At 44.7% G+C, this 72,089-nt stretch overlaps 1 protein-coding gene, 1 long non-coding RNA gene and 2 pseudogenes across 3 annotated transcripts; 1 reads left to right on the top strand and 3 right to left on the bottom strand.

Annotated features, from left to right (window-relative positions):
• Positions 1 to 13,318: 13,318 nt before the first annotated feature.
• LOC136489852 (uncharacterized) lies at positions 13,319 to 18,479 on the bottom strand (annotated as a pseudogene).
• A 2,172-nt stretch (positions 18,480 to 20,651) lies between these two features.
• Positions 20,652 to 24,215, bottom strand: LOC136489851 (uncharacterized). The gene is made up of 5 exons (XM_066486376.1): positions 23,255 to 24,215; positions 22,460 to 23,143; positions 21,703 to 22,069; positions 21,524 to 21,611; positions 20,652 to 21,440 (listed from the first exon to the last, which is right to left on the bottom strand). The coding sequence occupies exons 1-5, from the start codon at positions 24,213 to 24,215 to the stop codon at positions 20,652 to 20,654; spliced, it is 2,889 nt and encodes a 962-aa protein (XP_066342473.1).
• Positions 24,216 to 34,730: 10,515 nt separating this feature from the next.
• Positions 34,731 to 56,595, top strand: LOC136485896 (uncharacterized). Of its 2 annotated transcripts, XR_010766607.1 has the most exons (4): positions 34,731 to 34,965; positions 55,872 to 56,146; positions 56,231 to 56,336; positions 56,494 to 56,595. It is a non-coding gene; the product is annotated as an uncharacterized lncRNA (long non-coding RNA). The 2 variants fall into 2 exon arrangements; XR_010766606.1 differs by having other exon boundaries at positions 55,872 to 56,336.
• Positions 54,297 to 58,097, bottom strand: LOC136485895 (receptor kinase-like protein Xa21; annotated as a pseudogene).
• Between the last annotated feature and the right edge of the window lie 13,992 nt (positions 58,098 to 72,089).

Here is a 72,089-nt window from a genome sequence, read left to right as displayed (position 1 = left end):
GCTGGAATGTCTCGACCATGTCCCAAAGGTGGACGTATTCGCTGAGGACTGCAGCAGTCGGAGCGCCAGTGATGTCTCTTGCCCATTGGCGATTTGTGAGTGCCTTCTTGACGGTGCGTTTGCGCTGGCGGCACCCAACCGCCTGGAAAAGGTTTGGCGCAAAGTTGCAGATGGCACCGTCCGGCAGCCAGGAGTCTGTCCAGAAGCGTGCGGAGGCGCCGTCGCCCACTTAGAACGGTGACCGAGGCCCGGAACATGTGGTCGACCTTTGCGTTCTGGCCTGGAAGGCAGGCACGCCCATGCGGCGTCAGGTTGTGTCCGACACAACCATTCCCAGCGTAGGCGCAGGGCAAAGCCGAGTATCCTAAGGTCCGGCAACCCAAGTCCACCGTGGTCCTTGACGCGAGCAGACGATGGGCCAAGCGACTTTAAACTTCCCGCCGGCGACTGAGTCAGTGCCCGCCCAGAGGAAGGCGCGCCTCCTCTTGTCGATCTCCCCAATAGCCCGTGCCGATAGGCTGCCAGCAGATGGAGAGGTGTACTGGGATCGCGGAGAGAGTTGTCTGCGTCAGCGTGGCTCTACCCACGCTCGTCAGAAGGCCAGCCTTCCACGTCGGGATTCGAGCGGCGACTGCGTCGACCAGCACCTGTTCGTCGGCGCGGCTCAGTCTGGACAGCGACAAAGGAGCTCCCAGGTATTTGGTTGGGAAGTCCTGGAGCCTGCAAGGGAACACCTCCTGGACGGCCTGGATCACGTCTGAAGAACATCGGATTGGGGTGATTGTGCACTTATCCAGGTTGGTGGATAGGCCAGACGCCCGGCGAACAGCTCTAGGATCTGTCGGATGCAGCTGAAGTCTTGCGGTGTGGGCGCGAGGAAGATGACGAGGTCGTCAGCGTACACCGAGGCACGGTACTTGATCGCGTTCCCTGGCAACGGTGTAAGGACCGTGTGACGGTCAGCCTCGGTGATGAGCGCGTTCAGGTATGACTAACTGCAAAAGCTAACTAATCAGTACTGATACAACATAGTTTTACAACATAATCTTGCTTCACTTGCTAATAAGCACTACCACAACTAAAAGAACTATGACAGTCATAACTAAACAGAGCACCACCAACAGCTAGATCAGATCGATAAGCTTGTCCATCTTGAGATAGATCCTATCTTCATCAAAAATCCTGCTTTTAAGCTTCATTTCTTCTTGACATTTAGTTTCACCATGACCTTCTAATGGCACTGCACCTAGCAAATCTTCTTTAAGCTTCTTTGTGACTACTTTCTTGTACTCTTCCAACCACCTAAAGAATGGACATTTCTTCACTGCCTGTGGAAATGACAATAAATAACACAGTTTATTTATCCAAACCTTGACACAGTACCTAGTTCATCCAGTTCTATATGACAATAAACAATAGAGCAATATATACTCACAAATTCATTGTAGTTTACGCATTTGAAGAAAATTCTGCCGTTGTTCTTACAGGATTTGCATTCCACTACTTTGTCACCACATTCTGGGCATGTAATCAGGGGGATCCCACTAGGGCCAAGTGGATACAGAGAAATGACACCTGTTGGGATGAACGACGAACTAGACGAACCCTCACCCATAGCCTGGCGAGACGCAGGGAGGCGCGGCGGGCCTGGTGACGCGCGGTCGGGCGACGGCGGCCTGGCGCGGATGGGCGGCTTGGCTGGGGCCGCCTTCGCCTGGGGAAGAGCACCCGGACGGCCAGGAGCAGCGGCTGCAGATCCAGCGACGGGGAGAGCGGGGACCTGCTCTAGGCGGCGCCGGCGGGCTAGCCTTCGCCTGGGGCAGGGAGCGTCTTGGGGGAGGATGGCGGCGGCGAGGCTCGGCCCGAGGGCGCGGCGCGGGGGTGGGGGGCGGCGCTCTGCCTTTCACTCCAGCGAGAGGGGGAGAGATGACAGCGCAGGGATTAGGTCAGCGACCTCAGGGGCAAAATGGTCACTAAAGGCTAAAATTTTGGCTCAAAATTTTTTAAAGTCGACTTAAACCTAGAAATGGCATTATAGCGTGTTGGACTCGTTTCATAAAGGCATTTCAGCGAAGTCCACAAAATGGATGGTATTTGGGCGAAGCCCACTCCCCGTAAGGGCAAAATCCCGATTTTCTCGCAGCGGAAGCAGCACCAGCTGTGCCCACCAGTAGCAGCTCAAATCACAAGCAAAGCCACCACCCTCCTCGCCACCAACACCGCGAAGAGCGACGACGTCAAGGGCACCTCCGCTTCCTTTAGCCGCTCCTCCTCTCCCCATACACCGACGACGACGACGTCGGCGAGCTGCTCGTTCCTGTCGTGGTGCTTCTTCTGCCACAGGGAGCTCGCCGAGGGCAGGGACATATACATCTACAGGTCCGTCGGTTTGAGCGCGCGTCGTACAATATAAGGTGCACATACGTATGGCCAGAGCCCGGAGGTTTGGCCTATGACGACTGAGTACTAACAATGGCGTATGGTTTGGTCTCGTCGTGCTTGCAGAGGCGAAAGGGCGTTCTGCAGCGAGGAGTGCCGCTGCTGGCATATCCTGGCAGAGGATGACGACGACGGTGACAACGACTACGCCTCGGTCGGGGTCGTGGTTGGCGGTTTCATGTTCTGAGGTGGTGCCCGGCCTGCCGGGCAGATACAGGATGACCACCGAGGGGACTGGTGGGACAGGTGCCACCGGCCGCCTGTAGGCGAGCAGGAATTGAAGAAGAAAGTGTTTAATCTTCTGCTTCCTTGTGTGAACACACAGTAAATGAAGGCGACGCCAAAAATGCTCCCTGCTGTGGTACTGTAGCCGCTGTAGAAGGTAGGCGTCGAACGGCTCACCTGCCTCACTGTAGCTATAGCAGAGATAGGCGCAGAAGTCAGTCCTGCTGTGTTATCTAGTCACTGTAGCAGCATGGCAGCTGTACTATGACTAGATAGATAAAGTTGTATAAATAGTTTGCCAATGCAACTCAGTAAAGAGAGTTCAGATTTGTCATCTCCTATACATGGCTCTGGCCAACGCTGGTGTCTCTGGCTGTGTGTGTATGCTCTGTTCTCTCTCTTCTTCTACCCCTAACCATAGTGTGTGGTCGGACAATGTCTGTAGTGCTCGGCCATGGTCAGCAAGACTGGTGAGTGGTCGACTCACCTGAGCTGGTGATCCTGTGGGCTAACAAGTGGTATCAAAGCCGTACAAGCGCCGTCGCCGAACTAACCGCTGGCGATGATGGATAGTTCGGAAATGGGCGACAGCAGTGGCGCTGCTGTGGCTGCCCATCCATGACAGGAGGTCGTTGTTGGCACGGTGCGGAAGGTCAGCGGCACCAGCTAGTCGACGCTGACTCGCACCAACTATGGAGAGTGGTCGGTGACCATGAAGCTCAAGCTTAGAGCCCGACGACTCTGGAATGCTATTGACAAGGGCACCGACAATGAGGAAGATGACATGTCAGCGTTGGAGGCTATCCTCGCTGCTGTACCGGCGGAGTATAGGGATCCGTTGGGAGCGAAGAGCTCTGCTAAGGAGACGTGGGAGGCTATTGCGGCGATGCGCATCGGTTCCGACCATGCAAAGAAGGCGATGACCCATCTTCTGAATTAGGAGTACGCCAACCTCAAGTTCAAGTATGGTGAAACGGTGGAGGATTTCTCCCTTCGCTGCAGACGCTCATCAGCAAGCTGAAGAGCCACGGCATCACCATCGACGAAGAGGAGGCGGTCTCCAAGTACCTCCACTCCGTGCCGGCAAAGTACATTCAGATTGCTCTCTCCATAGAGACGATGCTGGACTTGTCCACCCTCACCATCGAGGATGTGACAGGCCATCTGCGAGCGGTGGATGAGCGCCTGGAGCAGGCGACAACAACGAAGGACAGCAGCAAACTGCTGCTGACAGAGGAGGAGTGGGCTGCTCGGAGGAACTCCAGGGTAGCCTCCTCCAGCCACGGCGGCGATGGCAAGCACCATGGCAAGGCTTCTTCAGAGAAGAAGAAGCGGGTCGAACCCAACACCTGCCGGCGCTGCGGGAAGACAGGCCATTGGGTACGGGAGTGTCCAAATCGTAAGCAGAAGAAGAAGGCTGAGGCTCATCTGGCGCAAGCTGATGATGATGATGAGGCTACTATTCTGATGGCGATGTTCTGTGCACTACACGACGTCGAGGCCGAGGAGAAGGGAGAGGTGATGACTGTGGAAGGAACTAGGAAGGCCCTGAAAGCTATCAACCTCGATGAACCACGCGCCCAAGTTCATCTCGGACGTGTGGGCGGCGAGCAGGAGCAACAGTGGTACCTAGACCCTGGCGCCAGCAACCACATGATGGGCTCTAAAGTAGCCTTCTCTGAGCTCAACGACGATGTTACCGGTATGGTGAAGTTTTGTGACGGCTCAAGGGTGGCAATCCAAGGGCGCGACACCATCATCTTCAGGTGCCAGAACGGGGAGCACCGCATGCTAACGGATGTATATTACATCCCGCAGCTGCGTTCAAGCATCATCAGCATTGGTCAGCTGGATGAGCACGGTAGCGAGGTACTGATCAAGGACGGAGTCCTTAGGATCAGGGACCGAGAGCAGCAACTTCTCGCCAAGGTGAAGAGGTCCCTGAGCCGGTTGTACCTGCTCGACCTGAAGGTAGAGCAGCCGATGTGCCTGGCGGCAAGGCACACCGAGGAACTGTGGCTATGGCATGCCCGGTTCGGACATCTCAGCTTCGACGTGCTTGGTCGGCTAGAGAAGATGGTCCGAGGGCTACCCACATCAAGCACGGAGGCGAGCTGTGTGACAGCTGCCTGGCCGGGAAGCAGAGGAGGCTACCATTTCCAAAGGCGGCCAAGTATCGCGTGGAGGACGCTCTCGAGCTCATCCACGGTGACCTCTACGGGGCGACCACGCCAGCCACAAATGGTGGTCAGTGATACTTCCTCCTACTCATGGATGAATGTAGTCGCTACATGTCGCTACAACTCCTAACGAGCAAGGACGAAGCGGTGGCGGCGATCAAGAAGTTCAAAATGCGCGTGGAGGCTGAGAGTGGCAAGAAGCTCCGCGTGCTGAGGACTGATCGTGGTGGCGAATTCACTTCAGTGGAGTTCGCTGCGTACTGTGCGGATCAGGGTGTGGTGCGACACCACACTGCGCCGTACTCGCCACAATAGAATGTCATGGTGGAGCGACGGAACCAGATGGTGGTTGGCATGGCTCGATCTATGATGAAGGCCAAAGGCATGCCGGCAAGGTTCTGGGGTGAGGTGGTGACCACGGCGGTGTTCATCATCAACCGTGCTCCGACCAAGGCCCTAACGGGCAAGACATTGTTCGAAGCTTGGTATGGGCGCAAGCTGAGCGTGTCCTTCCTTCGGACATTCGGCTACATCGGCCACGTCAGGAAGACAAGTCCGATCCTCACCAAGCTAGAGGACAGGAGCACACCGATGGTGTTCCTAGGCTATGTGGAGGGTACCAAGGTGTATCGGCTCTACGACCCATGCAGAGACAAGGTACTTGTCTCGTGCGACGTCGTGTTTAACGAGAAGGCTACTTGGGACTAGAACAGTTCAAGCTTGGGGGAAGCTGGCGGCTTTACCGGCACCATCGTTGTCGAGCACCTGGTCATCCACGGTGGTGGAGATGCTGGGGAAGAGGTGCCAAGCACTCCTGGGGCAGTGCTGAGTGAAAGCATCTAGGCCTCTAGTTGGGTTTCGGTGATTAATGACAATACGTAATTACTATGACTAACGTATGTTTTGTAGAGGCAATTGAGTTAGGTCATGGTAATGGAGACTGATTGGGCAATCATGATGGTCATGCCCCTATGATGGAAATCATTTTAGTTTTCAAAGAATGGACAACAAGATTAAGGATGGACTAGTTCTAAGTGTCGTTTGGAGTTGAAGAGACTTAGAGTAGTTTAGGACTTTGTTTTTCCTTTGGTCGTACTATGAAGGGGGGTATGAATGGGTAGCTTGACCTAGGTGAGTCTAGTGGGTTAGGTGTGGTGCACACTTCTCAAATCTAGCACTAGGTAGCTCCTAAAAAGCCCTTAGATTAATTGGATCAAACTTCATTCATATATGATTGAGAGTTGGAAGTGAATGGAGGGTCAATTGTTGACCGGACGCTGGTTCTGGTGTGTATGTCAAGCTCAAGAATGATAATGAAAAGCTCAAGAAAGATCTTGAAGAGATCAAAAGCCACAACACTATTGTGCTAGAAACTCTTGATCATGATGGTGATTTGATTCTTGAGAATGAGAAGCTCAAAGAAGAAAACAAGAAGCTCAGGGAAGAGAAAAATAATGATGCACTCAAGGAAGAGAACAAGAAGTTCAAGTTGGAGAAAGAGCATCTCAAGATTGGATTGAGCAAGTTCACAAGAGGCAAGCATCTTCAAAGTGAGCTACTAATGAACACCGTCATGAAGATGGATAGAAGTGGCATTGGGTACATGCCAAATAAAGAGAAGAAAGCTCAAGCTCAACAACAACAAAAGCCAAAGCCAAAGAAGTATTTTGAGTGTGGACAAGAAGGCCACTTTGCCCATGAGTGCCAAACTCCACCACCACAACCCTTGCCCAAGCATGCTAGACCTTTTGCTTTCAATGCTCATTACATGCTTAGAAAGGATTCTAGTGAAAAGATGAAAGTCATGTTCTTAGGACCTCCCAACAAGAATAGGCCTAAGAAAATTTGGGCAGCAAAGTCACTTGTTGAGAAGGTGAAGGGCCCTCAACAAGTTTGAGTTCCTAAAGCTTGATCTCTTGTGTGTAGGTGAACTACAAGACCGGTGGAAGTCATTGGGTTATTGATAGTGGTTGCACACAACATATGACCGGTGATCCTCGTATGTTCACCTCACTAGATGAAGAAGTAGATGGATAAGAAAGAATCACATTTGGAGATAATTCAAAGGGCAAGGTTAAAGGATTAGGCAAAGTGGCAATATCAAATGAGCATTCAATCTCAAATGTGTTATATGTTGCTTCATTGAGCTTCAACTTGCTATCCGTTAGACAATTGTGTGATCTTGGCTTCCAATGCTTGTTTACTGAGAAGAAAGTTGTTGTATCTAAAAAGGATGATGTTCAAGTGATATTCAAAGGATTTAGATACAACAACCTATATCTAGTGAACTTCACCTCCGAAGATGCTAATTTGAAGACTTGCCAATTCACCAAAACAACACTTGGGTGGTTATGGCATAGAAGACTTGCTCATATTGGGATGAGCACACTCAAGAAGCTAATGAAGAATGATTTGGTGAGAGGGTTGAAGGATGTGAAGTTTGAGAAGGACAAGCTTTGTAGTGCATGTCAAGCCGGCAAGCAAGTTGCAAATACTCATCCAACAAAAGCTTTTATGTCAACCACAAGAGTACTAGAACTCCTTCACATGGACTTATTTGGACCAATAACATACAAGAGTTTGGGAGGAAATCTTTATTGTCTTGTGATTGTTGATGACTATTCAAGATATACATGGGTATTCTTCCTTCATGACAAATCTGAAGTTGCATCATGCTTCAAGAAGTTTGCCAAGAGAGCACAAAATGAGTTTGAAGTGAAGCTCAAGAAGATAAGAAGTGACAACGGTAAAGAATTTGACAACACAAACATAGAAGCCTATTGTGAAGAAGTTGGGATCAAGCATGAGGTCTCCGCAACATATACTCCTTAACAAAATAGTGTAGTTGAGAGAAAGAACCGGACATTGATCACTCTTGCAAGAACAATGCTTGATGAGTACAACACTCCCGAAGCTCTATGGGTGGAAGCTATCAATACCGCTTGCTATGCATCCAACCGCCTATTCCTTCAAAAGTTTCTTGGCAAGACACCTTATGAGTTGCTCAATGGGAAGAAGCCGGATGTCTCATTCTTTAGGGTGTTTGGTTGCAAATGCTACATCTACAAGAAGCAGCAACACCTAGGGAAGTTTCAAAGATGTTGTGATATTGGTTTTCTTGTTGGTTACTCATCAAAGTCCAAAGCATATAGAGTCTTTAATCATGCCACCGGCTTGGTTGAAGAAACATATGATGTGGAATTTGATGAATCTAACGGCTCCCAAGGAGCACATGAGAATCTTGATGATGTAGGTGATGAACCATTGAGGGAGGCTATGAAGAACATTCCGGTTGGAGACATCAAGCCTAATGATGAAGATGATGTACAAGTGATCAATCCATCCTCCACAAGATGATGAAAAAGATGGGAGAGTAGAAAATAAAGATACTCATGTCTCCCATGATCAAATGATGGTACAAGCACAAGATGTTGATGCTCCACAACCTCCCCCTCAAGTGGTTAATAGAAGAAATACACCTCTACTACAAGATCATCCACAAGATCTCATCATATGGAGTCCATCAAAGGGTGTAATGACTCGCTCACAAAAACTTGCTTTATTTATTGCACATCACTCTTTTGTCTCTTGTTTTGAGCCTACCAAGGTAGAAGAAGCTCTTCAAGATCTGGATTGGATAAATGCCATGCATGAAGAGTTGAACAACTTCACCCGCAATGAAGTTTGGACTCTTGAAGAGCGACCAAAAGGTGCAAGAGTCATTGGAACAATGTGGGTGTTCCGCAACAAGCAAGATGATCAAGGCGTTGTTGTGAGGAATAAGGCAAGACTAGTTGCAAAGGGGTTCTCTCAAGTTGAAGGTTTGGATTTTAGAGAGACCTTTGTACCGGTTGTAAGACTAGAAGCCATTCATATCCTCCTTGCATATGCATCACATCATGAGATGAAACTATATCAAATGGATGTGAAAAGTTCATTTTTAAATGACTTTATTAATGAACTAGTCTATGTTGATCAACCTCCCAGATTTGAAGACCCTAGATATCCTAATCATGTTTATAGGTTATCCAAGGCGCTATATGGGCTTAAGCAAGCCCCAAGAGCTTGGTATGAGCGCCTTCGGCATTTCCTCATTGAGAAGGGCTTCACAATTGGGAAGGTCGACACCACACTATTCACCAAGAAGCTTGATGGCCATATCTTCATTTGTCAAGTATATGTTGATGATATCATCTTTGGATCATCAAATGAAGATTCTTGTAAAGAGTTTGGTGAATTGATGTCGAAAGAGTTCGAGATGTCAATTATTGGAGAGCTTACATTCTTTCTTGGTTTTTAAGTCAAGCAAATGAAAGAAGGGATTTTCATCTCTCAAGAGAAATATACAAATGATCTTCTCAAGGGATTCAAGATGGATGAAAGTAAGCCAATCAAGACACCAATGCCAACTAATGGATATCTCGACCTAGATGAGGGTGGTAACATGGTTGATCAAACTCTCTACCGCTCTATGATTGGTAGCTTGTTATATTTAACCGCATCTAGGCCCGACATCATGTTTAGTGTGTGTATGTGTGCTAGATTTCAAGCTAATCCTAAGGAAACTCATTTGATTGCCGTTAAAAGAATCCTTAGGTATCTTAAGCACACACCAAGCATTGGCCTTTGGTATCCCAAAGGAGCTATATTTGAATTAGTTGGCTATTCCGATTCGGATTATGCCAGTTGCAAAGTTGATAGAAAAAGCACATCCGAAGGGTGTCATTTGCTTGATACATCCCTTGTGTCTTGGTCCTCCAAGAAACAAAATAGTGTGGCTTTGTCCACCGCCGAAGCGGAATACATTACCGCGGGTGCTTGTTGTGCACAAATACTTTACATGAAACAAACTTTGCTAGACTATGGTGTAGTTCTAGAAAAAGTATCTCTTTTGTGCGACAATGAAAGTGCGGTAAAACTTGCAAATAATCTGGTTCAACACTCTCGCACCAAGCACATAGATATCCGCCATCACTTTCTTAGAGATCATTATGCAAAGAATGATATATCATCAGAAGGTGTAAGGACCGAGGATCAATTGGCGGATATCTTTACTAAACCGCTAGATGAGGTGACTTTTTGTCGATTGTGGAATGAGCTCAATGTTCTTGATTTTAGCAACTTCACAAAAAATGAGCTTGTGTTGTCCCTTGCATTGCATTGTAATATACATCATGTTTAATGTTTGGTAAAGCATATAGGGCTTGTCTAACATGGTTAAGATAACCGCCGTAAAGCGTGTGAAGAAGCTTAACCTTGGATCAAACTTGACAAGCAAGTAGATTTACTTTCAAGTATTGCATTGCATATGCATGAATGTTGCTTTGTCGTTTATCTTAAATTGCCCTCTTATTGCCTATTTTCTTAAAAAGAATTATAGCCTAAGGCAAAATATTTTGAAAATTTTGAGGGTTTAAGAGAGGTCACTCACATCAGTCTCAATTGATATTTATTTGGATCTTATTGGAGTTGGGACTTGATTGGGAACAGACAGCACGAAGGACTTTGAAGATTTGCTGGAAAAAGAGTGATCGGACGCTGCACCGGACTCTAAAGTCCAGCGTCCGGGCAGTTCACAGGAGGTGAACCTGCTGCGATGGAGTGACCGGACTCTGCTGTTTAGCATCCAGTCAGATGGTGGTTCAGTGTCCGATCAACCGAAGGCGATCAAGGCAGTGAGGACTGGACTCTGGCTGCATCCGGTCGGGGTTCACCGGACACGTCTGGTTGTGATTCCAGGGGTTTTGGACCTCTCTAGAATCGACTGGACTCTGGGTGGCAGCGTCCGGTCGTTGCCACCAGAGCGTCCGGTCAGTAGAAATCATGCGGGATCCGGATTCTTCTCAGTTTCCTTTTCTATTCCATCCGGGGGGCCACCAAATAAGCCAACCGCCGCCGCGCCATGACCTAACCCGTACCAACCCACGCCGCGCCGACTTCACCGTTGCAGTCACCGCACCGTCATGCTATCCATGCCTGTGCCCTAGCCGCCGCAAGCTCCAGCGCCCGTGCTGCACAGCCTCGCGCCCCCTTCCTACGCTAGAGCCGCCTGCGCGCCAACGTGCCGCACCCCGCACCGTCCACGCCACCGTGACTTGTGCCGCCATGCTCGAGCCCTATGCTAGCGCTGCCCCTACGCCAGCAAGAAGCACCGCCGGTGCCCTAGCCACTGCTCACCGCGCCTCTTCACTGCAGTGCACCGACGATCCATGCCGCATTGTCTCGTCGGAACCCTAGCTTCACTGTGCCGATCCGGTGGTTCTATGATTCGTTCCTTTTTCTCGTTGTTTCGCCAATTTCGCATCTAATGCTTGCTTCTTAGGGTTTCGTATCTCTAGATATATTGTAATTATTCATATATCTGATCTATTCTAACATGCAGCGAGTCGGTGTTTCTGAGGTCACTTTGGCAGTTGTCAGTCAACTCGGGGCTAAGCCCGCGAGTATGGATCGAGGCCAAGCCTCGGAAGTGACAGTTGGTAGTTGATTCTTGTCAGTGTAGTTGTTCTTTTCAGCTCCATCAGATGGCTCGTGTCAAGAATGCTGGAGGTGGTCCAGGTGATGAGGATCCAAGGCATCCGCCTTGCTTGCCTACTGATGCAAAAGGCAAGGCGACAAAGAAGCTGGCAACAAAGAAGCGGAAGTATCCAGATACAGATATAGCTAGAGCTGCCACAGAGTGTGCAGAGGCAGGAGGTGCTAGGAGTGGAGTCCAAATCGTAGATCAGCTTTCACTAGCATAGAGGGCTGCACTTGAGCAGGTTGAGCGCTGCCATGGTGGTCCAGCTGGGACTATCATGGTTGGAGGACGGCGTGTCGCTATTGATGAGAGTCAGCCTCAGGGGGGGTCACAGCAGCAGCCACAGCCAGCAGAGTAGACTCAGGAGGGAGAGCAGGCTGAGGAGATAGAGCAGGCACCTCAGCCACAGTTACGCCGCTCTAGTCATACACGTGCTCCAGTCACACCGAGGCCAGAGACACAGTGGAAGGGTTCTCGTCCACCTCCTAGACCACAGGGTCCGCCTCTAGTGACTCATCTAGATTTGAGGGCCGCCACGGCCAAGCAGGTGTAGCAGCTCAGATTTGTGGACTTTGAGCAATGGTTCTCGCCGAGGAGGGATGACCGAGCTTCAGAGGGCTTCTACTCACCACTGCAGGAAGATTTTTATAATGCATATCTTAACAGTGGGGCTATATTCAGATCTCAGAGGGTGTGCAATATAGAGTCCATTGTAGCAGCAGCTGGAGAGCAGATTCGCCCTTACCTATCTTATTTGCCAGGGCTGACAGACTTACTCAGACGGACAAGCTTATATGTTCCATCTTGGATCCGAGATTTTATGCTACACTTTGGATTGACCCGCAGCATAGATTTATTCACTTTGCTTTCAGAGGCAGAGATTACAGGCTGATGAGCTTCAGGGTCAGGGAGATACTCAGGCTTTAGGAGCAGCCCATCCGGCTACATGAGGTGTGCTATGGTCAGACAGCGCCTCCCAGACATACACATGGTGGTCTAGTGCCTCCTACTGATTTGGTTCACCATTGCTTCATAGAGCCTTTTGGCGAGGGGTCGAGCAGGACACCCAGTGATCTCACTCCTACAGCTAGAGTCCTGGATGCTATTATGAGGAGGACCCTGCACTACTAAATTTTGACCCTGTTGCACCAGTCAATTTTTGATGTTATAGGTCTAAAATAGATGCAATAGTTCGGTTTCGCATCAATTTCTCGTTTGATGCCAGCCGATGCAAGTGGTCTTGATGCAATAGCCTTTCGCATCGGTTACTTGTGGTTGATGCGAGAAGCAGCTATTGCATCGTCCATCCGTTGTCTCTTGCATCAAAATTGAGAGATGCAATAGCTTATTGCATCCAAATCATGTTGATGCAATACATCTATTGCAACGGCTATCGTTCGATGCAATAGACTATATTTCATCCATATTAGGTTCGATGCTATATAATCTATTGCATCACCATTTTGATTCGATGCAAGAGGTTCTATTGCATCATCATTTTGGTTCGATGCAATAGGAACTATTGCATCGACGTTATGTTCGATGCAATTCGAACTATTGCATCGACATGAGGTTAGATGCAATACAAACTATCACATCGATATGAGCTTGGATGCAATACAAACTATTGCATCGACATGAGATTTGAAGGGCAACCAATTATTGCATCAAATTCATTGCACATAAATTCATAAAATTACAAAATTCAATGGCACAAAAAGGCAATCATATTAATAACTTGGATCATAAGCATTCAATAGTTTGTACAATGTAAGGAAGTCAAATGCCTTCCTATTTCCAAATAGGTAATTGCAAAGTTGAACTGCATTACAAACCACTAACTTATGCTACAAATAGGCAATCATAAACAAAAATACATGTCTCTTAGCACAGATCAACATGACATCTTTCTCGTTGCACAATATTTGATTCATTTCAGCTTTCCAAGACTCCCTCAAGGTTGATCTTCCTGAAAAAGTCAAAATGACATGCATTAGTAATATATATAGTTGATCACACAGTTGGAATCAAACATAGACAACACATGATAGACAACAATATTTTTGGGTTTAACAAATAGAATGGATACTGAAGCCGAACTATAAAGTATAAACACATAAGGCATGAACTCCTGATTGCTCATGTTAAGTGAACAAACATACATGTATAAGTGAACAAAGTTCATGTTAATAATCTAGACAACAACTTAAAATGACACCTGATTGCTCATACCTTTCCTCCTTTCTTTCTGCATTGTAGCTTTTTATTTACAGCAGTATTCCTCAGTGTTTGTGATGTAATAAATGTCACTATCTCATTACTATCTTTATCATTTGGGAAAAGTGATCTGTTGGCGCTGCGAGTGAGGCGACTAGGTTGGATACTCTTCTGTTTGCTCAACAATACATTGTCTGGTACAGTCTATAAAAACCAGAAGATTTGAAGGAGCAATCACCACTTAGCAATTCTAAGAATCTGTTCAACTGCAGGTGATAATTTTGAAGTATATTACCTATTGCGCATGTTCTGATCCTTGGATGGGAGTCGGAACAACAGCAGGTTCATTATGTGTGGGCAGGGCAGATTCTGTACCAGCCTTCATATTTTAAAAAAAGATTCACACATTATGTCATATTAAATGTAGGTATCCATTACATCGCAGTTTGCATTTATCAAAAAATAATACCTATGCTAAATCTGCACCTTCATTTCCACTAACCATATTTTCTACAGGCTGAGGGGCTGTTGTGGTTGGTGCAGCATTCTTGCATTGGAGTTATAAGGAGAAACATTAGCAATCAAGCTTTACTAAAATCAATGATGTTGGTAACAATTAAGAAGTAGTATTATTACCAAAGGCGGTGCTTGATTGTGTTGTTTGATTAGTGAAAAAAAACTCTTGCCTTAGTTCTTCTCTAATCTTGCTACTTGTACTCTCCAGTTGATGTTGCAGCTGCTGAATTTTTTCCTTGTCGCTCTCCCTCTCAGTGGCTTGAACGGTAAGCTTTTCTTTTAACTTCTCTACCTCAGCTTGCATCTCACTATTCTTCTGTTGGGCTGCTGCTGCTAATGCAGATGCACGAGCTTGCTCTTCAATTCATTCATTCATAAGTTGGCTTCGGGTCGGATACTTTGCCAAGTATCCATGTCCAGGACCTTTCCTACTCCTGCATCCAGTGGTTTCCTTGTAGGTTTCATGAAGAATGTGCCTTTCTTGTTCTTTTGAAATCACAGAAGCTTCCAACTCAATTCTCTCTGCAATTTTGGAGAAGGCGCTTTCCTAAATTTAAGAACACAATTAGTGTTTTCAACTTTAGCAAGTAGCAACAGCAGTTCCAGTTCAAGTATAATAAGAATTAGGTAAAATGGATACTTTGGAAATCAAACTATATCAGTTAGATTCATGTACTGATTACTTCCTCAAAAAATCCAAGTCCATGTTAATCATGCAAATATGATTCCTAGCAAAGCATGTTGAGAGGTAAAAAAGCAATGGACAGTTGAACTCTAGCATTTCAGAGATATGTATGACATTGGAGATAAATGAATAAAACATGTTATGAGAACATACATCACTGGACACTCGTTTACCGAGTAGCCCAGCTCTATTCAAATCACTTTAAAGAACATAATTAACTACATAAAGCATCTAACATAAGCAAATTGCTTTCCAGCAAGTTCCCAGAAAACTGGGCATGCAACAGCTGTACCGAAAATAAATCATATCTAGAGATATACAAGACCAAATGACTTGCAAGAGGACATTCTGGAAAGCTTATAAAATTCTCGAGATTTCATATTCATACATAAAAGCATGATTCAGAACTTAAGTACTTCTAAATAGCAGAATTACAGAAACTACTCTGCTGAAACAGAGAGCACCCAAAAACTGGGAGGTAACTTCAAACAGCTGTAACTTTCAAACCACTAGGCCAAATGACCTCAAATTTGAACAGAAGCTAGATATGACAATTATCTTCGACTTTGGTATTCACAAGTTTCCCAGGAAACCAACTTATCAAGGTGAACTTCTCTAAGTCCCCAGATCTGTCCAGATGGGACCAACATCTCACTTAAAGAATTAACGATGTTCCAAACTTACATTTGGACCATACCAACCATATCATGGCAACATACATAACTCGTGGACACCAGAAAATATGATGGCCATCATAAAATAAAATTATTTGATGCTTTTCTAAATTTAAATAGATACAAGGATGCATAAAAGACCATATACAAGACTTGCATAGAAAATTCTACAAAAATTACAGCAGCTACCATATGCTATCAGGAGACCACATAAAAAGTTTGGAAGCATTTGGCTCATCCAAACTTGCTATACCAAAAAGAACAGGTGGCACAGCTGAAAATAGCATAAATAAGAAACTAAAGATAGGATTGCCAAACCCAACACAAGGACAAGGAGATGATGACCTTTTATCACCCAATCAGGGCATGTACAACCATCAATATAATAATTATGTTATATATAATTGCAACATCACTAAGTACTAATGAACAAAGTAGCACTTACATATATTTCCTTAGCAGCATCAGAAGACCATCGGCCCTCCTTGGTGCGTGTACTCCTCCAAAATATCAAACCATCTGGCTCTTCACCAGTCTCCAGGTTTCTCTAAGATGTGAAAATTGAACATTGTTACTGTTTAGGTAAAAAATAAAAGAAGAAGATTAGGTTCCATATCATTACCTGCTCATAACTAACTTGTGAAAAAGGTTTTGATCCTGTAAGATGTATTGTCTGTCGATGCTGCGAATTGCTAGAGTTTGTGGTGCTTATTCGCTAATATAAACACAGATATGTTAGTTGCACTACAAAAATATAGACAATAAACACATATATGTCAGAGGCTTGGAACCTGGAATTTGTCACTTCCAAAATACAACACCAAGTAGTGCCACTCCACAATGTCCAAATCATCTGGCTTATGTCTCATTCTTTCATGATAATTGTTGTATGCCTTGTATGTGGCACTCAATTGAGCTCGCCATCCTTTGTAACGATACTTTGCAATCTTCCATATCCTAGCCTTCTCATCATCATTGTTCTCAATGTTCCACCTAACCAGTAGAAAAGGGATACCAACAAATTATGAACAAATAAGATATTACAAAGAATTAATTTATCATATGCGGGAGCAAGACTATAACATACCATTATATCTCGTGCTATTTTATCTTTAACAATCTGCTTGACATCTCCCCACTTTTTAACTCCAATAAGTGGAGTCCTTTTTCTTGTAAACCAAACTATTTCATCAACAAACCCGCGATAGTTATCTCCTATAGGACTGCCTTTCGTGGATGAGAAATCTATACTAAGTCTCTCAGTGCCAAGTTTAAATCTCTTAGCTTCGACCGATAAACCTTTCAAGGTTCCATGCACAATCTTTCTATTGTCGCCAACCCCTACTGTAAAATTGATGTTATAAAATGGAACGTATGTTAACATTATAAATCAGCATTTTTATGTTATAGTAATGTATGAACACTCTGAACCATTGCATACCTTTCTAAGAGGCCTTTGGCCTATGAGCATGAGCTGGAAACTGCATTGGTGTTGCGCTATTGTCACCACTTCCATCTTCTTCAATGGTTTCATCATCTAAATATGCGTCTGCACATACAAAAAAGTGAAAGTACATAGTTACAATGGAGTTAGAAATATATATATATATATATATATATATTAATGCTTCCACTAATGCCAAGATAAAACAAAATCAGATTACATATATCTTGAAGAAGCCCTTCCCTCCTCAACCATTCTTTATATGTTGCAACAGTATTTAGCCGGGTGTCATCCTTAAATTCTGCGAGATGCATATATAGATGTTATATATATAGTGTTAGTTTTAGATCAGTAACTAAAAATCATTGAGATGTATTTTCTTGTACATTAGTACCTGGGTTGTTTTCATCCTGTGGCAGCTTATTGAGCCACACCTTGTACGCATCAATGTCTTCATCCTGAATTCCTTTTCCACTAACTTCCTCATGTGTACTACGTTGCTTAATCGGCGTGATTGCATATTCTCCTTCCTGATCTACCTGAGTTGTTGAAACTGCTATCCTAATTGTCTTCTCTTCTGTACAAACTTCTATCATTGTCAATGCATCTTCTTCGTAATCTATACGCTGCAGCAAAGCTCTATCGTTGCCACATCTCTTCATATAGTACATGAAGTCCCTCGCAGAATAACCCAACTTAACTTTGTACTTTAATAAGTTGGCAAAGGTAATTCTAGCACGGTCAATGTCCAATATGGCACGTTGCTGGTCCTTGGGTCCCCCCCGAGAAATCAATAAATACTTTCCATCTATCTCCCGTTTTCTCGTGTGTTTTCCAACAAAATATTTTAACTTCATTCAACAAATTTATCTTATGATTGTAAAATCAATTAATGACTGCAATATGGCAAATTCCTAACAATTTTGGGAACAAACCATATAAAATTATTCACTGCAATATGGTCAATTTATGTATGGTCAGTACCTCAATTTTCAAATTTACCCAATATCTAAATTGTTCTTTCAATAGAAACAGTAGTGTTATAACATCATGTGTGCACTTATCCTATCTCTTCCCAGGAAACACAAGCATACCCTAGTTGTATCACATCCAACCAATTATAATTGAAAGATTAAAACTACAAAGATTTTTAAATCATCAACTCAGCCACCACAATTTCTTGAAAATAATGACGGATAATTGAATTTTTTTAAACAGAGTTCAATTAATTAATTAATTGACCAACCAATTAATTGACGGCAATTCTCCAACCAGCACATAAACTGCATATCGACAGGTACCTGGGTTGGTCATCTTTTTGCTTCTCGGGTCCATCTTGTCGACGATGAGGTGTGTCTATGACACCTTCAGGGCTGGACCGCGTGGAGAACCTCCTGCTGGACGAAGGAGATGGCGAGCTCATGGAGGGAGGAGACGGCAACCTCTTGGACGGAGTAGACGGCGACCTCCTGGTAGGCGGCGGCGACGGCGACCTCCTGGTACATGGCCTCCGCGGAGGCGGCGGCGGTGGCAACCTACCGGTAGTAGACGACGACGGCGCGCATGCGGTCTTCTCCATTGCGCCTCGGAGTGGAGAAGATGCGATGGAAAGAACCGCTAGGTTGGGGGCATCGGCTCCTCTTCTATCGTGATGCAGATTAGTAGGAATATAAACCGTGTATTAGGGAGGGAGAGTAATTAGCGGCCCAGGTTGTTTTTTCGCGGGAGGAGGGCGCGCGCTGTGGAAATTTTCGCGGTTTTGGGAATTTTGAGCGCCAGGTTTCGCAGACGTGATGCGGACTATAATAAAAAGTAATAAATAAAAAACAGTTCCTGATGTGAAATAAATAAAGAGAAAATATAGAAAATTGTAAATAGGTTTTAAAATAGTTTTAATAATTATACTTAGATTTGTAAAAATAATTAACAAATATACTAATCTAATTACATGATTTATTTTTGTATTTGTGTGATTTATTTTGTAGTTTTTCTAATACTTGTGTGATTTATTTTTTTACATTCTATAATTTTAAGATAATTACATCATATTTAGAAAAATAATAAAATGATAGTACATGATTTTGTATTGGAACAATAAACTATTTTCGAATTCACTTAGGCCTTTTTTCTCTTTGTATCATTGTTCGTGGTGGGGCGCCCTCGGCTGCAAGTGTCGTCATGGTGGTCTTCGTCGCTATAATTGTTATATGCTTAGGTGCTTGTCGCCTCGCTCATGTTTCGAGATCCGTTGTGGCAGGGGCCATAGTTGGCATGTCAGGGGTATGACGCCAATGTTGTGAGATCTGATGTTGTTGTTGGGTGCGATTTGGCGGCGGCTTTGCTACGAGGTTGTGCTCGAATGTTGGTGCGTCTTTGATGAGAATAAGAGCAATGTTAAAGGACGCGCTCTTGCACACGAGGATCAAATCACTATGTTTCCATAATTGGTGTCTAGGCTGGACTCGATTGATGGTATGACATCCATGTTGTGAGATCTCGAAGGATGCATCAAGTTCACTGCACGATCGGAAACTCGGTGACATATGACAATTAGGTACTAGCTGGACATGATCGGAAACTTGGTGACACATGACATGGTAGTACATGAGATGAGTCTACATATTAGGTTGTTGGAAATGACAGGGCAAGTAAATGGATGACGACAACAATAGTAACCACGATAGAAATTGTTTTCAAAATTTTATAAATGTTGTTGGAATGTTGAATTTAAAAAGATAAACATAAATTGTTAAAAAACACGTTGAATTCAAAAAATTAAACAAATTTAAAAAAAAAACAAAAATTGTTAAAAAACACATTGATTTTGAAAAGGTAAACAAAAATTGTAGGTGAAAAACACAAAAATATTGGTGCTGGACACAAGCCAGTGGCCTCACCAGGTTGAACCCTAGAACTGGCCCAACAAAGTACAGTTTAGTCATGGTAATATTACAGGTAGTGAGTTCGACCGAGCTTGCAGCATTGAACTTTTAAGCAGGTCTCTACATCGCTGAATTTGCGATGTGGGACTAATGCGCATGCTCAGTTGGAGAACAGGCAAACAATATCCTAACTGGGCCGGCCCAGTGATTCCTGAATACGGAGAGTAACACCTCAGCGATCCACCGTGTCTCGCACCCCCCGTGACCCACCATTGACTCTCCCGTGACTCCCCCACCCGTTTAATCGGTAATATTCTCCTTTACTTTTTTTTTGCTAAATGATTAGTAATATTCTCCTTTACTAGTAATATATTCATGATTAGTAATATTCATGATTAGTAATATTTATGTCCATTTTTATTAGGCGCTGTGGACTGGGCCCCGCCCCATATGTTTCTTTGTCTGTTTTCTTGTCCTCAGGAAAACATGTAAAGTGGTTGACTGTTTCCAGGTTGGTGTAAAAATGATGTGTCGTTGCAAACCTGCATGGTTAGTAACCATTTGTCCAGAAGTGTAAGCGCCGTTTCTATTGCATGTTTGAGCTGTTCCAGTGACTTACCTCTTGATCCGGCCATGATTTGTGGCTCGCCGTCTTAGGCAAAGTAGTGCTAGTAGCTGGGAATCCAGAAAATGAGTCACGCAAGTATTTAGACATGCTAGTAGCTGGGAATCCAGAAAATAATCCTTCACAAAAATTCAAACCTGCTAGTTGCTGCTCACAGACACACACACAAACGCACATTTTAACATAAGCATGCTGTTGATCAGCTAAGAACATCCAAACGTCATTCAAGAAAAATTGTGAATACTTAAACGAAAAAATCATCATCAGCTTCGTCATCTGTCGCAACGGCAGGTGCGACAACTCCATCGTCAATATATGCGTCTACATCATCTTCACCCTCATCACTAAAATCTTCATCATTTGGTTCTGGTACAGACTGAGCAATTGCTTTCTGAATAACAGAAGTATCAATTGCTTCCCCTTCCATGTCCGTTCGTCGCCAATTCATCAAGTCCCCCTGATCGCTTCTAACAGTCATGTCCTCCACCCCAACAAGCAATGAGTCAACATCAATTTTTGCTTCCTCTTCAACACTAGCTGATTCCGGCATGGAGAAAAGGTTTCTTGGTTTGATTCGAACAACGCTACACCAATTTGATTTCTTTGCGTGTTTGACATAAAACACCTGCTCTGCTTGTGTCGCCAGAATATAGGGATCATCTGAATATCTGAGACGGGTAGTATCAATATCTATAATTCCATATTGATCTTTGTTGTACCCTTTACCTTTGTTCTTTGTTGGAGCGGGGACATCGAACCAATCACACTGAAACATCATCACTTCCTTTCCACCAGTGAATTGTAGAGAGATAATTTTCTTAATAACTCCATACCAGTCCATATTACCCGTACTTTCATCACCCTTGACAAGGACACCACTGTTTTGTGTGATCAAGCTCGTCTCTGTCGACACTGTCCAAAATAGGAAGCCATTGATGAAACATCGATTAAATACATGAGCACGATCATCTGGTCCTTGAGAAAGGTTGTACATCTCCTCACTAGCTTTTCCTTGGTCATATTCTTGTTTGGTCTGTACTTCCATTTAACAAAAAATAATAAGATGCTTTCATTACGTGCATCATAATATGAACAAAAAAAATTCTGGTGACTCACTTTGTCCTCAAACCAACCAACAAATTGCTGCGTGTGTCTTCTCTCAACATTATGCGGATTATATTCCTTTAGTGAAGCCTTATGTGCACTGCAGTGGGCAGACCAAACAAAATGCAAAGAATTAGTAATATATCATGTGAACAAAAAAATAGCATGCTGAAATGTTAAATTTAACTCACTCAGGCAAAGTAGCACACTCCTCGGTATTTGTGAGTATGTAGTGCCTTATTCTCAGCATCTCGGATTCGTCCAAGACCTCGAAACTATAGCCTTTCCTACTGTAGTCAAGGTCACCAAAAACGCTCAAACTAGATGGTGGTTCAGGCGCTGCGGCACTTTCATGATGCTCTGGGCGAGTTGGCATGTCTTTGAAGAACAAAGAACAAAATGTCATGCACTCTTCTGTGATATATCCCTCCGCTATTGAGCCTTCAGGATGTGCTTTGTTCCTCACATAACCTTTTACCGTACGCAGATATCTCTCCATGGGATACATCCATCTATAGCATACAGGTCCACCAAGTGAAGCCTCTTCAGCTAGATGAACTGGCAAATGTACAATGATGTCAAAAAAAGTAGGTGGGAATATCATCTCAAGCCGACATAGAGTCTCCCTAATCGAAGCACTCATGTTAGCAAGCTCCTTTTCATCCAGCTCCTTTGAACAAAGCTAACTGAAGAACCTACTCAAGTCAATCAATGGGACAACAACTTCTTGAGGCAGAATGTTGCGTAGTACTAATGGTAAAAGTTTCTAGAATATAATATGATAATCGTGAGTTTTCAGACCAGACAGCTGACACCGATTTTTATCCACACATCTTCGGATATTGGACAGGTACCCATCATTCAACTTAACTTCATGTAGAAATTTGCATAAAAGTTTCTTGTCATCTTTCTCTAATTTGTACAAAGCAGGTGGTAAGGTGAACTTACCATTCTCATGCTCTGGATGCTGATCCATCCTTATCCCGAGATGCTGCATGTCAAGCCGAGCTTCCTCATTATCCTTACTTTTACCTTCTATGTCTAGCAAAGTGCCCAATATGCTCTCACATATGTTTTTCTCGATATGCATCACATCCAAGTTGTGCCTAATAAGCAATTTTTTCCAGTACGGAAGCTGGAAGAAAATACTCTTCTTTCTCCAGTTGTGCCATCTCTTTTCTTCGTCACGCTGCTTCCTTTTTCTTGATTCAAGGCCAAATGTGACTTGGTCAAAACTATCATAGTGTTGCAACACCTGTTCTCCAGTCAGTGGTTGTGGAGCCTCCCTATATTCTGTCTTGTTGTTGAAACTGACCTTGTTTTTGCGCCACTTGTGGTCCATAGGCAAAAAGCGACGATGCCCCATGTAGCAGTGCTTCTTCCCATGCTTCAACCATAAGTAGTCTGTTTCCGTATGGCAGTATGGACATGCAAACTTGCCTTTCGTACTCCATCCAGAAAGCATCGCATATGCTAGAAAGTCATTGATTGTCCACAGTAGAATTGCATGCAAATCAAAATCCTTCCTCTCCTTTGCATCCCAGGCTTTGACACCCTCTTCCCAGAGAACTTTGAGCTCATCAATTAGAGGCTGCAAGTACACATCAATGCTAACACCAGGCGATCTCGCTCCTGGGATCATCATCGATAACATCCAATACGACTGTTTCAAACACAACCATGGCGGAAGATTGTAAGGAATTAAAATCACAGGCCAACAACTGTATGACACATTCAACATACCAAACGGATTGAATCCATCAGATGCCAGACCAAGCCTGACATTACGAGGATCCTCTGCAAACCATTCATAGGTTGCATCCACATGTTTCCATGCTTTGGAGTCCGCAGGATGTCGCATTTTTCCATCAACCACCAATTCTTCCTTATGCCAACGCATATATGATGCTCTAGTCTCTGACATATATATCCTTTGGAGCCGTGGAATAAGTGGGAAGTACCGTAGGATTTTACGTGGAACACGCTTTTTTGAGCCACAACTACTGCCAACATCCTGTACCTCTTTAGACTGCTTCCACCTTGTCTCACCACATTTTGGGCAATTATCCAGGCCCTCATATTCTTTCCCTCTAAATAACACACAATCATTATAGCATGCATCTATCTTTTCATAATTTAGACCAAGATCTCTAACAACCTTTTTGATCTTCTCCATACTATCTAGGAGGCAGTGTCCTTTAGGAAGAATAAGTAAGAACAGCCCAAGTACGTACTCCATGCAAGCATTACTACAACCAAACATGCACTTCATCTGAAACATTTTGACAATGAAAGACACCTGGGTAGCTTCCGTGCAGCCTGGAAACAACTCCTTCTTGGCCTCTTGTAGCAATTTAAAGAACTTCTTTGCCATCTCATTTGGCTGTTCCTCATCGATTTCTCCACGTATAGTACCCCTGATCAAAGAATGTAACAATTCTGTGGTACCAGCCCTATCATCAACATCATCAGCATCATCAATAGCTGAACCTTCACATATACTTTCCTGCTCTCGGATGAAGCTTTCGTCAAAACCTTTCCGAAGCAAATGATTCTGAATATCTGACCGTTTTCTAAATGACATGGAACGACATGCTGAACATGGACATGGTGCCATTCCTCCTTTAGAGCTGCCTCCAAAGGTGCTATCAAGATAATCTGTTAATCCTTGTTGCCACTCTACAGATGCCTTATCCAGCCGCATCCAACTTCTACCTTGGTGTGACATTGATTTGAACACCTGACAAACACACACAAAGATAAATAAGAACATGCTACATATTGGAAACAAAGCAGTGGCGAATCTAGGATTTTAAGTCAGGGTATGCACCACAAAAAAATTCATACACAATTTGGTAAATCCATTTACCAATTCGGTAATAAGGTTTAAATTCATGAATTAAGTGGAAGCCATATCTACTAAATACAATTTAAATAATTTCAAAACTGAAATTATACTACCTGCAGCCTCTCAGTTGTTTTGTCCCTATATGGCTTGATGAATTCAATTAAATTAATGGATCAACTATTAGCTTCAGTCGCTTGATGCTAGTATGGATTGAATTGCAAGGTAAAAAAAATTACAAATACTGCAACAGAAGCCAATGAGACTGTACTACTGATTAGTGATTACTGAAACCACTTACCGCAGCCACAGGAGTCACGAGTCAGGGACTGAGGGATTGTAGATCGATCTGCAGTGACTGTGTTAGCGCCTAGCGTCCGCACTTTGGGATCACGAGATTAGCTTACGGGAATTGGGAACTCTGATCCGAAACCACACGCGGAACGGCCCCGCAGCGGCGCAGCAGCATGACGTCATGCGATGTCGCGGAGTCGCGATTCGCGAATAGGAAGGGTTGCCGCACAGACTGAACTAGAACCAGGGGCGGATTTGGGCCTAGGGCCACTAGGGCCACGGCCCTAGGCGTGGCCCAAAGAACCCTTTATAGTATATGTTGTTCTCTGGGCTGGGCCTAGGAGGTTGGGCCAAATATTGTAGCCTCATAGCCCAACCCAGAGAGGAAAGCTGAGAGGCACGCGATTTGCGAGCTGAGAGGCACGAGCGTGGCGTCTGTCTGTCTCACTTATTAGGTAGCCACAAGGTGTTTTCACGTTAGTCAAATTTCTTTCAAAAAATACCGGTTGCATCAAACACAAATCCATTGCAATAGTACTTCCTAATTGCATCCATATTCTAATCTGGTGCAATACCACCTACATATTGCATAAAAAATTCAATACTAACGCAACCAAATGTGTCTGATGCAATAATTTCTACCTATTGCATCCCTTGTTCCAAATGATGCGATAGATCATACCTATTGCATCGACATAAATTACTATCGCATCCAACTCTTTTTTGATGTAATAACGACCACATATTGCATCAGATTCCAAAAATTGATGCAATAGCAGCCACCTATTGCATCAGATTTTTGTTTGATGCAAGGGGACGTGATGCAATAGGGTCAAAATTTAGTAGTGCTGCTTCCGAAGATGGGGTGTCGCGAGGGCTTGACTCGCATACAGTTATGGCTACTGAACTCTCTGATGCAGCAGACTGTATTTGACATTTGGAATCTCCTTCTATCAGAGATGGAAGATACTATTACAGAGGGGTTCAGGGGTCACAGGCTGCTGACATATGCTCACTGGATTACATTCCTGATTCATAGAGCAGTTACAGTGAGGCCATCTGAGATGCTAGCAGAGTACATTGGTGCTACTACAGAGTTTTCTACTTATAACATGACTCAGATGATCCATCATAGCACGCTGAGTGTACCCAGCTAGCCGCACCGTCGTCCAGAGGTGCCAGAGACTGCAGCCCAATAGGATGAGATCATCAGGGGTATTGAAGCTACAGAGGAGGAGCAGCTTGATGCTCAGCAGGAGGAGATGGTCGAGAGCGACCCCAGTGACAGCTCAGATGATGACTACCAGGCTATCCCTCAGATGCCTCCACGACGACATGATCATGAGGCTGTTAGCTCTAGTTCAGCTCCACCTGCATCGCAGACAGATCCCGCTCTACTTGCTATACTTGAGCGGATGAAGCAGGATCAGGCTCGCCAGGCTCAGGAGACCGCTGCTACTTTTGCATAGTTTCAGACTCGGCAGGACAAGTTCCAGCGACAACAGCAGGCTATACAACAGCATCAGCAGGCCATGCATCAGCAGCAGCTCCTCATGCAGTAGCAACTCCTTGGATTTATGCAGAATGTTGTGACAGTTATTGGGGCTCCACCGCCATAGCCTTCACCCCAGATCGGCCAGCCTACCAAGACTTCTACGACTCCAGCTTTATAGTCCAGTGGGCTTTAGAGTCAGGGACAGCCACCAGCACAGTTTGCTTCACCTATAGAGCAGGTGTCCTAGTGGTTTGCCTCGCCAGTGCTAGCCCCACAGTTCACACCTCTTTAGACGGGCTTCACACCGGCTCAGACTTCCTCGCTGCTTGTGCCAGATACCTCAGTCTCCAGGAGCCTTGGAGTGACATTTAGTGAGTTGACAGGATAGCCTACTCCGCCATATCTACATGTCCCAAGTCCTTCCATAGTTGCACCTATTACCGGGACTACAGAGATGCTCCCCTCCTTAGTTGCATCATCAGAGCTGCCTGCTTCAATTATACCAACAGAGTCTCAGGCCGCACCAGTTGTTGATCCGACCCAGACCGCTTCAGCGTCGCTTCCAGCTACAGAGGGTCAGACAGCTCAGAGCTCAGGATCAGATGATGATGGCACACAGTTCTAGCTCGCTCCTTGTACCTTAGCGCCCGGCTCGTCCGCTGCAGCCCCGCCGACCGACCCTTAGGTTTTGGTGTTTGACGCCAAAGGGGGAGAGGGATCGAGTATGTTAGTCTTAGGGGGAGCGACATATCTAGGGGGAGCTTAGTTTACTTATTAGCTTATCTATTACATTTGGAGTTTTATGTGTGATACATTATGCATTCTTGTTTACTATTATGCATTGAACTACTTAAGTGTGATCATAATCGTGATATTAATGTGATTGTGATATGCGACATTTGTGCTCTCTACTTTGAATTATTTATATGTCATATCACTTGTGTTATGCTCATTTGCTTTGCTTCTACGTTTTACTCCGATGCAAATAAGCTTTATTACTTGTACTCATGCTTACTTCATATCTTTTGAGTACATTATGTTGGCTTGGGTCATATAAGCTTGCCTAACTCTCTTGTTCTTATTGTCAAAAGCTTATATGAACCAAGCATGTTGAAAACCTCATCTCTTTCACATAGTCGAGGTGGTATTGTCATCAATCACCAAAAAGGGGGAGATTGAAAGCATCTAGGCCCCTAGTTGGGTTTCGGTGATTAATGACAATACATAATTACTATGACTAACATATATTTTGCAGAGGTAATTAAGTTAGGTCATGGTAATGGAGACTGATTGGGCAATCATGATGGTCATGCCCCTACGATGGAAATCGTTTCGGTTTTCAAAGGATGAACGACAAGGTTGAAAGCTCTAGTTTGGTTTTGGTTAATTGATGAAACCCTAAGTGCTAACCTAGTTGATCAAGATGATTATGAGATAGGTAGCACTACTCCAAGTGATGAAGCAATGACGAAGATCATGACAATGGTGATGGCATGGTGATGGTCAAATGCTTAAACTTGGAAAAGAAGAAAGAGAAAAACAAAAGGCTCAAGGCAAAGGTATAAAATGTAGGAGCTATTTTGTTTTGGTGATTAAGACACTTAGAGAGTGTGATCACATTTAGGATTGATAGTCATACTATTAAGAGGGGTGAAACTCGTATCGGAATGCGGTTATCAAAGTGCCACTAGATGCTCTAACTCATTGCATATGCATTTAGGATCTAGTGGAGTGCTAACACCCTTGAAAATGTTTGTGAAAATATGCTAACACATGTGCACAAGGTGATACACTTGGTGGTGTTGGCACATCTACAAAGGAGGTGGTGTTTGTAGGGTTGAGATGGGTTTGGGTCCCTCTCTCCCTCCCGCCTCGCTTGCGAGGCGGGATTCGGCGCTTTCGGGAAAATGGAATGCCTATTTTCTATTGCGCCGGATGCAAATTCTTGGTGGTTGGCACATTTGAGCAAGGGTGAAGAAGTTAGAGTTGAAATGGAGTTGGTCGAAATGATGCTGGCGTCGGTCTACTGACCGGACGCTGGGTCACTCAGCGACCGGACGCTGAAAGGCTGCATCCGGTCGAGCTGTCAGACGGCACAGTGGCTAGGGTTGAGCACCGGACGCTGGTCTGTGTTCGGTCAAGGTGGACCGGACGCGTGCGATCAAAAAAATATGCCTCGGGGAGCTTACTGGAAACGACCGAGCGCTGGGGCTTCAGCGTCTGGTCAGTTTTACCAGAGCGTCCGGTCAGCTTCGTAGCCGTTGAAATCTGACGAACAAAGTTTGAAGCCAGTGACGCGTGGCGTCCATCGGGCGACCGGACGCTGAGGGCCAGCATCCGGTCAGTGTGACCGGAGCGTCCGGTCAGAGCGCGTTTTGCCCAGTGAAGGGGTATAACGGCTCTATTTGATTGGGGCTCTATTTATAGCCCCATGGCCGGCTCAAGGGGTCTCTCTTGCACATTTTCATTAATATAGCAACCTTATGAGCTTAGCCAAAGTTCTCCCACTCATCTCCATCATTGATCCATTATCATTGTGAGATTGGGAGAGAATCCAAGTGCATTGCTTGAGTGATTGCATCTAGAGGCACTTGGTATTCGTGTTGCGCTGCGGATTTTGCTTGTTTCTCTTGGTGGTTGCCACCACCTAGACGGTTGGAGCAGCGGTGAAGGATCGGCACGAGTTGGTGATTGTTCGTGGCCGCCTTCGGTGATTGTAAGGGGAGTTGTACCTTCCCCGGCGGAGTGCCGAAAGGTAACTCTAGTAAATTACTCATGTCATTGAGTTACCTCACTTGTGGGTCGGTTCTTGCGGTGTCCTATCGTGTGGACGAGGTTTGTGAAACACCTCTTAGCCGCCGAACCACCAAGTGTTGGTCGACACAACGGGGACTCGCATGTTGGCAAGCACGTGAACCTCGGGAGAAAAATCGGTTGTCTCTTGTCATTTGCATTCTCCCGGTGATTGTCTTAATCTTCATCTTGTGATTGGTTCATCCCCTACACGTCAGTATAATCACCCTACTCACCTATTTACATTCGTGCAAACTAGTTGATACAAGCTCTTTAGTGTAATTAGAATTGAGAGCTTGCGTTATTATTGTCATTCATCTAATTGAGCTCTTTAGAGTACCAAGATTGAGAGCTCTTAGTGAGTAGTTACATAGCAAGTTTGGGTGCCTAAGTAATCATTGCAACTAGAATTGTTGGATAGGTGGCTTGCAACCCTTGTAGAGCTAGAGCAAGTTTGCATTACGCTATTTGTCATACTAATCAAATTGCTCTAGTTGATTTGTAGATTTTTAAATAGGCTATTCACCCCCCCTCTAGCCATATTAGGACCTTTCAAAGGTTCAGGATGGACTAGTTCTAAGTGTCGTTTGGAGTTGAAGAGACACTTAGAGTAGTTTAGGACTTTTTTTTCCTTTGGCCATACTATGAAGGGGGGTATTAACGATTAGCTTGACCTAGGTGAGTCTAGTGGGTTAGGTGTGGTGCACACTTGTCAAATCTAGCACTAGGTAGCTCCTAAAAAGCCCTTAGATCAATTGGAGCAAACTTCATTCACATATGATTGAGAGTTGGAAGTGAATGGAGGGTCAAATGTTGACCGAACGCTAGTTCTGGTGTGACCGAACGCTGGCGTAGAGTCCAGTCAGTTCATTTGATCAAGGTGAAATCGTCTGGCACGACCGGACGCTGAGAGGTGAGCGACCGAACGCTGGGTGCCAGCGTCCGGTTGACTCCAGTAAGGTTCTAGAGAGGGAAAATCATGACCGGACGTGTCCGATCAGTGCTGATCGGACACTGTCCAGCGTCCGGTCACAACTTAAACACTGGATTTCAGGAAGAACTGACCGGAGTGCCCGGTCACCCCGCAGAGGCACATAACGGTTCGTTTTTCAACCGGGGTTATAAATACTTCCTCCATTCGTGTGAGGGGGTACTTTTGCTCATTCCAACAGCTGAGAAACACCTTTGAGAGTGCCAAGAAGAGCAAGGTCCTAGTGAGGTGATTGAGATTTGAGAATCCCAAAGAGAGCCCTCATTAGTGAAAGCAAGAGTAGCAAAGTGTGCATCCATCCTTCTCATTAGGCTTGTTGTGGTCAAGTGAGAGTTTGTGCTTGTTACTCTTGGTGATCGCCATCACCTAGATGACTTGGTGGTGATTGGGAGCTTGGTGATCATCCGGTGGAGCTTGTGGATGACCCAACTCAAGTTGTGAGCGGTTGTGGGTGATTCACCGCGACGGAGTGTTGAAGAATCAACCCGTAGAGAGCACTTGATCCTTGCGCGGATCAAGGGGGAGCTACACCCTTGAACGGGTGCTCCAACGAGGACTAGTGGGGAGTGGCGACTCTCTGATACCTCGGCAAAACATCGCCGCGTTCCTCCTTCTCTTTTTACTTTGCGCAATTCAATTCTTGTCATTTACATTCATAGAAATGCCATGCTAGAGTAGGATTGAAACATAGGTTGCTAAAGTTTTATGCAATAGATCAATAGAAACACTTTCTAGGCACAAGGGGTTAATTGGGCTAACCATAGGGTTTAATTATTGCAAAGAAATTTAGAATTAGCCCAATTCACCCCCCCTCTTGGGCATCTTGATCCTTTCACTGAGTACTTCAAGAGGGATGCCGAGCACTTAGGGAGGAGTGCCGAGCACTTCTAGAGGGATGCCGAGCACACCAGGAGTGGTGCCGGGAGGTTATGTAGTGGTGGCGACCACTCTAGGACGGGTGCCGAGAACTCCCGTAGCAGAGCCAAGAGGTCTTGCAGTGGTGCCGACCACTCCACGACTGAGGCTCAGCACTTCTACAATGGTGCCGAGCACTGCAAGAGTTTTGACGAATAGTCCAGGAGTAGTGCCGAGCACTGCATCCGGGGTGCCGAGCACTCCAGGTGCTGTGCCGAGCACTCCAGCAGAACAGGGAACTCCATCTGTGCCGATCGAGTTCGCCTCACCTCCAAGTGACATCACTGAGTTCGTGGATGCCTTCCACGAAGGTGAGGAGGTGCGGTTCTACAGGCTGGACGACATCGTCGGGGGCATAGGGCCCTTAGGCCTGGCGTGTAGACTGCTCAATGACCCAGAGCTACTGCTCGTCAGTGCAGAGGAACCACCCACGTTCACGCTGGCCGAGCGTGATGGAAACTGGCGACGGGAGATGCTGAGGAGATGAAGGCGATCGAGGAAAATGAGACATGGGAGCTCATCAATCCACCTCTAGGATGCCGTCCAATCAGCCTGAAGTGGGTGTACAAGGTCAAGCGGGACGAGCTCAGTGCCATTGTCAAGCACAAGGCGCGCCTCGTCGCCCGAGGCTTTATTCAGCGCGAGGGCATCGACTTCGAGGAAGTCTTTGCGCCAGTAGCGCGCATGGAGTTTGTCCGTTTGCTACTAGCCTTGGCAGCAGGAAAGGACTGGCGCGTCCATCGCTTGGACGTTAAATCGGCCGTCCTCAACGACGAGCTGGAGGAGACGGTCTTCGTCAGGCAACCTCTGGGTTTCACCGTCAAGGGAGCGGAGCATAGGGTACTCCGACTGCACAAGGAGCTCTATGGGCTGCGACAGACCCCACGAGCATGGAACGCCAAGCTTGACACCACGCTGGGCGAGCTTGGCTTCCAGCGGTGCGCAACCGAGCACGCGCTCTACACACATCGACGAAGGAACGAGGAGCTCGTCGTCGGCGTGTATGTGGACGACTTGATCGTCACCAGCGCGCATGCGGAGGACATCGGCAGCTTCAAGTGCGAGATGGCCGCTCATTTTCAAAAGAGCGATCTCGGGGCACTCTTCTACTACCTCAGCATCGAGGTGAGACAGGGGAAGGAGGAATTCATGCTCGGTCAGAGCGTGTATGCCTCGAAGCTGTTGGAGCGAAGCGGCATGGCTAAGTGCAAGCCATGCGTAACTCCGATGGAGGAGTGGCTGAAGTTAACGAAGGCCAGCACCGCGGTGAAGGTGGATGCAACACTCTATCGGAGCATCGTCGGCGGTCTGCACTACCTAGTCCACACGAGGCCGGACATTGCGTTCGCCGTGGGCTACGTCAGTCGCTTCATGGAGGATCCCAGAGAGGATCATTGGGCTACGGTGAAGCGGCTACTGCGCTATGTCAAGGGGACGGTGGATCAGGGGATCATCTTCCCTAAGATCGGTGGGAGTAGGCTGTAGCTCACTGTGTTCAGCGATGCAGACAAGGCAGGGGACATCGACGGACGACGGAGCACCTCTGGCGTGCTCGTCTTCCTCGGGTCGGCTCCAATTTCATGGCTGTCGCTGAAACAGAAGGTGGTGGCGCTGTCTATGTGTGAGGCAGAGTACGTAGCGGCGGCCACAACGGCATGCCACGTTGTGTGACTGCACCGGCTGCTGGGCGAGCTGACCGGTACGGAAGCTCACCCACCAGCACTGATGGTGGACAACCAACCCACCATCGCCCTCGCGAAGAATCCGATTCTCCATGACCGGAGCAAGCACATCGACGTGAAGTTCCACTTCCTCAGGGACTGTGTCAATGAAGGGAGATCGTCATCGAGTTCGTCGAAACTTGTCAGCAACTCGCGGACGTCCTCACCAAGCCGCTCGGACGTCTTCGACTCACAGAGCTGAAGGAGATGATCGGCATGGAGGGGTACAAGGGATAGCAGTAGGATTAGGAGAAGAATTGTTAGATAATCTACTGCTTCCTTGTGTGAACACACAGCAAGGGAAGGCGGCGCCGAAAAGGCTCCCTGCTGTGTTACTGTAGCCGCTGTAGAAGGCAGGCGCCGAATGGCACACCTGCCTCACTGTAGTTACAACAGGGACAGGCGCAGAAGTCAGTCATGCTGTGTTATCTAGTCACTGTAGCAGCATGACAGCTGTACTAGGACTAGATAGATAGAGTTGTATAAATAGTTTGTCACTGCAACTCAGTAAAGAGAGTTCAGATTTGTCATCTCCTGTACAGGGCTCCGGGCAACACTGGTGTCTCTGGCTGTGTGTGTAAGCTCTGTTCTTTCTCTTCTTCTACCTCTGACCATAGTGTATGATCGGACAACGTCTGTCGTGCTTAGCCATGATCGGCAAAACTGGTGAATGGTCGACTCACCTGAGTCGGTGATCCTGTGGGCTAACAGAAAAGATGTACATCGCCATCAGTCAAATACCTTGTCCTACTTACCAACCTACCAACGTGTCTTACGTTGAGATGAGTGTCACGGCTGATATAATCAGATTGGGGTTAGTTCAATTTCAGCGTTTCAAAATGATGAGTGGTTAAGATAATATACTTAACTTTAATTTGTTTTTTGTTGGAGGTGAATATTTTTTTTTGGAAATTACGTTCTTGGAAATTGCCTTTTTTTTTCTTTTTTTCTTCACTTTGTGTCTTCTTCTTTTTTGTTTTGATGAAAGGAGATTATCTTAGCTTTTAAGAAATTAAAGCTAGTAAGGAGTGTTAATTACTAGCTTGGGATACCACATACCAGCTAACAAAAGGAGTTTATAACTCCGACCAACATCAAACAAAATGATACGCCTATTACAGAAAGAAGATAGCAGAACTCTACTGCTTCATCACCTCCTTGCTCATCTATTAGTCAATCAAATCTATTAGTCAATCAAGCGGTGAACTAGCTTCTTTTATCTCACTACTGTAAAAAAGACAATCACTACCATGATATCACTATCGATTTTTGTTTACAACCAATAGTGATGTATCATTGCCGATTGTAAGCATAGATCGCTATAAAGAGCATCTCCAGCAATGCTATCCAAAATAGGTCCCCTAATTGGCTGTTTGGATAGTCATCTATTTTTGTACTACACATTTTTTGGTTTCAACTCCAGTAACACTACCTAAACCATGACTCTCTTATTCCATTCTACCTGTCAATGACATGTGGGACCCACATGTCATCCTCCTCCTTTCCTTGTCGTCATTGATGGACTCGGCCATCGAAAGGGCCGCCAATAGAGGAGGGGTCGTGCCACGTGCTCCAGAGAGGAAGAGGGTCGGTGGGGAAGAGCATTGTCGATGCGGGAGGGGGTGCAACGGTGGAGGCTATTGACCCTCGAGTTTGGTGAGGTCTAACACTGGGAGGTCCGTCGTCAGGGAAGTCCACCTGCGCAGGGAAGGTCCGTCGTGTTGGGAAGAAAAGTCGGAGCTTGCGCAACTTGGGTCGCCGCTGCTTGCGCAAGCCCGAGCATCCGGCAAGGTCGAGTGGCGCCGTTGGCTGTCCAAATCCAGCGTCGACGAGGACCGTTGGTGACCAAGGAGGTAGCGGCGGGGGCGGGGCGAACGACGGTCGGCGACAGGATCCGTGGAGGCGTCGGGCGTAGCTACCTATTGGTCCAACAGGAATGGATAGTGAAAAGGGGCCAGTAGGAGTCTACAAGAACTTAGACGCTTGTTGGAACATTTTTTTTTTCTCTATATACTGTCCAAATTAGGGATAGAAGACCTGTTATGTGTCGGTCAAAACTTGGCCCATGTAAGCCAAAAGCCCATACCAAACTGTTTCAAAAAAAAAAAAAAGCCTACACCAAACCCTCATCCGTCAGCTTTTCCGTGCCTCTGGCCTCTGCTATGTGCCGCCAGCTTCTGCTCCGCGCCGCGCCCATGGCCACATGCCCGCGAAGAGCCGCGCCGGCGAGGAGGGCCGACTTCCGGCCGATTTCCTTGGAGCGGAACCCGAGCCCACGCTGGCGAGGAGCGCCACAGGCCAGCGCACCCGAGCCCGTAGGCCTGAGAGGAAGACGCTCGTGGTCCTGACGAATCCCCCGGCTCCCCTGCTCCGTGCCTCCGACTCGCCGCCGGCCCCGAGGTCAGTGGCCTTGAGATTTTCCTTTGCTTTTGAGATTTGAACTGACGATTAGCTAGCTTGCTGTGTTGAATTTGCTTTGGTATGTGAAAACTGTGCAGCTGGCTAGGATTGTAGTGTTGGGTTTCTGAAACTACATGGAGAAGAGAATGCAGCTTAATGGACATGGAAAATTAATTAATTAAGCTACCTTTTTTTGGGGGGGAGAATGTACTCTTGTTGAGAACTCCATGAACTGGAGTGGCTGCTGGCTTCTAAGTAGCATGGGCTGCAGGTGTTTTTGGTCGAACAATACCTCATGATAAGTATTCAGTACTACACAGATTTAAACAATTTTATTTATATATATTTCAGTCTAAAATCCATGTATGGCTTGTAGCACTAGAGAAAGTAGGGGCATATAGAGATAGTGATTTTTTCACATCTTACACCAGCTTGTTATTTTTTTCTAGTAGAATAATGACATGACATGGTTTGTTGCTTGGAGTGGTATTCAGCATTTTAGTCTTGTCAGTGGCCTGCAATTTCTATTTTTATGTTTTTGATGATGGTGTTTATGTTTAATCCTCTTTGTTTGGTGTATGTAATATGGGTTGAGAAAGGTGTTGACTGGTCCATGCCCCATATACCCACACTGTCGAGCGAGGAGAGTGTCTGCTGCTACCTTTCAGTATGAGGGTAAAGACCTGTCGAGCGAGGAGAGTGTACGGGTTCGCATTGCTTCAGGTTTGCACAACGCTGTTTACATGGCCCATTCCCAATAAAACGGTTACTGCTCTGTGTTGTCAGTCGTTATAACTAGAGGTCCAAGCACTAGTTCCACTATACAGATTGAGATTGTCCACTACTTTACCATTTTTTTCAAAGAAAAAGGAGCCCATACCCCACACCTATAGTGAAACAAATTGGAAGTAAAGTCAGATAGATAGTAGGCTATAACCAAGGAAAAGAAAAGAGTCTACAAATATCAACGTTGTAGAATAGTATTTTTTTATGGCCCCCATGTGCATACTAACTTTCATTACATGTTTTGCAAATAGGGTTTTAATGCTAGGATATAGTAGCAATCATATGAATGATTTTGTTATTTATTGGAATTGACATCGTAGTTCAGAGGCTGTTGTTTAGTGAAAATGGCATGGTGTTATTCAGTTATGTGAAATTTTGTTCTGTTCTTCAGATTTCTAAATTTCAGAGAAGGTTGGTCATCTTGCTTTTTTTGCATAATATGTGCTATGAAATGTAAAATGGGAGGCCACGAACACATTATTGAAACACGTGTTATATAGATGCCTAGAATATTCATTTTATTTTATCATCACACTTTGGAGTTATTGCTTGAAAAAAATAGAAGGGCATCTTGCTCTGCAGTATCTAACTAAGACTTTAGTTATATATTATATGGGGATGAAGTGTGTTATATTTTAGCACTGTGGGCTAGCATAAAACCACTAGTTTCATTGTATCAGTGAGTATTTTGACAAATTGTTCAATGGTGAGAATACGGACACAATCTTCCAGTTGGATGACTCTTTTGATGACACCAATAGGCGCTTTGTGCGGAGAATCCAAGAATCTGAGATCAGAGAGGCGTTGAAAATGATGAAAGGAGGTAAGACGATGGGACCGGATGGTATCCCAATCGAGGTGTGGAGATGCCTTAGGGACATAGCTATAGTATGGCTAACCAAGCTGTTTAACCATATTTTTCGATCGAACAAGATGCCTGACGAGTGGAGGAGAAGTATATTGGTACCGATCTACAAGAACAAATGGGATATTCAAAGTTGTACTAATTACCAGGGAATTAAGTTGATGAGCCATACTATGAAGCTATGGGAGAGAGTTATCGAGCATCGCTTGAGAGTAATAACGCGGGTCTCTATGAACTAATTTGGTTTCATTCCCGGAAGGTCAACCATGGAAGCCATTTTCTTAATAAAACAAGTTATGGAGCAGTATAGGGAAAAGAAGAAGGACCTACACATGGTTTTTATTGACTTAGAGAAGACTTAAATACCAAGGAATGTTATGTTGTGGGCTTTGGACAAACATAAAGTCCCAACGAAGTACGTCGGGCTCATTAAGGACATGTACAACAATGTTGTGACTAGTGTTCGAACAAGTGATGGAGACACGGATGACTTCTCGATTATGATAGGACTACATCAAAGGTCAGTTTTGAGCCCTTATCTGTTTGCCTTAGTGATGGATGAGGTCACAAGGGACATACAAGGGGACATCCCTTGGTGTATGCTTTTCGCGGACGATGTAGTGCTAGTTGATGAAAGTCGGACAGGAGTGAATCAGAAACTGTAGTTATGGCGGGAGACTTTGGAGTCCAAAGGTTTTAGACTCAGTAGAACTAAAACTGAGTATATGAGATGTGACTTCGGCACTACTACTCGGGAGGAGGAAGATATTAGTTTGAAAGGTCAAGTAGTGCATAGGAAGGATACATTTCGATATTTAGGATCAATGCTACAGAGAGATGGGGATATTGATGAAGATATTAGTCATAGATTCAAAGCAGGGTGGATGAAGTCGCGCCAAGCATCTGGTGTCATATGTGTAACAGAACCGACCAAATCATAAGAACGTAAGTACAAAAACAATCACCGAAGCGATCAAATTCCTGTACTTAAGCTCCCATAATCCCGGTAGTCCGGAAATCACGAAGGATTTCGACCAACTCTCGACATACAAACCAAGATCGTAGTGATTCAACACAACACATCATCCGTTACAACATTTCATAATAAGCATTCGGATTACATCCATAAGAGTTTAAATAGAATATTACAAACCAAGTTTGAGTGTGCGGAAGCAACATAGTTTAGTACAAAACATCATAGTTTTCAATTACATTGCCAAGTCTGAGTCATGTTCCACAAAAGCATTATCAGATACGAGAAGTAGTAGAGACCGCGCCCAATGGTCTAGTCTTCATCTTCAGCTGGGAGAAGGCAGTACTTGCAGCAACCAAAGTAGAACTGGTCATCTGCAACAGGTGGGAGATAAACCCTGAGTACGAGAAGGTACTCAGCTAGACTTACCCGACAAAACCAGAAATAAAAGACACCAAAGATCATGCAAGGCTTATGAGGTGGGCTAGCTTGACACAGCTGCATAAAAGAGCTTATGATTATAGTAACCAATTTAAACTTAGCATTAAGCTTATCATAATTTATCTGTCCACTAGATTAGCATCTGTACTAGAGCACTCACTTATTAGGAGCAAACAATATTAATCATAGCAGGTATAATAAGGCTATCATCATCATATCATCAATTCTGAACCATTATGTTATTTAGTGTATCTACATTGGAGATAAGCCCGTCAAGTTCTCACTAACCGGGAGAGACGGCGACTCGAATCGAATTACAACTCAGCTGAGGGGGTATTCCTAACTCTCACCCTGGCATACTTAGCAAGGATTTCCGTGGGTCACCTTTGAAACATCTCAGGAATCAAATTCGCGGGTTCGATCAGCGCCAGCACTCTCAGGGATTACCCTTCTGCCAGGACGATCAGGACTTTTAAATCACCTGCCCTTGGACTCACGCCTACGGCTCCCTTCCGAGGCGCACTTTATACTTAACGACTCCTGGCCTGAGGTGAGCTATTCGGCTTCGCGGTCGGTCATCGGACACGGCCAACTAAGAGAAAGGCATGCGTTCAACATGAACATGAAAGGCTCCAAGAATCAGTCCTTAAGCGACACAGACGGAGTCACTGCAAACCGGCAAGCCTCCGTCCGGTCTTCATTTCAAATTAAGACTGGTTCTTTTCCACGATAGCAAATATAGCCAACCGTGCCACATGTATATTCCTATATCTCGCAGGTGACAGGAAATCACCCGACTTCTACCGCGTTTAAGCAGGGCTAAGCACTACACGAGCCTGAGCTACATAGGATTCAGGGTAACAATATCTGGACAAGAATTGGGTAACCAATGCAGCAAGTGTTTGCATCAAACACCTAAACTTAATGCAACAATATATGTAATAATAATACTGTAACTGCATTTCGGAAATTAGGAGGCTTAATATGCTCCGGGGCTTGCATTTCACAAAGTTGCAAGGACGGTGATCCGGGCACTCAACGGCGACCTCTTCTGGCACTTCTCCTGAAGGCTGCTCCTCCTGAATCTCCGGTGTCGGCTGCTGCTGCTCGCTCGGTTCCTCGAATTCCAGTAGGGTCACTCCTTCCGGTATACCTATTGCATGCCGATGCACAAGATAAATATCATGAATGCATAAGGAATGACATGATGCTCAATGATGAATGAATTACAGTAAGTGTTTACCGAAAACATCACTGGACACTCGTTTACCGAGTAGAATAGCTCTATTCAAATCACTTTAAGCATGTATCTAACTTAACTTAAAGAACAAGATCAACTTACCTAACTTCCATAACCTAAGATAAAGATGCTCATCTTCAGTTAAAGGCTTAACACCTAAGAACATTACCACAAACTTAGAATAGTAAAGGGATACATAATTTAACATTTAAAGTTTCATATGCATACCAGTAGTCCCTTAATTCAATCACAACTAAGGTTCTACAATTCCAAATGACTTGCATGAGGACAGTCTGGAAAGCTTATGAAATTTTCTACAAATCAATGGTAAACAGCAAGCATGATTCTTATGTTAACCAAATCAATTTCCAGTAAACCTAGAATCTGTCCAGGAATGACAGGGTTACTAAATTAATTATTTAATGATGATGCAAAAGCATAATTTGATCAAACCAAGTTTACCAACATGTTTTTCATACCCAAGAAACATCAGAAAGTATAGTGCCGATTTCTAAATAAATTATTTAATATCCTTTTCCAATTTATTTAATTAATTAGGTGATTAAAGCAATATATAGTAAAACTGTTCATAAAAATCTACAAAAATTACAGTAGCTATCTCATGCTTCACATAGACTACCATAAAAATTTCATAGCCATTGAGCAAACAGAACTTGCTATATCCAAAATAACAAGTGACATGTCCATTTTTAGCATAATTAGGAAACCCTAATGAAAAGTGTCAAGCAACAGATTTAAATTTTTCCTAGCATCATTCTAGCATAAGAACCTTAATCACCAAATTTTACCTATACTGGATCTATAGAAAAATTATGAAAATTCACACAAGATCCATCCATTGATAAAAAGAAATTCTATAACTCAAAAACTATACATGCACTAGCTCTGAAATTTTAACCAGAGCTTCTACTAAGCAATAATAGATTACCCATAAAATTTCATAATTTTTGGACCATAGAAACTCAAGATAAAATTCAAACAATTTTGCATGCATCTAAAAACACATTTCAAAGTCCTATTTCATTCATCCAAAATTTCTAAAACATGTGCTCATATAATATTTTTATTAAATACTAGACATGACCAGGAACTTAACAAAATTGGAACCATAACATTTGGATCTACCAAACTTGAGTTACACATTTTTGAATCTATACCCAAAACTGTGAAAAACAATTAAACAAAACAAAATGGAAAAACCTACACAGCTACTGGGCCAGCCCAAGGAAACGGTGGCCCGCGAGCAACGCTGGCGTGGCCCAGACAACGGCGCGGCCCACGCTGGGCTCCCGCCTCAGCCGCGGCGACTGACGAGAGGGGCCCGCGCGTCAACGAGACAGACAGGGGAGGAGGAACGGCCGGTGGCGTAGTTCGTCGCCGGTGGCTTCTCCGGCGAAGGCAACGGTGCTACTACGGTCAACTCACTCGTGCGCATCTATTGGTGCCCTCAATCGCTTCTATGGCCGCGGCTACAGGGTTGGCGACGAGCACGGCGAAGCACGGCCATGGCATGTCCGGCTCCGGCGAAGGCTACGGCGCTACGTCTCGAACGTGAGGCTCTACGAGCTTCAGCAGTGCACCTAGGATCTAGCGCGAGGCAGAGGAGGGGATGGGAGGGTCACGGTGGCGGTTGTCCGCGTGGAGCAACAACGCCGGCGAGAACAGCCATGGCGGCGATGGGACGAAGCTGCGATTTTTCCCTTACCACGGCGCAATCGGACCGACGGTGGGGTGGAGAAGGTAGAGGGAAACACGACGAGGCTACTGACGGACTGGGCAACCCGTTTTTGCGGTGGCGAGCGCGCACAACGACGGCGACGCGCGGTCGGTAATGGCGGACGGCTGCTGTGGCTTGGCGCAGCGCGCGGGGAAGGAGAAAGGAAAAGCAAATGGCGCGGCGAGTGCGTTGGGCAGGCGCGCGGGTGCTCTTGTCACGGCCAGCAGCGCCAGGAGGCACGCGGCGCGTGGCAGCATGCTCAGGTGACCGGCGACGCGCGGCACACACGCGTCGGGCGTTTTCTGAAATTGGTCAGTCACTATATCATCCATTCAGACGAAGAAAACCGACTGACAGCGTTATTTCAACGTGTCAACACGGCTAATCTACTGCACCTTTGCAAAAATGGTGTATATGAAAAATGTAGGTCTACCATCTATCTACAATTTCTCTTCAAGGACCATTCCCTAATTCGCCATGGATCAGCAGTTACATGACGCCAAAGTGAGCTTGATGCAACTGAAAATGTAACTACGACTTTGAATATTTTCTAAGTGTGAAATCAGCATGAAATACTGACTTGTAGGCCATGTTTGACCATGTTCCACACATTTTCATGAGTTGGCCATAAAACAACTTTTGTTCCTTGACAAATTAGCTACAACTTTGGTAAAGAGTGCACAGCCATGCAAAGTCTCTAAGTTGGACTTTTGAATCAGTTAAACAGTGACACTCTAAGGGTCAATTCTAGTCAAACCTTCACTTGATGGCATTTTGGTCATTTTGATCTACATGAACAATGTCCCAACAAGTAACCTAAGTGTAGTTAAGGTGTAGTAGACCATGATCAACCACTTTACAAAATTGTTATACCACTTCTAAAGATCACATGTGATAAAGCAATTAAAACAAGCAATTCATTCATATGTTTCAATTCCATATTTCACATGTTTCATGACCTTGTGGTTATTTTATACTTGTCATATTACTACCATGTTGCCATGTTTCAAGGTATGAGAAACTCAGGTTGCATTCACATGTTACACCATTACTATTCACAACACTCAAGTATGAAACATACACAATTGGAAAATGTTGCATATGCATGTTTCAGTAACAAAGGCATGATGAGATAGATGATGCACATGTTTATGAAATGAAATGCAATTAGTAGAAGCCAAACACCTAGGGTGTTACAGCCCTCCCCCCTTAGAAAAAATCTCGTCCCGAGATTTGGAAAGCGTACCAATCAGTATAGAAAGCCGGATAGTTTTCCTTTAAATAATCTTTCCGCTCCCAAGTTGCATCCCGTTCGCTATGATTACTCCAAACTACCTTGTATAACTTAACTACTTGTGTACGAGTCACTGTTTCTTGAGTATCCAGAACTTGCACGGGCTTCTCTTCATAAGAAAGATCAGATTTCAAGTTGACTTTCCTTGTTGCTATTCTTTCCTCGGGAATACGAAGACACTTCTTCAGCTGGGACACATGGAATACCGGGAATATAGCTCCCATCTCACGTGGTAGATCGAGCTTATATGCTACTCTTCCACTTTTCTCGATAATGCGGTAAGGTCCAACATATCGAGGCTCAAGCTTCCTTTTGATTCCAAAATGTTTTACTTCTTTCATAGGGGATACCTTCAGATAAACATGATCACCTACTTCATACTCAATAGGTTTTCTTCTCTTGTCAGCATAGCTCTTTTTCCTAGCCTGTGCGGCAGTCATATTCTTCTGTATAGTTCGAACTTGCTCTTTGGCTTCTTTTACAAAGTCAATACCATAGAATCTTCTTTCCCCGGGTTCTACCCAGTTCAAAGGAGTTCTACACTTGCGGCCATAAAGAGCTTCAAAAGGAGCCATTTTGATACTCTCTTGATAACTGTTGTTATAAGAGAATTCAGCGAGAGGTAACCAGTCCTCCCAAGAGCCTTTGCAAGAGATAAGACAAGCCCTAAGCATGTCTTCAAGAATTTGATTAACACGCTCAGTCTGTCCTGATGTTTGCGGATGATAGGCAGAACTGCGGATTAGATGAGTGCCAAGATTCTGATGTAAGCACTCCCAAAAGCGAGCCATGAATTGCGGTCCTCTATCTGAAACAATGGATTTAGGTACCCCATGGAGACGTACCACTTGTTGAAAATAAATTTCAGCATAATTGTGAGGATGATAGGTAGACTTGATCGGAATAAAGTGAGCAGATTTAGTTAGACGATCTACGATAACCTAGATGGAATCACAACCCTTTTTGGTAGTGGGTAATCCAACAATAAAATCCATGCTAATTTCTTCCCACTTCCAGCCAGGAATAGAGAGTGGCTGCAATAATCCGGGTCTTATGTGAATAGCTTTGACTCTGCAACAGTTATCACACTTTACCACGTAAGCTGCGATTTCTTTCTTCATCTTGGTCCACCAATAATACAGCTTGAGATCTTGATACATTTTACTGCTACCAGGATGGATGGACAATTTAGAAGAATGGGCTTCAGCCATAATTTGATTTCTAAGCTCTTTGTCTTTGGGTACCACAAGCCTATCATTAAACCAGAGAATTCCTTTGTCATCGATCCTAAAGTGCTTGGTCTTTTTCTCTTTCATCTTCCGCTTGATGTGAAACACACCCACATCAGTCTTCTGGAGTTCGATAATTCGACTTCTAAGAGCAATCCACAGTGATATTGTGGAGTACCACAGGATGAAGGAGGTGTGCCAGATGAAAGTCTTCACTAAGGAATTGCAATGGGCCTTTCTGTTTAAGACATCAGCAACCACATTTGCCTTACCAGGATGGTAGTGCACTTGAAGGTTGTAGTCTTTGATTAATTTTAACCATCGTCGTTGACGCATGTTCAACTCGGATTGAGTAAAGATGTACTTGAGGCTTTTATGGTCGGTATAGATGTTGCACACATTACCCAGCAAGTAATGTCCCCAAATCTTCAGGGCATGAACAACTGCGGCTAGCTCTAAGTCATGGGTAGGATAGTTGACTTCATGCTTTCGAAGCTGACGCGAAGCATAAGCAATTACTCGGCCCTCCTGCATAAGAACACACCCCAAACCGGTGCCACATGCGTCACAGTAGACATCAAAAGGCTTCTCGATGTCAGGTTGTGCTAATACAGGACCAGAGGTTAGTAAGGTCCGCAAAGTGTGGAAAGCCTCTTCACACTTCGGAGTCTACACAAACTTCTCATCCTTTTGAAGTAGTCGAGTCATGGGCTTGGCGATTTTTGAGAAATCTGGGATAAAGTGACGATAGTAGCCAGCCAAACCCAAGAAACTTCGGACTTCAGTGACCGTAGTAGGTGCCTTCCACTCAAGGACTTCTTGCACCTTAGTAGGGTCAACCGAAATTCCATCACCAGATAACACATGACCTAGAAAAGGTATCTTGTTCAACCAGAATTCGCACTTGCTGAATTTATCATAAAGCTGGTTGTCACGCAACCGAGTTAAAACAATTCTCAGATGTTCAGCATACACTTCTTCATTCTGAGAATATACAAGGATATCATCAATGAACACGACGACAAACTTGTCCAATTCCGGCATGAATACAGAATTCATCAGGTACATAAAGTGTGCCGGAGCATTGATCAACCCAAAGGACATGACGAGGTATTCGAACAAGCCATAACGAGTAGAGAAAGCTGTCTTTGGTATATCTTCAGGACGAATTTTAATCTGATGGTAGCTAGACCTCAAATCGATCTTGGAGAATACCTTAACTTTAGAGAGCTGATCAAACAGAATATCGATGCGAGGAAGAGAGTATTTGTTCTTGATAGTAACATCATTTAGGGGGCGATAATCCACGCACATGTGCAAAGATTCGTCCTTCTTCTTCACAAAGATGGCCGGACAACCCCAAGGAGAAGAACTAGGCCGAATCAAACATTTCTTCAATAGCTCATTCAACTGACTCTTCAGCTCAGCGAACTCATTGGGCGGCATTCTATAGGGCCTTCGAGAAATAGGAGTCGTACCCGGAATGAGTTCTATCTTGAATTCTACATCACGGTCCGGAGGTAATCTAGGCAAGTCATCAGGGAAGACATCTATAAACTCACAGACAACCGGTAGATCCTCAATGGCTTTGGCTAGGGTAGCATTGGCTGTATTGTGAATAGAGATATCACGAGGTAACTACACTAGAAAACCCTTCTTATCCACAGGATCCCTCAACATTACCACACGGGTTCATGTATCGATCAACACTCCATTCCCGCTCATCCACTTCATTCCTAGGATTACATCGATTCCTACCCCCGGTAGAACTACAAGATCTGTAAGGAACTCTCGATCCCCAATCTCAATCTTTACATCTTTAACTACTTGGTTAATCAGGATATTATTTCCAGCAGCACTAATACAATAACCACCCTTGACAATTGTAATCACATTCATATTATGCTCAGATGCAAAAGTAGAACTCATAAAGGAGTGCGAAGCACCCGAATCAAAGAGCACAACTGCAGGGTGATCATTGACAAGGAACTTACCAGCGGTGACCACTTCACCAGCAGGAATTTCCTCCACAGTCGTGTAGTGAACACGCCCCTGACGGACGTTTCCTTGAGCATTCTTGGGAGGATAGGGACACTTATTAGCTCAATGACCAGGCTGGTTACAGTTCCAGCACGGCCTGTTTGCTGGTGGTGCATTGGAGCTGCCCTGCCCAGAGGTATTCTTTGGCAAGGAAATTGTGTACCCCTTGCGAAAACCAGTTTTAGCTTGATTCTTCTTCTGAGGTGGGCGGTACCGGACATTAGCATTGGGTGGACGGTACTGGGTCTTGGTTACCATTGGAGCCTTAGACTGAGAAGCACCAGCCTCAAAGTTTCTTTTACGGTTCTTGGAAGCAGCATATATCTTGTCATTATTCTCCTGAGTCAGGGTGTCATTGATAAACTCATTGAAGGTGACACACTTGCAGTTGCCCATAGACTTCATTAGTTTTGGGGAAAGTCCCCTCTTGAAGCTAGCTATTCTCTTGGCGTCAGTATCGACGAACTCGGGAGCATACCTCGCCAGGTTGTTGAATGCCTGGAGGTATTCATTAAGACTCTTGTTGCCTTGGGTTAGCTTCATAAACTCGGTATGCTTAATGGCCATGAGACCAGGAGGGATAAAGTGTCCCCTGAAAGCTGCCTGGAACTGGTCCCAAACTATCTCGATGTTAGTAGGGAAGGTGGTCCTGTGATGGGTCCACCAGATGCCTGCGGGGCCTTGGAGCTGGTGTCCTGCATACGAAGCCTTCATTCCTTCAGTTAAATGGAGCAATCCAAACCTTTGCGCTATCGTGCTCAATCATTCATCAGCTTGTAATGGTTCTTCTGCCTCACGAAAGATAGGAGGCTTTGTGTCCATGAAGTCCTTAAAGCTGCTGTACTGGTTCGGCTCGGGTCCCTGGCGGACATGCCGATCCTCACGGTTAGCCATCTGGCGTATAGCCTCAGCTAGCATGCGCTGACTTTCCACGACCGTCTGCATTAGCTCAGCTGGTGTGGGCGGTGGAGGAGGTGGTTGTTCCTCATCTCCCATGCTACGACCGCGACGAAGGTTATAAGTCATCTGCAAAATGTGTAGCCAATGAGTACTGATGATGTGGAAACTTTTGTAGATGAATTGTATAATTATGCCAAACTGAGTTCATTGGAGAGAATACATTTATATAATCAACAGAGGCACAATCATTCATCACAATCACACAACTCATCAAGCGCGTCAATTGACACATAAATGCGATGAATTTAACCAACAATCGAGATCCATAGACCGCAAAGACGAAATTCCTCAAAAGCTCACATACGTGGGGCATAACACGTTCGATAGGTTACATCGAAGCCATAGAGGTTCCAAACTTACATCAAGGGTAACATAGGGTTCGATATTACATCCCAACGATTAACTTGGTACAAAGCTACTTGTTCATGCATGAGGATCAACAAAAGACTAGCTCTAGCGCATTAGCTAAGTAGTAAGCTAAACTACGCATCATCCTCGGAGTCAGTGTCGAAGATCTCTCCTTCATCTTCATCACTAGCAGGCTCTAACTCCTCATCTTCCTCCTCATCAGGTGGGATGTCCTCAGTCCATTGACCTCCATGTCATCATCACCTTCAGCCATTATGACACCAGAACCCATCTCATCCTCATCATCAGGTGGCAGGAGAGGGTGAAGTTGATTGTGTAACAGGTGAACCTCCTCATGGAGATGGTCATTGTACTCTTCAGCAACTGCCACTTGCTGCTCTAACTCCACCTGTCGCGCTCTCAACACATTCTCCTCGTGCCAGGCTTCATTCCGTTGGTTCATCATGTGAATCAACATGCGTTCATAGTTGCGGTGAGCAACTGTCAACCTCTGAACCTCAAGGGTCTCTTGGTCCCTTTCCTGCGTTACTTGCTCCAAATGGTGCTGAGCCGCATTCCTCTCAGCGGTCACCCGAGCTAGCTCTGTCCTCAGCCTTTCCGCCTCAGTAGGCTCAGGACGGGGCTCACGAGGAGCTAAACGGTGACGAGGCGCCCTGCCTCCAGCGGACTTGCAAGCAGTGAGTTACGTGCGCGCCATCTGTAGCAAAAAGTTACAACGTAAGGGGAGAATCATTTAAGGGATACGAAATTTAATTAGTTGGGACAATCATATTTTAAAGGAGGGAGTAATGCAAGAAATGCCATGTATGCTTGAACATGATGCATGCACGATCCGTACATCCTCACAAACCTAGAAATTTTTTTTTAAGGCTAGCGAAATATACGGTGGTATACATACGTTCTCTCGTATACGGTAGCTAGTCGATCTACAACGATACGTTGTTAGTGTACCTACAGAAAATTTCATTTCAGCCCAGTAATTTCCCAAAATGCATAAAAGCAAGCAGTAAACTAAATACTTTCATACATACATCCCCCGATGCATATACTCTAGTATCACAGCTACCCGTCAGAGATACCCATATTTAAGTACTCTCATAGATACATGATCGAACACGTAAGTATGCGAGCAACCACAACTACTCTCCCCTAGACCGACGGTTGGACGGTCATGCTCTCCCAACTCCCACTTACCAGAGCGTAGATGTATTTTGATCCATACATTACCACCCAAGCGGATGGCATCCATACAATAGCACGCCATATGGACGACGAAACAAAAACAAGCAGGAACCCCCAAGTTAGTACTTTAATAAACCACCTAAGAGTCCTTATTTGGGCATAAGGGATATGACCACTGGCAATACTTAGTGTTTAATTTAGGATTTTCACAAATACTTTTGTTTTAAATACACAAATGACATGTTTAGTGTTGAATCTTGCTCTGATGCCAGCTGTAACAGAACCGACCAAATCATAAGAACGTAAGTACAAAAACAATCACCGAAGCGATCAAATTCCTGTACTTAAGCTTCAATAATTCCAGTAGTCCGGAAATCACGAAGGATTTCAACCAACTCTCGACATACAAACCAAGATCGTAGTGATTCAACACAACACATCATCCGTTACAACATTTCATAATAAGCATTCGGATTACATCCATAAGAGTTTAAATAGAATATTACAAACCAAGTTTGAGTGTGCGGAAGCAACATAGTTTAGTACAAAACATCATAGTTTTCAATTACATTGCCAAGTCTGAGTCATGTCCCACAAAAGCATTATCAGATACGAGAAGTAGTAGAGACCGCGCCCAACGATCTAGTCTTCATCCCCAGCTGGGAGAAGGCAGTACTTGCAGCAACCAAAGTAGAACTGGTCATCTGCAATAGGTGGGAGATAAATCCTGAGTACGAGAAGGTACTCAGCTAGACTTACCCGATAAAACCAGAAATAAAAGACACCAAGGATCATGCAAGGCTTATGAGGTGGGCTAGCTTGACACAGTTGCATAAAAGAGCTTATGATTATAGTAACCAATTTAAACTTAGCATCAAGCTTATCATCATTTACCTGTCCACTAGATTAGCACCTGTACTAGAGCACTCACTTATTAGGAGCAAACAATATTAACCATAGCAGGTATAATAAGGTTGTCATCATCATATCATCAATTCTGAACCATTATGTTATTTAGTGTATCTACATTGGAGATAAGCCCGTCAAGTTCTCACTAACCGGGAGAGACGGCGACTCGAATCGAATTACAACTCAGCTGAGGGGGTATTCCTAACTCTCACCCTGGCATACTTAGCAAGGGTAGCCGTGGGTCACCTTTGGAACATCTCAGGAACCAAATTCGCGGATTCGATCAGCGCCAGCACTCTCAGGGATTACTCTTCTGCCAGGACGATCAGGACTTTTAAATCACCTGCCCTTGGACTCACGCCTACGGCTCTCTTCCGAGGCGCACTTTATACTTAACGACTTTCGGCCTGAGGTGAGCTACTCGGCTTCGCGGTCGATCATCGGACACGGCCAACTAAGAGGGAGGCATGCGTTCAACATGAACAGAAAAGGCTCCAAGAATCAGTCCTTAAGCGACACAGACGGAGTCACTACAAACCGGCAAGCCTCCGTCCGGTCTTCATTTTAAATTAAGACTGGTTCTTTTCCACGATAGCAAATATAGCCAACCGTGCCACATGTATATTCCTATATCTCGCAGGTGACAGGAAATCACCCGACTTCTACCGCGTTTAAGCAGGGCTAAGCACTACACGAGCCTGAGCTACATAGGATTCAGGGTAACAATATCTGGACAAGAATTGGGTAACCAATGCAGCAAGTGTTTGCATCAAACACCTAAACTTAATGCAACAATATATGTAATAATAATACTGTAACTGCATTTCGGAAATTAGGAGGCTTAATATGCTCCGGGGCTTGCATTTCACAAAGTTGCAAGGACGGTGATCCGGGCACTCAACGGCGACCTCTTCTGGCACTTCTCCTGAAGGCTGCTCCTCCTGAATCTCCGGTGTCGGCTGCTGCTGCTCGCTCGGTTCCTCGAATTCCAGTAGGGTCACTCCTTCCGGTATACCTATTGCATGCCGATGCACAAGATAAATATCATGAATGCATAAGGAATGACATGATGCTCAATGATGAATGAATTACAGTAAGTGTTTACCGAAAACATCACTGGACACTCGTTTACCGAGTAGAATAGCTCTATTCAAATCACTTTAAGCATGTATCTAACTTAACTTAAAGAACAAGATCAACTTACCTAACTTCCATAACCTAAGATAAAGATGCTCATCTTCAGTTAAAGGCTTAACACCTAAGAACATTACCACAAACTTAGAATAGTAAAGGGATACATAATTTAACATTTAAAGTTTCATATGCATACCAGTAGTCCCTTAATTCAATCACAACTAAGGTTCTACAATTCCAAATGACTTGCATGAGGACAGTCTGGAAAGCTTATGAAATTTTCTACAAATCAATGGTAAACAGCAAGCATGATTCTTATGTTAACCAAATCAATTTCCAGTAAACCTAGAATCTGTCCAGGAATGACAGGGTTACTAAATTAATTATTTAATGATGATGCAAAAGCATAATTTGATCAAACCAAGTTTACCAACATGTTTTTCATACCCAAGAAACATCAGAAAGTATAGTGCCGATTTCTAAATAAATTATTTAATATCCTTTTCCAATTTATTTAATTAATTAGGTGATTAAAGCAATATATAGTAAAACTGTTCATAAAAATCTACAAAAATTACAGTAGCTATCTCATGCTTCACATAGACTACCATAAAAATTTCATAGCCATTGAGCAAACAGAACTTGCTATATCCAAAATAACAAGTGACATGTCCATTTTTAGCATAATTAGGAAACCCTAATGAAAAGTGTCAAGCAACAGATTTCACATTTTTTCTAGCATCATTCTAGCATAAGAACCTTACTCACCAAATTTTACCTATACTGGATCTATAGAAAAATTATGAAAATTCACACAAGATCCATCCATTGATAAAAAGAAATTCTATAACTCAAAAACTATACATGCACTAGCTCTGAAATTTTAACCAGAGCTTCTACTAAGCAATAATAGATTACCCATAAAATTTCATAATTTTTGGACCACAGAAACTCAAGATAAAATTCAAACAATTTTGCATGCATCTAAAAACACATTTCAAAGTCCTATTTCATTCATCCAAAATTTCTAAAACATGTGCTCATATAATATTTTTATTAAATACTAGACATGACCAGGAACTTAACAAAATTGGAACCATAACATTTGGATCTACCAAACTTGAGTTACACATTTTTTAATCTATACCCAAAACTGTGAAAAACAATTAAACAAAACAAAATGGAAAAACCTACACAGCTACTGGGCCAGCCCAAGGAAACGGCGGCCCGCGAGCAACGCTGGCGCGGCCCAGACAACGGCGCGGCCCACGCTGGGCTCCCGCCTCAGCCGCGGCGACTGACGAGAGGGGCCCGCGCGTCAGCGAGACAGACAGGGGAGGAGGAACGGCCGGTGGCGTAGTTCGTCGCCGGTGGCTTCTCCGGCGAAGGCAACGGTGCTACTACGGTCAACTCACTCGTGCGCATCTATTGGTGCCCTCAATCGCTTCTATGGCTGCGGCTACAGGGTTGGCGACGAGCACGGCGAAGCACGGCCATGGCATGTCCGGCTCCGGCGAAGGCTACGGCGCTACGTCTCGAACGTGAGGCTCTACGAGCTTCAGCAGTGCACCTAGGATCTAGCGCGAGGCAGAGGAGGGGATGGGAGGGTCACGGTGGCGGTTGTCCGCGTGGAGCAACAACGCCAGCGAGAACAGCCATGGCGGCGGTGGGACGAAGCTGCGATTTTTCCCTTACCACGGCGCAATCGGACCGACGGTGGGGTGGAGAAGGTAGAGGGAAACACGGCGAGGCTACTGACGGACTGGGCAACCCGTTTTTGCGGTGGCGAGCGCACACGACGACGGCGACGCGCGATCGGTAATGGCGGACGGCTGCTGTGGCTTGGCGCAGCGCGCGGGGAAGGAGAAAAGAAAAGCAAATGGCGCGGCGAGTGCGTTGGTCAGGCGCGCGGGTGCTCTTGTCACGGCCAGCAGCGCCAGGAGGCACGCGGCGCGTGGCAGCATGCTCAGGCGACCGGCGACCGGCGACGCGCGGCACACACGCGTCGGGCGTTTTCTGAAATTGGTCAGTCACTGTAGCATCCATTCAGACGAAGAAAACCGACTGACAGCGTTATTTCAACGTGTCAACACGGCTAATCTACTGCACCTTTGCAAAAATGGTGTATATGAAAAATGTAGGTCTACCATCCATCTACAATTTCTCTTCAAGGACCATTCCCTAATTCGCCATGGATCAGCAGTTACATGAAGCCAAAGTGAGCTTGATGCAACTGAAAATGTAACTACGACTTAGAATATTTTCTAAGTGTGAAATCAGCATGAAATACTGACTTGTAGGCCATGTTTGACCATGTTCCACACATTTTCATGAGTTAGCCATAAAACAACTTTTGTTCCTTGACAAATTAGCTACAACTTTGGTAAAGAGTGCACAGCCATGCAAAGTCTCTAAGTTGGACTTTTGAATCGGTCAAACAGTGACACTCCAAGGGTCAATTATAGTCAAACCTTCACTTGAGGGCATTTTGGTCATTTTGATCTACATGAACAATGTCCCAACAAGTAACCTAAGTGTAGTTAAGGTGTAATAGACCATGATCAACCACTTTACAAAATTGTTATACCACTTCTAAAGATCACATGTGATAAAGCAATTAAAACAAGCAATTCATTCATATGTTTCAATTCCATATTTCACATATTTCATGACCTTGTGGTTATTTTATACTTGTCATATTACTACCATGTTGCCATGTTTCAAGGTATGAGAAACTCAGGTTGCATTCACATGTTACACCATTACTATTCACAACACTCAAGTACGAAACATACACAATTGGAAAATGTTGCATATGCATGTTTCAGTAACAAAGGCATGATGAGATAGATGATGCACATGTTTATGAAATGAAATGCAATTAGTAGAAGCCAAACACCTAGGGTGTTATAATATATGACAAAAGGGTACCATAAAAGCTAAAAGGTAAGTTTTATAGGACGGCGATTATACCTGCTATGTTGTATGGTGTAAAATGTTGGCCTACAAAAAGACGACATGTTCAACAGAAAAGTGTCGTGGAAATGCGTATGTTGCGTTGGATTTGCGGTCATACAAGATGGGATCGAGTTTGGAATGATGATATACGTGATAGATTAGGGATAGCGCCAATTGAAGAAAAGCTTGTCCAACACCGGTTGAGATGGTTTGGACATGTACAACGGAGACCTCCAGAGGCACCGGTGCGTAGTGGAATCCTAAGCCAGGATAGTAACGTGAAGAGAGGCAGAGGAAGACCGAAGTTGACTTGGGTAGAGGCAATAAAAGGAGACTTGAAAGGATGGAATATACCCAAAGACTTAGCATTAGATAGGAGTGCTTGGAAAACAGCTATTCACATGCCTGAACCTTGATTGCTTCTGCTGGGTTTCAACTCTAGCCTACCCCAACTTATTTGGGACTTAAAGGCTTTGTTGTTGTTGTTGTTGTTGTTGTTGTATTGATAGGGCTAGGAATCTGGCTGTTTTATTGATGAACTGGAGGAGGATTACAATGGCTAAACCTAGAAATGGTAGCAGCGATAGAGCTAGTTCACCCTCCCTGGGAGGCTCTGAACAAGATGACTCTATTTCTGCTTGTCTTTCCTAATCAGCCGGCCCTTAGTTATAATCCCTAATGGCCGGCTGAGCACCACAAACTGCTAACCAATCTCCTATTTTTACGCTATAGATCCTAACTTATAGGAACAGCCTCCTAACAGATAACTATGGCCGATATTTAGCCACTAGAGGCTGCTGGCATCTTCTTCTTCCTGCTATACTGCTTTCCAATGAAAGCGTCCACAACACACATTGAGTTCAAGTTTGTTCTAAAAGGGCTCGAATTTTTTTAGGTCATCACACAATTGGGCTATGATGCTTAGGGAGTTTGGGGTAACATTAAAACATGTGGTGATTCTGAACTAAACATGCGGTGGTAGAAGCAGTCATGCGTACTGTTATTTACACTTGGTATTGTTTCCCAGTACCACACTTAGTACTATAGCCAGGGTTGACACTTAGTACGGATCCCAAGTACTGTACCAGTTTTATTTATACTAGGAAAAGTACTAATACTTATTTGTCCCTGGCTACGCATTAATTTGATCAACTGCCTTGTACAAATCTTTTTCCATACGCGAAGTGCAACTGCTACAGAGGTACTATGTGAATTACAGTAACATAGATACACTTCCCAATGAGCACAATGTTGAAAATTCTTCTTTGATGGCCAACATTTCAGCATAAACCTCCTCTGTTCTTGGCCGATCCTTGGGTGACATCTCAGAACATTTTAGACCAAGGTTTGCGAGTTACATGGCACAGTGCTGCATTTCAACCATTTCCTGTCCTCCATCTTCACCTTCATGATATCCAGTGAGATTTGGTTCTAAAATGTTATGGACATTCAGTGGAAGTGATGACTCCACAAAGTTGCGGATGTTTACACCATCCTTAAACATGTCATCAGTTGGTCGCCTTCCTGTAATAATCTCCAGCAGAATAATTCCATAGCTGTAGATGTCACCCTCAACTGAGATTTTGCACCCCACGCCATACTCTGCAATGTTGTGCAAAACTTAATATTAAAGTCCTCCACTTAGCTATTTCAGAAAATTGGTAAAAATATAGATACTATGCCAAAGCATCATTTACAGGACAAATATTGTGTATACATAAGTACAATTCATTCTGATTAAAAAAAAACAAGAGTCAAACATGTGCTCACCTGGTGCAATGTAACCGATAGATCCTCTTGATCCTACAGCGCTCGATGAATTATTGAATCCTGTTCAAAAGTCAACAGAAAGAAACTTTGCAAGACCAAAATCACTGAGAGATGCAACCATTTCATCATTCAAAAGGACATTGCTTGGTTTCAGATCACGCTGTACCAAAGGAGGAGTGCATCGATTATGAAGATAGTCCAATGCAGCAGCAATATCTACAGCTATTGCTATTCGTGTGCCTAAACTCAATGGTCTTTTCGTGTTTTTTGTGTACTCTTTCTGATGGAGCCTGCTTTCTAGGTTACCATTTACCATGTACTCAAGAACGAGTGCTTTGAATTCATTTCCAGTTGGATCAAACGTTGAACAGACACTAATCACTCTTGTAAGATTCCGATGGCGAATGTTTCGCAATGCCTCACATTCAGAAAGGAAGTTACTTGGTCCTCCAAACTGGTCGAGCCTGAATACCTTTATGGCAACTGCACATTCTTCAACCTTGAATTGACCTTTGTACACCAATCCAAATCTTCCGGATCCAACAAGACTGTTAGGAGAGAAACCATCTGTTGCTTAGAATAAATCACCATACGAGAAATTCTTTAGCTCTTTTAATGACTGGTTGGTTAGTTGCTTTCCTTTCCTTCTCTTCTTCAAAATAATGACAGCAACACACGCCATTGTGACTGCAGCTACACTAGCAAGTGAAACCAGAACAGCTAAAATGTAGGCATGCTTCTTTCTTTGGGGTCTTGATGTCAAGCACTGCGGTATTTATAGATCTGGAGACGTTGCACACAACTTATTGTTTCCTTAGATGTACACTTCATTCGGTTTAGCAAAGATGCCGCCTCCAGGGACAGGGCCCTCAAGGTCATTGAAGGATATATTTAGACTCTGTAAAGCGCTAAGTGACTCCAAAAATTCAGGAATTCTACCAGACAGGTTATTCTGTGAAAGATCCATCACAGTGATGCCTTTTAAGTTGATGAAAGAATCTGGGATGCTTCGTTGCAGATTATTTGCTTCTAAGTGGAGTGACTCCAGAAGAAGGCACTGACCAAGTGTGGAGGGGATCTCACCTGATAATCGATTGTTGGAAAGACTAAGTGAATTCAGATTGATCAATCCACCAATCTCAAACGGTATGTCTCCAGTGAGTTTGTTATTGGACAAGTCTAAGCCAACAGAAAGTGTAGATATCGAAAACAATTCCCGTGGAATGCCTCCATACAAGCTATTGGAAGAAAGATTGAGTGTTGTCAGTTGTTTGCAGCCCTCTAAACTAGAAGGTATGGGTCCAGTCAAATTATTTTCCTCGAAAAGAAGTTGAGTAAGCCTCTCTAACTTCCCAATTGATGTTGGGATTTCTTCAGAAAGATGGTTTTTGGATATGGTCAGAATGGACAAGTTTTGGAGGTTTCCAACCATGTCTGGAATTTTCCCTGAAAGAAAATTATTATCTAACTGAATTACTGTGAGGTTCGTGAACTTTCCTATCTCTGATGGTATAGAACCTGTGAATTGGTTTTCTTTTAGAACCATGATCTCTAAGCTTTTTGGGATATTGGTGATATAAGTAGATATTATACCTTGGAGGTTGTTTCTATCTAACCATAAATTCTTTAACTGTGTGCAGTTGACTAGAGAGGACATGAGAGACCAATCTCCAGCTTCAAGCTTATTTGCACCTAGATCTAGGTAACTCAACAAGGTCAGGGATCCCAGTGAAGGAATAACACCTGTGAATGCGTTGCTACAGAGATCTAGATATTGCAAATTTGTGGCATTGGTCAGTGAAGCTGGAATTGGACCTTCAAACCTGCTCCCTTCCAATATCAACTGTGTGATGCTTGTAAGGGTGTTGCCAATACTGGTGGGAAGTGTACCGGCAAGTTGGTTGGCCCCAAGTCCAAGAAAAGTAAGAGAGGAGATGTTATAAAGTCCAGGTGCAACGGTGCCTGACAAGTTGTTATAGCTGAGGTCTAGTGCTTGCAGAGTTTTAAGCTTACCTAAGCTCTCTGGAATCCTTCCTCGTAAACTGTTATGAGAAAGCAGTAACAAAGCAAGGGAAGAAAGATTACCAAGTGAGCTAGGAATCTCTCCAGAGAGATTATTTTCGTGTAAGCTAAGGTAATTCAGAGCCGAGGAAGATGCCTGTGAGAAAGGTGGGACAGACCCGGAAAGAGCATTGTGTGACAGATCTATGTAATGAAGAGACGTGCAGTTGAACAGAGCAGGGGGTATCCCACCAGTAAGGCTATTATTCTGAATATTCACCCATGTCAGGTTTTTGCTCTGCCCAAGAATTTCAGGAATGCTTCCTGTGAGATTATTGCTGGGGAGAAACAGCGTGTAGAGACTGGGAAGCAGACCAAGCTGTGGAGGGATGCTTCCCTGAAGATTGTTGTAGCCAAGAATAACAGTCTGAAGGGATGAGCACTGAGCAAGACTTGGAGGGATCTCACCGTGGAGGGAATTGCTATCATGGTCGATTCGTGTCTGTTGAGTCACTCAGTTTTGCGTGAGCTAGGATAGCCGGTCACCGTGGCGGCCACGACGTCGCCCACGACCTGAGTCGTGCTTTCCGCGTGCACCTTGATGTAATCTGTATAAATATCACCCGATGAGGCAATACAACAGTTGTTGGCTCCTATTCCTATTCTCTACATGGTATCGGCTGCGCGGGTTCCTTCCTGAAACCGCTTCCTCCGCTCGCCGCGATCGTCCTATTCCTATTCTCTACAGTGTCGAGGTGGGAACATGCGGATATTGCCTCAGGTATCTCACCCCGAAGGGAGTTCATGCTGAGGTTGAGGTACCGAAGCTGGGTTAATCGGCCGATGTCAGGAGAAATCAGACCATCAAGCTGGTTGTTGGGCATGTGGATCCTTTCAAGGAAGCTGAGGTTGGCAACGCAAGGGAATATGCTGCCAGCGATGTTCTCGGATTCAAGGTCTAGTGCAATGACTCGAGATGCCTGCTGTGTGCTGCCGCATGTCACCCCATGCCACTTGCCCACTTGCAGAACACAGGGGAGTCGTCTCTCCATGAGGCCAATGCACCTGATGGGTCGAGGAGCTGAGATTTGAGACAGAGGAGAGCACTGGATTCATTCAGTGCTGCGGGTGATGTGTATTGCCACAGGGCAAGGAAGTGGATGGAGATGAAAGCAAGCAGCGGCAGGATGGAAATGCTGTGGATGGCTATGTGAGAGTGAGACATTGTTTCTATGCATATATGGATGGATGCATGTGTAGATCATCCTGCTGCCTTGGGCTAACCGTATATGATGAGGTTATATAGAGCTTCATGCCTATTCACTACTGGATTCAGGTTCTTTGTCGGCAAAGAACACACGGCAAAAAATTGATCGGCAAAACACTATTTGCCGAGTGTCTTTTATCGGGCACTCGGCAAAGAAAAGCGACCGTCACGGCGCCGGTCCCGTTGACGATGACTTTGCCGAGTGCCAACCCTACGGGCACTCGGCAAAGATTTTTTTTTAATTTCTTTGCCGAGTGCCAACCCTTCGGGCACTCGACAAAGAGTTTTTATTTTTTTTTACAAAATTTCTTTGTCGAGTGCCGATCTTCAGGCACTCGGCAAAGATTTTTAATTTTTTTAAAAAAATATCTTTGCCGAGTGCCCTCTGTACGGCACTCGACAAAGATTTTTTTTAAAAAATTTCTTTATCGAGTGCCTACGGCACTCGGCAAAGATTTTTATTTTTTTTTAATTTCTTTGCCGAGTGCCCTCTGTACGGCACTCGGCAAATATTTTTATTTTTATTTTTTAAATTTCTTTGCCGAGTGCCCTCTGTACGGCACTCAGCAACGATTTTTATTTTTTTTAATTTCTTTGTCGAGTGCCATCTGTCCGGCACTCGGCAAAGTTTAAATTTTTTTTAAAAAAAATCTTTGCCGAGTGCGCTCTGTCCGGCACTCGGCAAAGTTTGAATTTTTTTTTTAATTTCTTTGCCGAGTGCCATGGTCACAGCACTCGGCAAAGCTGAAAAATGGGTTTCTGGACACCCATTTTTCCAGCTTTGCCGAGTGTTGTGACAATTGCACTCGGCAAAGGGGTCCTTTGCCGAGTGCAACACTCGGCAAAGTGACCCAAAACTACAATTTTTTATTTTTTTTACATTCTATCATGACAAATAAATTCATACAAACATCCATCACATATATATCTCATCCATCATATATATATCTCATCCATCACATATATATCTCATATATAATAATAAGTGCTCAAGTCCATCCAAATAAATTCACAAGTCCATCAAAGTCCACAAGTGTATCAGAAGTATATCACAAAGTGAACAACAAATGAAAAAAAATACAACGTGCACTCATCTCGACCAAGGCGACTGTGGTGAAGGCCCAGCTCCATCATTCGGAGGTGCATGAGGTGAATTATTCGAGCCACCGTCAGATGGAGACTGCACAAAGGAGAAAAGATTGCATGTGAGACAAGATTATTTGGATAGCTAATCTAGGAAGGTAGAGGTCATACAAGCGAAAGTAAAAATTTTTCATACTCACAGGAGTAGCTATAGCGGCAGGACACGGAGGCGGAGGTGGAACCAACAGCACAGGTGGCAGAGAGAAGCCCACACGTTGCCCAAGTCCTTGTAGGAACTCCGTAATGTCCGTCAGCCTCTGCGCCTGGGCCTGCCGCTCGGCCCGCTCGGCCTCCCGCTCGGCCCGCTTGGCCTCCAGCTAGGCCACCATCCTCTGGTGCCCGGCCTCCAGCTCCAGATGTTGCCTCATTTCTTGTTCCAGCCGGGCCTGCAATATTTCACTCTAATGTTTCAGTAATGCAAAGCTAATTAAGGTGTGTAAAGATCAATGTGTGACGAGTAAAACAGGAATAACCTCGAGTGCGTCGACTCGGTGTTGTGCAGTGGTCGGCCGTGTGCGAATGGCCGGGCTCTCGCTCGTGCTCCGTGCTCGGATCTAGGAGAGAGAGGGAGTAGATGCCGTGTCGATGACGCCGTCGCCAAGCCAGAACCTCCCATGCTTCTTGCCTTGCCCCGCTCTCATGACGGCCTCTCCATCGAAGTCCTAGGTGCTCGGATCATGGTCTGGCCCATGGAGCGACCTTGCCACCTCAGTGTACTCACTGATGCGGGAGTGGACGCTCGGGTTCATGTATGCCTCAGGCGGGTCCTCCAGGTTGAAGGAGACGTCGGACGTCGCCTTGCCCTTGTGGGCCATACACCATGCCTGGAAGTCCGAGCAAGCCTGACCACTATGTGACGTCGACTAAGAGAAAGACAGCACGATGATTAGAAATCAGGCAGAACTGAGCGTCACAATAGATAAATGAATTCGCGTACCCATGCTTGTTTGTATTCGGCGAGGTTGCGGCTGCCTTGATGGTGTGCTGGACCTTGCATCTGCAAACGACGGTCCCGGGCATCCCTGTGCATCTTGAGGTAGTCCTCCGTGAACCACTTGTCCACCATCATCGCCCAGCACTCGGGATACGCTTGGCACCACCAGGGAATCATCTACACGTCATCAAGTATTGGACATATAAGAAGATCAAATTAAACCAACTTAATCTCAAAACGAATCAATATTGATGTTCTTCATTTACCTCAAGGTACTGCTCCCGGGTCAGCTGCATCTCTCTTGCGTCTTTCTTGGTTTTCCTCTCTCCAAGCTTTGACCCGTAGTAGGTTACGATGGCCTGGATGCGCACCTCGTGATGCATGTCGGAGACGAGTTTTTTACAGGCTTTGGTAGTCACCTGCTCCGCCCTGGCCTCAAATCCCTACTCGCATCTGTAATAAGTCTGCATAAAAAAGCGATGTATCCATTCATTATTTCAAGAAAAGTCTAATGGATGCGACGTATTGAGCAATGTTGTGCGAGGGAGACTTACCCAAAGCTCTGCCTTCACCCGCGCTACCTTGTTGGGGTACTCCGCATCGGTGGCGATGGCGTACTGGTCAAACGAGTAGGCTGGCTCCGTCTTCGATGCATACGTGACAAAGCCGGGGAAGTGTTGCCTGCACAGAAGACCCAGGATGCCGTTGACTAGCCGTGCGTTACCACCCGACACAACCACCCAGTTCCTACACAAGTGATTAAGAAAAATTATTAGTTTTTTTCATCATATCATATGAAGTAGTGGTGATAACATATAAAGTTACTTACTTTTGCCCTTCGGGGCGAATCACTGGGCGTTGGTGAGGAAGCGGAACCTGTGGGAGGCTCGTGGGACCTCGCAAGTAGACACTCGAAGAGGAGTCGGAGGAAGCGGAACCCGTGCCTACCGCCTCCAACTCATCATCCTCGTGCGGCCCCTCCTCCTCGTCCGTCTGTCGAACCAGCTCATCGTCTGACTCGTCCACGGGCGCCACCTCCTCCTCCGGCTCCTCCTCACACGGCGTGGGAGGAGACGGCCCCCTCCTGCGTCTGGCAGTCCTCCTCCTCCTCCTGTCCGATCCCTCCGTCGCCCCCTCCGCCTCCTCCTGCAGCCGGCTGCGTCTTTGGTAAATCGAGTTCATGGACCTATGATGGTCGCCCGCCATCTTTGTTCAATCACCTGCAACAAAAAAGAAAAACAAGACGTAATTAGAAATAGGTGCAAAAATGAACAAAACATAATTACAAAAAACATAGTATTACATGTATTAGAAATAATCTTCATGATTGAGATTAGCTGGATCATAGGTCTCGTCATCACTATCAACATTGTCCAACTCATCAACACTATCTGAAGGAGGAATGTTGTCTTCATTGTCATTGCCTAAACGTAATCGCTCAAGCATTTGTATGTCCTTCAGATTTCGCACCTCGTCTCCAGCGTCCTCGTCATCATCCCTGTCATTGTCTACTTCCATTCCTATCTCTTCAGTTAAGTCTATGTCAAACCTTCCTTGTAGTCCCTCTTCTTGATAGAACTCTCCATCATATGTGTTTGGGTTGAAGTTGTAATCTTCATCGTTTGGGATAGGTAGTTTACCGTGTGGCGATACCTTGTGCACAATAGACCAACCCTTAAGATGCTCGGCGTCTTTGCACGCGTATGACGTATAATAAACCTGGACGGCCTGTTGAGCCACAATGTAGACATCTTTTCCTGGATAGACGGAATCATGTCGAATTTCGACTAGCCCAAGCTTAGGGGTCCGTCTCGTTACTCCAGGATGAAACCAGTGGCATTTGAATATGATAGGAGTAAGAGGTTTGGAACCATAGAATGATAGTTCGTAGATTTCTTCAATTCTTCCATAATAGTCGAGTTCATCAGTGCCTGATGTAACAACTCCGCTGTTTGTGGTTTTTCGATTGGACCGACTCTGCTCGTAGCTTGCTGTGTGAAAACGATATCCATTCATATCATAACCGGTAAATGACTTGACCCTAACGGCACAGCCGTTTGCAACCTGTCTCAGCTCGTCACTTATAGACGCATCAGTTTGGGCTTTCTGTTTGAACCAACAAATGAAATCGGGGCTCCCTGGTCCCGCACCCCGTGAAAGAAGGGTATCATTTTCTTGCAGGGTAGGTTGCCTCGATCCATGCTAGGATTGACGAAGAAATTCCCTGTACCAACGAGAAATAAGGAGGTTGGACGAAGAAACAAGGACATACGGTGAAATGATACACGTTCGTTCAGAACTTACCCAATGAACGGTTGCACCTCGACAAGGTTGGTCAACACATATAGCATGATACTGCGCCACTCTTCATTTTTCAATTGCTTAGTGGTCGATGCAGTTGTGCTTCCGAGTTGCCCTTGGAAAAGGCTGAGGTTCGATTCATTTTTGCCAGCATTGTAACGAGGGGGTGGATTATAAACGCTAGGAAGTTTCTCAGTGTAGTATTTCTCTGTGAAGTTCGACACCTCCTCTAGAATGTATGCCTCTGCAATGGAAGCCTCAATTTTGGCTTTATTTCTACATTTTTTATGAAGAGTCTTCAGACATCTCTCGATTGGATAGCACCAACGGTTCTGCACGGGGCCCCCCATCCGTGCCTCATACGGGAGGTGCACAATCAAATGCTGCATCGGCAAGAAGAAGCCGGGTGGAAAGATCTTCTCCAACTTATAAAGCAACACTGGTGCCGCTTTTTCCAAGTCATCAATGACAGTCCGAGAGAGCTCCTTGGCACAAAGCTGACAGAATAAGTAGCTCAACTCTGCCAGCACTTGCCAGACATGCTCCGGGACATAGCCTCGAACCATGGCTGGAAGAAGCCGCTCAATCCATATGTGGTAGTCATGACTCTTCATCCCGTTTACTCGCAGAGTGCCTAAGTTCACTCCCCTCTTTAGATTCGCTGCATACCCATCAGGGAACATTAGCGTCTTGATCCATTCAAGTACTTCCCTCCTTTGGTCCTTTTTCAAGACGAAATCAGCCTTAGGCCTTCTCTAGGTCTTACCACGACTAGGAGGCTGCATCTCTTGATTTGGTCTATCGCACAATGTTGCCAGGTCCACTCTAGCCTTAGGGTTGTCCTTAGACTTTTTAGTGTCCATGAGTGTTGCCCAAAGTGCCTCGGCGACATTCTTTTCAGTGTGCATTACATCAATGTTATGTGGCAGAAGAAGGTCCTCGAAATAGGGGAGCCTCGTCATGCCCGAGATATGAGTCCACATATGTTGCTCACCATATCCCACAAAACCATCTTCTTCATTAGGCACGAGAGCATCTATCTGAGCATGAACCTCGTCACCAGTCATCATCTACGGTGCAGGGTTTGTCACTTTGACACCTTTCGTAAAGTTCTTGATGTCTTGTCTAAATGGATGGTCAAGAGGTAGGAATTGACGATGTCTGTCGAACGAAGAATACTTGCCACCCTTCTGCAACCAAATGAACCTCACACCTTCCTTGCATATTGGGCATGGGAACTTCCCGTGAACACACCAGGCGCAGAATATCCCATACGCCAGGAAGTCATGCAGGGAGTAGTGGTACCAAACGTGCATTTTGAAGGTTGTCTTTGTAGCTCGATCGTATGTCCATACCCCTTCGTCCCAAGCACGGACCAATTCATCAAACACGGGCTCCATGAACACACCCATATTACTCCCTAGGTGTCCAGGAATTATCAACGACAAGAATACGTTATGTCGTTGAAAGGAGACACCGAGGGGGGGAGATTAAGGGGGATAACAAAGACGGGCCAACATGTGTATGGGGCAGCCATCATTCCATAAGGATTGAACCCATCTGTTGCCAGCGCGACACATACATTACGAGCCTCATCTGCTTTGTCACGATGTTTGTCATTAAAGCGGATCCAAGCTTCACCATCAGATGGATGTACCATCTTGTCAGGATTGTACCGTTTGCCATTTTTGTGCCATGTCATCTGTTTCGCGGATTCCTCGGTCATGTATAGCCGTTGGATCCTCGGTAGGAACGGAAGGTACTGTAGGATTTTCACGGGGATCGTAAGTTGCCTCTTCTGGCCATCATCAGAGTCTACCTCTAGGTACTTGGAGGATTTACACTTTGGACAGAACTTTGCATGCTCGTGTTCTTTCCTAAATAGGACGCACCCCTTCGGACAAGCATGTATCTGCTCATACGACATCTTAAGTGCTCGAAGGAGTTTCTATGACTCGTACATGCTCTTTGGCAGAATATGGCCCTCCAGAAGTAGGGTGCCAATCACGGCCAACATCTTATCGAAGCCAGGTCGACTCAAGTTTAACTCAGACTTCAACCCCATTAAGCGTCCAATGGCATCCAGTTGAGACATCGTTGACCGATCGTGAAAGGGGTTTCTGTGCTGAGTCCATCATGTCGTAGAACGCCTGTGCGGCTGCCTCCATCTCCTTCTCACGTCCCTCATCGAACTGTCCTTGGTGAAAGTCATCTAACATGTCTGGTACCCCAGCATCAGCATCAAAAGCCTCCACCCGTGGTCTCACCACCTCCTCTCTCATACGATGGGCTTCACCATGGTGGACCCACCGGGTGTAGTCCGGCGTAAATCCATTCTTCACAAGATGTTTACCCATTCCCACCTTGTTTACCCTCCTCCTGTTTCCACATTTGCTGCAGGGACACAAAACTAGGCAATGTCCTTTAGCAGCCTTGCCAAATGCACTGTTCAAGAAAGCATCGGTCTTGTTCATCCATACCATGGTGTAATCACTCTGACTTCTCTAGCCCGTGTACATCCACTGACGGTCCTCCATCTTCTAACATATGTATCAGCGAGTAATGTAACCATCAATTACATCTACATGGTGTTCCTACTATCAAATAGATGAGGATAGGTCCTAATCCCACCCGCGGATGCGTAGATGAGGTTAGTTTACATGCTCTAATCCTATCCGAGACAGAATTTCGGCAGCACCTCCCCGCTGTTCTCCAGATACACGTCCTGCCTAAGAAGAGTGCGTATCCGAAGAACAACAGGGAGGTGATGCCAAAACTCTGTCTCGGACCGGAGTAGACCATGGAAACTAACCCATCTACGCATCCACGGGCTGTCCAAAAATATGGACAATCCAAAACAGATACGGTCATAGATATGCAAAGATCTGCATACCTCCAACCGTATCTCTTTCGAACGGGAGATGCCTAACTAGGTTACGCGATCTACGACCATGATACGGAAAGAGGGGTTATACCTAGGGTGGTGGCGGAGTCAGGCTAGCGGGGCCGTGGCGGGTCGGTGCAGTGGCGAGGCGGCGCGGTGCAGGCAGACCAGCACGGCGACGGGAACTCCGACTCGGCTCCGACAGGCTCTTCTCTACAAAAATGGAACAAAATACTGTCATTTAAAAAAAATTCGGCAGAACCTCCCCTGCACGGTGAGGTTTCCAAAACCTACAAAAAACAGCGGCACGATGGCCGACAAGCACAGTAGTCTCAAGAGAAGCCATGTAATTTGGATATCAAACCATACAGAAGAATATATCCAAGTAGTACCACTACTTCTACTACTACTTCCACTATTCCTACTACTACTACCACCACTAGTTCTACTACAACTACCACCACTATTGCTACAACTACTACCACTAGTTCTACTACTACTACTACCACTACTTCTACTACTACTACTACCACTAATTCTACTACTACTACTACCACTAGTGGTACTACTACTACCACTACTTCTAATACTACTACTACCACTAGCACTACTAGTACAACTAATACTACTACAACTATCACTACCAAGACAACAAAAAGAGAGAAGGCATACCTGACGGGCGCCGGGAGTAGGGGCGGGCGGCGTCGGGGTCGGAGTCGGGGTCGGGCACGGGCGCGGCTGGGGGTAGGGCCGGCGGCCGGGGGCAGGGCCGGCCGGGGGTAGAGCCGGCCGGGGGTAGGGCGCGGGCTTGAGTAGTCATGTTTCGTGAACAAGATGTCCGAAATTTCGGGTCCGTTCCTGGATACGGCCTCACACTACACTCAGTAACATGACTATCATTTTTTGAATCATTAAATTCCAGTATTCGTACCACGTGCAGTTCAAAATTATATTTTTCGAAAAAATCCAAGTAAAAGAAATGAAGTAACTAAATATATCAAAAAACCATAAAAATTCCCAAATTCTAACTAGGAGTTCCTGGTGCCTTAAAAGGGCTGCACAAAAAATTTGGAGGCCAAAAAAAAACTTTGCCAAGTGCCGAGGCATGGCACTCGGCAAAGGGGGTCTTTGCCGAGTGCCACGGATAAGGCACTCGGCAAAGGTCTTGAATTTTTTTTAAAATTTCCTCTTTGCCGAGTGCCAGAGCGGAGACACTCGGCAAAGAAATTTAAAAAAAAAATCTTTGCCGAGTGCCTAACAACAGGCACTCGGCAAAGAAGGCCGTGGCCGAACACCGTTACGCGGGGCAGCCTTTGCCGAGTGTCGAGCTTTTGCCGAGAGTCTGACACTCGGCAAATAAGTCCTTTGCCGAGTGCCCTTCTTTGCCGAGTGCGGCACTCGGCAAAGAAGGTCTTTGCCGAGTGCGGCACTCGGCAAAGAAGGTCTTTGCCGAGTGCCCGATTTTTGACACTCGGCAAAGAATTTTGCACTCGGCAAAGCCTCTGTTTCCGGTAGTGATTGCACTGTATGAATCTGACTTCACAAGCCTGTCACCCTCTGCTTCTTCAGCAATAGGACCATTCAACATCTTGCCGCAAAGAGTCAATAAAGGAGCTTTTATATTGCGCTCTGATTTACAAAATAAAGGAGCTTGCAGACAATTTGGACAGCTGAGTCAACACGTTTCCTGAAAATATGATACGTGAATTATTTGACCAAAGCAGAGTGGCCCAGATTTTCTATGCGCCTGATGTAAACAAAGTAAAGGAGCTAGCTGACAATTTGGACAGCTTATCTAACACATTCCTAAAAGTATGACATAATTTTTTTGACCAAAGTAGTGCTAATAGGCACTATATCACTGCAATCTCATGTACTAGTCATGTTTTTTTTTTCCACTAATAATGTTTGTTGGGGAGTAAAATGCCATAGCAAACAAGTGAGCTCCTCCAACACCAGAGAGCTCAAAGCTTGAAGTCGATGGAGAGGAGAGAAAATAACAAAATGAGTGAGAATAATCATTTGCCCAAACAGCCAAACTCTGTATTTGCAAGTGATGATGTATAGTATAGTATCATGCATTTGACCAATCAACAAGACTACAAGAGCAAGTGATGATGTCTAGTATCATGCACCTTTTCATTTTAGAAATAAGCATCCGGTTTGCCTGGCATAGATTAATAGAGGAGGATTCGAAACAAAGAAAATGAGATATTTCAAGCAGAGAAAAAAAAAGTCTACCATCCTCTGATGTATGTACCAAAGATGCTTGCAGAGAATTTGAATGTATCGCTTACGATATGCTGATGTATGTAAAAATTTGACTCAGTTCGCTCTGAATAGGCTAGTACGGATGTGTTTATTAAAATACAAGCCTGCAATCCTCTTATATTTTAATAAAACATGTCTATCAACGCGTGCCCTTGTAAGGGCTATATTCTTAAGAGACATAAGTGTTAGAAATTCGTGAATGAACTTTGTACTTACAACTGACTAAATTGCTTATCTTTGCATGTGCACAATTTCACTGCTCATTTGCAAACACTGTATGGCTTAGATATTTAGGGCCTGTTTGATCACCAACTAAACTTTAGCTGGCTAATTTAGGTGCTAGGGATTCAGCTAAAAGACCTTTTAGATAATTATAAACTAGTACATAAATCATTTTTAGCGACACCACCCTTTTCTATCAGAGGCGGTTCAACTAGCACGCCGCCTCTAACCGCGCCGGTGAGCACTGTAGCTCCATGACCGCCTCTGAAGATCTATCTTCAGGGGCGGTTCTATTAGGAAAACCACCTGTGAAATACGTCCATTTTCAGGGGCGGTTGGTTTAAGAGAACCGCCCCTGAAAATGGATCTTCAGAGGCGGTCCTCTTACAAAACCGTCTCTAAAAGTGACCTCTTTTCAAAGACGGTTTCTTAAGAGAACCGCCCCTACAGATGAATTAACAGAGGTTGTTCTCTTTAGTCAACTGCCCCTAAAAATGCCTTCTTCCTCCTCGGGACAGTCTGCATGCTGAGCACCATTAGCTCACTTGGAGGGCGAGAAATAGCAAAAATAGAGGGGGAGGTTTTGCCCTTTGAACCTTTGAAGGAGTTGGGTTTGAGAGGTGAGATAGTGACATCCCTAAAATTTTTTCAAACTTTAAGTTATATTAATAAATACTATAAATATGACAAAAGTTATTTTTTAAAAATAAGCTTATACATTTTGTTTAAAACAATACGTCATATTAATATTGCTAATTTAATTTTAAATATTCTATATTTTATAAAAGAATACTACTACACATATATTTACGTGATATAACAAACTCAATATATTGATGGTTTATTAGTCTTGTGCCTTTATAATATTCCATGTGATACAAGACTCTGAGCCTCGATCTGCTTTTGCACAAATGGTAGCCTTTCGCATCATGCCAAGTACTTGCTCTGCACCATGATGACCCAGGCTTTCCAAACGAAGACTCACTAGTCAATAGTCCTCCTTTGTATCAGTGGAGAAGCCACTCAAAATCTTCTTACGAACTCACCGTTCTTAGTCTTTGATGTGACCATCAGTGCAATATGACCGAATAGATCATCTGGCCAAACGGCTGGTTGGTGTGGTGTCAGCTGTTAGTCTGTGATTAATTCATATTGTGCTGGATTGGATGGCTGCCCTCTTAATTCTCTCGTGCCACTTTTGAGACTAACAGCGCCAAAGGCGACACCGAGAAACTAATCTCATTCGCTGATGGACGATTACGGTAAAATTGCACTGACAGCCACGTCATGACGAAGAATGGCGAGTCTTCTGTCTTCGTATGAAGAACTTGAGTGGCTTCTCCACTGATGCAGACAAAAGACTATTGGCCAACGTCCAACGAGCCTCCATTTGGTCAGCATGGCGCAGAGAACGTGCTTGGCATGATGTGAAAGGCTTCCATTTGTGCACAAGCAGAGGCTCAGTCTTGTATCACGTAGAAATTTATACTAGGTTATGATCTCATTCGGCGTAGTGGGTGAGCAAGAGGGTGTGTTCTACTTGATTTATACTAGGTTATCTATTTAGTCTACTTACATATGTAGACAATATGTGTACTTTATGACACTTGGTTACTATCTACTTGATTGAAATTATATTGTCAACGTGTACTATCTCATTCTATCACATAAATATTTTTCCACATATATAATCTTATAGACTTTTCAAATTCATGCATTTGAGATTTTGAATATATAAACATTATATATGTATATAATATTTAAAATATCAATTTTCAAATAGATTTGTAGAAGTGGCTAGTGACAAGGGTCGTTTTTAGAGATGGCACTTGTTCCTGGGCGTCTTTAAAAATCGATTTTCTTCTCTAGAAATCATTGTGGAGCTAAAGGCAGCTGGATCAGCCGCCTCGATATGATAGAAGCTTCCCATCCACGAGGTACCTCAAATCAGTTACACTTCTTGCCAAAGGGACAGTGATAGCTGCTTCCCTTCACATTTTATTTGTCTCGTGCCATTCATGCATTAGATCATTCAGCAGAAGCAAGGGAGCTCTTCGGACGTGGGGCAGTTCTGTCATTTCAGCTTCATCGTCAAATATATATATGGTTGAGCTGTATGCTTCATGGACACGGCGGTTCCCTTGTAACTGCTATTGACCATACACCCCCAGTTCGCCATCAGAACTAGGAATTGAAGCTCACTGTTCTCATAGAACAATGCTAGCAAGGTGTTACTTCCTTCCTGCTGTGTTTCTAGTGATTCAGCTTATCCTGATAAGCATCATCAGCCAGGCTCAGGGGAGCGCGGAACCTAGTTGTCGTAAGTTCTAAGCGACTATTTGATTGTTATTGTGTGTTTTTTTTTCTGAACGTTTGTTTTAGATTGTTGCTTTAGATAAGTTGTTTCTTATTCGTCTTAGTTTTTTCATGGCGTTTCAATTGGATCTGCAAAGCGTGTCGAAAGTGTATAATATTTATAGTACCTCTCGGGCATCAGAACACTATCTATTTATAATCTATAAAACAGCCTCTGGGACATGCTAATTTTATATTAGTATACGTATGTACTTGGTGTAGCTTTGGAACCTAATAATGGATTTTGGTAATCAGTCTTGATTTTATATTCTTATACATAAACTTGGTGTAGCTTTCTTAATCTGACACATTCTGCCAAGTTTGGGGCTGGTCTGGCATCGCTGGTGCCAGCGTGGACCACCGGATCAGCAAACACTGATGTACCATGTGCCAAGTTTAAGGACCTAGATGTACATTTTAGGAGTTTGGGGACCTAGATGACACTCTCTGCCAAGTTTAGGGACCGCTAGTGCATTTTACTCTGAAGATCACATGCTTGACGATTTGCTTTTGGATCCATCTGCAGGTAGCTACGGAGATAATCCAAATGATTGCCCCCCACCTTTTCCGGCATCGCAGTGCCATCGTCCGCCATGTTAGGAACTTATACCAAATAATGACATATGAAGAAGTTATTGGTTGTTGCTCATCGGCCTAATTATAAATTCAAAGTTCTATCTGAGTTGATCCAGTCTCTAGATTATATTCGGTACACATCTGAATTTCTACAGAAGCTCTGATAATAATATCCTAATACTGTATGAATTTGTATTTTAAAGCTGAATAATATAAATATTGGATCTGTCACTGCATATTTGGAGAGAAACCATTACCTTATTCACTCTTCTTTTGTTGGACGACCTTCTGTGCTCTTCAAATGTCAGCCTTTGGCTTTATTTGGAGTGGCTGCGGCAGTGCCGCTGCGGCTCCACGGCAGGCAGCCAGGCAGCATCCAGCAGGCGCAGCCGGGCGAGCAGGTGTCGACTGGGCACGCACGCGCGGTCACGAAGGGGAGGGGCCGGGGCACTACGTAAAAAACTTTTTTTTTTAGCAACGGGACGAATATTTTTTAGGGGCGGCTGGTGATAGAGCCGTCCCTACAAATGGTCGTCAAATAAGCCGCCCTTACAAATGAATTTGTAGGGGCGGCCGGTGTTATCAGCCGCCTCTACAAATGGCCCGATTTATAGGGCAGCTCAACAATGAAGTGTCTCTATAAATAGACGCCGAATATTAAAAAGTAAGTACTAAAATTCAAATTTTGTAAACGACCTCGGATGAAGAAAACAATCAAAATGAAAGTTGTAGATCTCGAAAAGTTATGAAAGTTTATAGTTGACAACTTTTTCAGTTGAGATCATTTACTACTTGAAAATACTGTTTAAAATTATTATTCCCGTTTTGTCCTCTAATTCGGAGCCAATTCTTAAAACTGGTCTAGTTTTCGCATACGAACTCCGTTTTCGATGTTCCATATATGCAAATCGATCAGAAAAAAATTTCGGATCCATGTTTTCGTGGTCACAAGGTTTTTGTCGATTTTGAGCAAGTCTTCTGAAATTTCCACAGGCCACGTCTTTCACTTGTTTGAGCTCATATTTTCTGTGGTTACTTCTTTTGTGCTCCTAAGTGAAGGGAAAATATCAAAAAAATAAAAAGAAAAAGTCAAAATTTCCCAAAAAAAACAACGACAGTCCAAAAAATATAAAAAAGAGAGGGGCAAAAGAGGAACAATATCTAGAGGAGCACATAGAGAAGGTCAAACATTATTTTGGAACACTAATTGATTTCAGATGAAAAAATCATGAACATAGAAGTTGCAGAACTTATCAAGATCTACAAGTTTTATTGTAGTCAT

Source organism: Miscanthus floridulus, chromosome 10 (genome assembly GCF_019320115.1).
Source record: "Miscanthus floridulus cultivar M001 chromosome 10, ASM1932011v1, whole genome shotgun sequence".
Classification (NCBI taxonomy): Eukaryota; Viridiplantae; Streptophyta; class Magnoliopsida; order Poales; family Poaceae; genus Miscanthus; species Miscanthus floridulus.
This window is presented reverse-complemented; position numbering and strand designations above follow the sequence as displayed.

What these genes read in the sequence shown, in the direction of transcription:
- LOC136489851 (XM_066486376.1), bottom strand. Translation starts at nt 24,215, where the DNA reads ATGCGGCTGGATAAGGCATCTGTAGAGTGGCAACAAGGATTAACAGAT. An exon ending in GAGTGTGCTACTTTGCCTGA is followed by an intron (nt 21,612 to 21,702) that starts GTGAGTTAAATT and finishes TGCCCACTGCAG; the next exon opens with TGCACATAAGGCTTCACTAA. An exon ending in TTGGTTGGTTTGAGGACAAA is followed by an intron (nt 21,441 to 21,523) that starts GTGAGTCACCAG and finishes ATGGAAGTACAG; the next exon opens with ACCAAACAAGAATATGACCA.